Source organism: Nerophis ophidion, linkage group LG01, assembly GCF_033978795.1.
Source record: "Nerophis ophidion isolate RoL-2023_Sa linkage group LG01, RoL_Noph_v1.0, whole genome shotgun sequence".
NCBI lineage: Eukaryota > Metazoa > Chordata > Actinopteri > Syngnathiformes > Syngnathidae > Nerophis > Nerophis ophidion.
In genome coordinates, this window is record NC_084611.1 from 80,088,313 (window position 1) to 80,160,401 (window position 72,089).

The 72,089-nt window shown below is 41.1% G+C and overlaps 1 long non-coding RNA gene across 2 annotated transcripts; it reads right to left on the minus strand.

The window, feature by feature from the left end:
* Nucleotides 1–418: 418 nt before the first annotated feature.
* LOC133560406 (uncharacterized) lies at nucleotides 419–17,310 on the minus strand. Of its 2 annotated transcripts, XR_009808441.1 has the most exons (6): nucleotides 17,125–17,310; nucleotides 16,513–16,710; nucleotides 16,274–16,412; nucleotides 9,961–10,037; nucleotides 7,947–8,135; nucleotides 419–715 (listed from the first exon to the last, which is right to left on the minus strand). It is a non-coding gene; the product is annotated as an uncharacterized LOC133560406 (long non-coding RNA). The 2 variants fall into 2 exon arrangements; XR_009808440.1 differs by lacking the exon at nucleotides 17,125–17,310 and having other exon boundaries at nucleotides 16,513–16,816.
* Between the last annotated feature and the right edge of the window lie 54,779 nt (nucleotides 17,311–72,089).

A 72,089-nucleotide genomic window follows, 5' to 3' on the forward strand; every position in this document is an offset into this window, starting at 1 on the left:
GCAGTATTGCTCATAAATTACAATGCTGTCAAGCACCAGATGAAAAAAAAAAAAAAAAAAAGAAAAACATTAAAAGAAAATGCAGCATAAGACAGTTAAAAGACAAGGCCAGCAAACATAACACTTATTTAAATTGCAAAACGGGTGATGGCGGCGAGAGTGGAATATTTTTATGGAAATAATTCCATCTATAAACACCGTCCCGGAATCACTTCCGCTTTAATCAGCTTTTGTTTTTTGCTGCAGGTTGTCAGCGTTTACGTAAGTGGAAGTGTCGGAAGATTTCTAACTTCAGGCATTAAAAGTGTTTTTTTCCCCCTTTGCCAGCTACATAGGGGAATCCATTCTGATGTGCTAAAGTTGAAGGAAATTAGTTATTCTTGTTAACAGTCAAAGAACTCCAGAACACTTTACTAAATCAAGTTCATTATGTTTATTGTTTCCCACGCGGCTCGATGGAAATGTTTATGTCAGTGTGGAGGGAGACGTGGCCAGCGCTGCCTGCAGGAGCAAAGGTCACCGCCTCTGTCCATGGTGCTGAGGACAAAGAACCATCAGACGGGGGCGGGGCAGTGCTGACGGCGAGACACGGCTGGCAGGTGATTGGATTTCACAGGTGGCACGTTGTAATCTCATCATCTGCTGTCTTTAACAGTAAGCGGCCAGGAGCGGGAGGGGAGAGAGGATACGGACGTGACTGAAAGGTCACGTTCTACTGGAGAGAAGAATTTTGTGAAAACACATGATTATTAAAACTTTGTTAAAACCTGCACGCCAGGCTCCTGTGCCGTGTCTGACAGTGGGGCCCCGAGTGTCAATACTGGGACTGTGGTGGGGTTTGTTTTCCCGAGGTGCAAAGCGATTGGAGTGGACACGGCGTGAAGGTAAAGACATATTTAGTTTTACTCATAAAAAGGAACAAACAACAAGGCGGAGAACAAACTTGGCTATGAAAACAAAACTAATTCTATAACGTAAACTATGGACATGAAAACAAAACTTGAAATCTATGGCATGAATAACGATAACTTAATTTGAAAGAAACAAGATCATCAGCATGGATATCATGGGTTTGTCGAGGCTGATTGGTGATGTGGCCAGGCTGACTACCTGGCAACTGTGGCTTAAATAATACTATGGTGATTTAAAACAGGTGCGTGACATGGAGACAGGTGAAAACTAATGTGTTGGCAAGCAAACAAGGAAGTGCAAAAACAGGAAACAATGGATTTTTAAGCAAAACAGAACGTAACTAAACAAAATACACAATCTACGTTTTTTACTTTTGTTATGTTTATGTTTACATTTTCAGATTTACATACCTAAATGAAGGAAGAAGTGTAATGAAATAAAATTAGTGAGGAAAACAATTCAAAAGAAGGAGCATCAATCCTCATCCAAAACTGGAGCTTCTGTTTCTTCATGCCGTTAACTAGCTGCACACGCCAGAAACGAGCAGCGAGGGCAGAATAATTAATTTATTGACAGTGAAAGCCGATGTTTTTTTCCACGCAATGAAGTACAGACGTTTGTAATCAAGCTCATTATGTTTATTGTATCCCATGTGGCTCAATGGAAATGTTTATGTCAGTGTGGAGGGAGATGTGGCCAGCGCTGCCTGCAGGAGCAAAGGTCACCGCCTATGTTTATGGTGCTGAGGACAGAGCACCATCAGACAAGGGCGGAGCAGTGCTGACGCCGAGACACAGCTGTCAAGTGGTACGTGTTAATCCTATCATCTGCTGTCTTTAACAGTAAGGGGCCGGGAGCGGGAGGGGAGAGAGGATACGAATGTGACTGAAAGGTCACGCTCTACTGGAGAGAAGAACTTTGCGAAAACATGTGATTATTAAAACTTTATTAAATCCTGCATGCCGGGCTCCTGTACCATGTCTGACAGTGGGACCGCTAGCAAGCGACTTCCACATCCACAATGGACATTATTTATGGTATGTAAAACACCATCTACATTTTTTATTTTTGTTATGCTTATGTTTACATTATCAGACTTACAAACCTAAATGAAGGAAGTGTGAATAAATAAAATTAAGGAAGGAAAACAATTCAAAATAAGGAACATCAATCCTCATCAAAAACTGGAGCTTCTGTTTATTCATGCCATTAACTATCTGCACACGCAAGAATAATGACTTTATTGACACTGCAGTGTGAAAGCCGATGTTTGGTTTTCCTTGCAATGAAGTAAACTAAGTCTCAAAGGAATAAACTCAGTGGCCTAGTGGTTAGAGTGTCCGCCCTGAGATGGGTAGGTTGTGAGTTCAAACCCCGGCCGAGTCTTACCAAAGACTATGAAAATGGGAGCCATTACCTCCCTGCTTGGCACTCAGCATCAAGGGTTGGAATTGGGGGTTAAATCACCAAAAATGATTCCCGGGCGCGGCCACCGCTGCTGCTCACTGCTCCCCTCACCTCCCAGGGGGTGATCAAGGTAGATGGGTCAAATGCAGAGAATAATTTCGCCACACCTAGTGTGTGTGTGACAATCATGGGTACTTTAAACTTTAACTTTAAAAACTGCGACATCCACATATCGATATGCGGCCCCTGGGGCTCTTGAAACTGCGGCCCTCTTAAGATGTCGTTGAAGAGCTCCGCTGTAGATAATGGATAGCGTTTTCTACTGAATCCTGAAAGGAACAGGTAGCCAGTGCAAAGACGTGGATGAAATGACGGAACCTATGACTTCCTGACAAGAGCCAAGGAGGTAATAGGGTTCTGAGTTGAGAGATGTTTCTGAGGTGGAAAAAGCCGGAGCGGGTAATACTTTTGATGTGCTCCACAAAAAGCACCGCTGTGGTTAAATGTGACCCACAAGGTTTCTCAGACTGAGGCGTACATTTGCACTGAGGGACCCTGAGCTGTCGGCCACTTTAGAAGTTTCCAAGTCAGGGGCAATAATTTCCGCTGAAGAGTATCACTCGCCATCCGGTCTTTCAGTATCAGTTTCAGGTTATTTGGAACATCCATGCAATACAATGTATTGCATCACATATTTCCATTTTTTTCATGACAGCATGTCCGAAAAGGAGTAGGAAGAATCAGAGCTTATTCAATCCTAGCCCTTTTCACACCATAACAATTTTATCCCATTTACTTGTTCTCTTTTTGTAACAGAACAGGGAATAAATAAATAAATATACCATAAGTCCATATGAGTTGGGAAATTGTGTTAGATGTAATTATAAACGGAATACAATGATTTGCAAATCCTTTTCAACCCATATTCAGTTGAATGCACTACAAAGAGAAGATATTTGATGTTTAAACTCAAACTTAATTTTTTTTTTTGCAAATAATAATTATCTTAGAATTTCATGGCTGCAACAGGTGCCAAAGTAGTTGGGAAAGGGCATGTTCACCACTGTGTTACATTACCTTTTCTTTTAATAACACTCAATAAACGTTTGGGAACTGAGGAAACTAATTGTTGAAGCTTTGAAAGTGGAATTCTTTCCTATTCTTGGGGTAGGGAACCTATGGCTCTAAAGCCAGATGTGGCTCTTTTGATGACTGCATCTGGCTCTCAGATAAATCTTAGCTGACATTGCTTAACACGATAAGTAATGAATAATTCTGCTGGTAATCACAGTGTTAAAAATAATGTTCAAATTATAAAACATTCTCATGTATTTTAATCCAACCATTCATTTTCTATCGCACCAGTTCAAGAAGTTGCAATAATGGTAAGAAGTATTATATTTATTATTGGTTAGCTTTAGAATAACAATGTTATTAAAAAGAATAAGAAGTGCAGTATTTAGAGCTTTTTCTTTAGTGACTCAAAGCGCTTTACATAGTGAAAACCAATATAACATTTTTACATTTAGACCAGTGTGGGTGGCACTGGGAGCAAGTGGGTAAAGTGTCTTGCCCAAGGACACAACAGCAGGGACTAGGATGGCAGAAGCGGGGATCGAACCTGCAACCCCCAAGTTACTGGCACGGCCGTTCTACCAACTGAGCTATACCGCCGCAACTTACTACACAATAAAAATGTTGGTCTTACCTCAAAATGCACGCATTTAGTTGTATTCAGTGTTAAAAATTTTTATCAATCAACCAATCAATGTTGACTTATATAGCCCTAAATCACAAGTGTCTCAAAGGGCTGCACAAGCCACAACTGTCTATGTGTAGGTGACGTCACACCAACAGGGGGCGGCATATCGAGTCTGACGATAAAACTGGGGCGTTCCAAGTACAGTTAGATGTCTCCCAATTACTCAAAAAAGAATTGATGTTACATACAGGAAATGACTGTCAAATTTGTTTTCAGGATAAAAACATACCGTATTTTTCGGAGCATAAGTCGCTCCGGAGCACAAGCCGCACCCGCCGAAAATGCACAACAAAGTAGGAAAAAAACACATATACGTCGCACTGGAGTACAAGTCACATTCTTGGGGGGAAATGTATGTGATAAAACCCAACACGAAGAACAGACATCCGAAAGGCAATTCAAAACAATATATGGCTCTTACGGAAATACATTTTTAAATATTTGGCTTTCATGGCTCTCTCAGCCAAAAAGGTTCCCGACCCCTGATGTAGAGCTTCAGTCGTTCAACAGTCTGGGGTCTCTGTTGTCGTATTTTACGCTTCATAATGCGCCACACATTTTTGATGGGAGACAGGTCTGGACTGCAGGCAGGCCAGGAAAGTACCCGCACTCTTTTTTTACGAAGCCAATCTGTTGTAACACGTGCTGAATGTGGCTTGGCTTTGTCTTGCTGAAAAAAGCAGGGGCGTCCATGAAAAAGACGGCGCATGGATGGCAGCATATGTTGTTCCAAAACCTGTATGTACCTTTCAGCATTAATGGTGCCTTCACAGATGTGTAAGTTACCCATGCCTTGGGCACTAATGCACCCCCATACCATCACAGATGCTGGTTTTTGAACTTTGCGTCAATACCATTCTGGATGGTTCGCTTCCTCTTTGGTCCGGATGATACGATGTTGAATATTTCCAAAAACAATTTGAATTGTGGACAATTGATATATATGCCATATAGCCCTGTGCAGCTAGTATATGGAAACACATTGTTTTCCCTCAAATTTGGGTTTGCTGCTCCATAGTACAGAAAATACGGATCATTAGATTTGCCGTACACAGGCAAATAGCATTCGCGATTTCCACACTTCCAAATTTGTTAATGAAAACTACAACTAAGATAAATGTTCCAATCAAAGAGTTTGTGTGTGATAAGCACACTACTTACAGTATGAACACTTTGGGGAGCGCAACAGAACACATTCATCATAATTGAAAAATATACTTTCTAGTTAGGAAACATACCACAGATCGCCTACAAAGTGGGGCTGTAAATCTTAAGGCATGTAACGATTCGCGTGATGATGTCGATTTTTAGACAATATGATTGCCTGTGCGGCTCGTAGACCCCATACTTGCCAACCCTCCCGGATTTTCCCAAAATTCAGCGCCTCTCCTCAAAACTTCCCGGAAGAAATTTTCTTCCGAAAATCTCCCAAAATTCAGCCGGAGCTGGAGGCCACGCCCCCTCCAGCTCCATGCGGACCTGCGTGGGGACAGCCTGTTTTCACGTCCGCTTTCCCACTGCCCAATCAAGTTACAACATCTACGGATTTTAATAAAAAACTGCACACACAAGGAGACGAAGCAGAAGAACGAGGAAGTTACAGCCATGAAGACGCCGTCTGTAATAGAGTGATTCTATGATGTCTGTTGCCATCTCCTGGTGAATGTTGTCTATAGCGTTATGGTGTTGCTTTTTGATTGGCCAACGATTAAACCTGGTGTTGTGCATCTGACGGCAAGTGACTCTCGCCAGTACGCAAATGGCAGAACAAAGGTTACTCAAATAGTGTAAGGTAGGTGTTGTAGTTTTTTTTTAGTAACCAGCAAGCACAGTACAGTTAGTAGAACTGTGTTTTTACTACTGTGTATTTGATAGGTGCCGTCTGAAATTCCACCATTTCTTTTATTTATATATATAGTAATATAAATATATACAGCTAGAATTCACTGAAAGTCAAGTATTTTATATATATATATATATATATATATATATATATATATATATTTGAAATACTTGACTTTCAGTGAATTCTAGCTATATATATATATATATATATATATATATATATATATATATATATATATATATATAATCTCCTGATCATCTCCTGATGATTGAGGGAACCCCTCATGAAACAGTTCTGTAGAGATGAAGTAGTCTTGAGATTTTTCCCACACATACATACATATATATATATATATATTTTTTCCTACCGCTTATATATATATATATATATACATATATATATGAAATACTTGAGTTGGTGAATTATACTCCTCCTCTCTTAACCACGCCCCCAACCACGCCTCCGCCCCACCCCCCCACCTCCCGAAATCGGAGGTCTCGAGGTTGGCAAGTATGGTAGACCCCGAAAGTAACACGCGGTTGCCTTGTTATTAAGAAAATTAAGAGAATTCAGAAAAATAAACTAGTTTTTATTACAAGTTTGCTGGTTTCAAGAAATGTATTGCCGCGTGCATGTCATTAAGTCAAGATAATGGCACTATCATTTACTTAATGTAAGAATATTTTTCAACATATTGACAAAAAAAGGTCTCCTTTTTTTTCTATCAAGAAAAGTGCACTTGTTATTAGTGAGAATATACTTATTTTAAGGTAATTTGGCGGTTCATTGAGCTTAGCTAATTTTACCAGTTTTGGAAAGTCTTGAATGCAATCCAAATTTTCTTGTTTTGCTTAGTTCATGTAAAATATCCCTCATTTTTATAGGTTTTTTTCCTTGTTTTGAACACTGTCTTTTTGCTGTGTAGCGCTTATAAAATGTCTAAATTCCAGCATTGGGGAAAAAAAAAGAAACGTAGAATATGAAACGTTAAACCGATATATTTTGTTGGAGGCTTGAATTATTGCTTTGAATAAAAACGGTTGGATCGGATGATGTGTGCGCTTGCAAAAACAATATTGAACCTCCATGACGTTCCTTTGGTTTGAACTTGGCGTAAACTCTGACTCGTGCGCCGCTTCGCTTCCCTTCCACTTTTTTCCATGTCCTTGTGTGTGCGTGTGTGTGTGTGTGTGTGTGTGTGTGTGTGTGTGTGGTGCACGAGTGCACAGCGGCTGGCAACCAAGCGTGCGTCTCTCTGTGTGCGTTAGTCTGTCATTTCCTTCGCTCGGTTCCTGCAGGAGTCAGGCTGTCTGCTCCAGAAATAGAGGCGACCTCAGCGCAGACTTCATTTACTGCAGCGTGTGGCTTTGTGGGGGCGGCCCTTAGACTGACCCCCCTTCCCCCATTAATGATTCATTTGGGATCCCTTGTCATCCGCGTAGCTCCCCCTGACCACATGCTTGTTGAGTACACAGCAGCAACACAACCAATGTTGTAGCAGCTGTAAAAAGTTGACATGCCGAGTCAGCGTTAAAGGCCTACTGAAATGAGATTTTCTTATTAAAACAGGGATAGCAGGTCCATTATACGTGTCATACTTGATCATTTCGCGATATTGCCATATTTTTGCTGAAAGGATTTAGTAGAGAACATCCACGATAAAGTTCGCAACTTTTGGTCGCTAACAGAAAAGCCTTGCCTTTACCGGAAGTTGCAGACGATGACGTCACATGTTGATGGCTCCTCACATCCTCACATTGTTTGTAATGGGAGCCTCGAACAAAAAGAGATATTCGGACCGAGAAAACGACAATTTCCCCATTAATTTGAGCGAGGATGAAAGATTCGTGTTTAAGGATAATGATAGCGACGGACTAGAAAAAAAAAAAAAAAGGTAAAAAAAAACGCGATTGCATTGGGACGGATTCAGATGTTTTTAGACACATTTACTAGGATAATTCTGGCAAATCCCTTAATATTTCTATTGTGTTGTTAGTGTTTTAGTGAGTTTAACAGTACCTGATAGTCGGAGGTGTGTGTCCACGGGTGTGTTGACACCAGTGTCTCAGGGAAGTCGACGGCAGCTTTATGGGCGGCACAAGCTCAAGAAGCGACTTTTTACCACAATTTTCTCACCGAAACCTGCTGCTTGACATTCGGTTGGGATCCATGTTCGCTTGACCGCTCTGATCCATAGTAAAGTTTCACCTGTGGGAATTTTAAACAAGGAATCACCGTGTGTTTGTGTGGCTAAAGGCTAAAGCTTCCCAACTCTATCTTTCTACTTTGACTTCTCCAATATTAATTGAACAAATTGCAAACGATTCAGCAACACAGATGTCGAAAATACTGTGTAATTATGCGGTTAAAGCAGACGACTTTTAGCTGTGTGTGTGTGCAGCGCTCATATTTCCTAACAGTCCGTGACGTCACGTGGACACGTCATCATTACGCAACGTTTTCAAGAAGAAATTTAAAATTGCAATTTAGTCAAGTAAAAAGGCCGTATTGGCATGTGTTGCAATGTTAATATTTCATCATTGATATATAAACTATCAGACTACGTGGTGGGTAGTAGTGGGTTTCAGTAATGGTTCGATTGTGCGAATGCTGACGAGCGTTCATTCATTCACACATTTGATATTCTGATTATATTTCTCAACTGACTCATATAGATCAAAAACCAAAATCAAAGACATCAACATTTGGAAAAAAATGCCAACATTTTCCGCAATGCAAAAAAACTCACACTCAGCCACGGCCAAAAGGAAACATGAGCTTAGGCCGGGGGGTCAGCAGCCCACGGCTCTTTAGCTCCGCCCTAGTGGCTTCCTGGAGCATTTCTAAAAAAGGATTGAAAATGGAATTTTTTTGTTTAGTTTTTTTTGTTTGAGGACAAACATGACACAAACTTTCCCGATTGTTAGAAAGCCCACTGTTTGATATGTTTGTGTGTATGCTTCACCTATGAGAAGATTTGGTGAACATCGTTTTGTCCTACTGATTTCGGCGGTCCTTGAACCCACCAAAGTGTGGACTGTGACGCAACAGTTTGTTTACATGTAAAAAATATATTTTCCACTCCTCTGTCTCATTTTGTCCACCAAATGTTTTATGCTGTGCGTGAATGCACAAAGGAGTGGGGTTTCTGCACCTGCGGTTCCCACACAAGGTTGCAACATTGTTTGTCAACACTGTCTGCTCTCATTTTCTCGCACATTTGACCCTCTGATGTTCTGTGTACCTCCACTCTGTCCTCCTCCTGTCTGGGCCTTCTGTGTGTGTGTGTGTGTGTGTGTGTGTGTGTGTGTGTGTGTGTGTGTGTGTGTGGTACACAGAACATCCATTTCCACACTTCTATTAGCCCCGGGTCCAGTGGACTCGGACATTTTATATGTAATAGAAATGTGTAGGGGGGGTGTATGGTGTGTGGTCATTAAATATGTATTCTGATATATGTTTTTCACAGAAAATGAGCCAAAGTCAGTGAGTCTCAGTTTGAAAAATTAATTAGTTGTATCATTTTTCTTTTAATAAAAAATGAAAACTGGTCTCACAGACTCGAACACCACACAAAGGTTAACCCTTGTGTGGTGTTTACTAGCAAGACAGGTCAATGTAAAACCTAATTCAGACACCTCAGTAGGCATCGAAGAGGTCTTACTGTCATGATCCGCTGCCCGGATCATGTTTGTTTAGTTTTTGACTCCCTCAGTTTCTGTTTCAAGCATCCCTGGGTTTGTGTATTAGTTGCCATGACTGCGGATTATTTTCACCTGCCTCTGGTTAGTGTCCGAGACGCTCACCTGTTCCCGGGCACCAATCAGAGAGCTACTTATTCCCTGCTTTTCTCCACACTCAGTCTGGCTTTCTTATTTTCTTCCGCGCAACAGTTACGGCGTCTAATTATTTAATTCCTGAGCTATGCTTTCCCATTTGTTTTCTTGTTAGCTATTCCTTTAGCTTCCCATGCAATCAGCACGCTGTATTTTTGTATTTTGAATGATTTTTGGACATTAAATAATTTCCTTACCTGCACCTTGCCTCCGGAGTTCCGTCTGCATCTTGGGAGAACGTGCCACGCAGTAAAATGCGACCCTGTCGTGAAACCTAAAAGCAGTAACAGGACAGGTCAATGTAGGACCGAAACCCTTAAAACAAGTAAAAGACACTAACATAAAATCTGCTTAGCGAGAAGAATTATCTTATCAGACAGAAAATAAGCAAATATCACCCTTATTTGAGATTGTGGAAAGGCGGAGCCGACGGGCCGACGGCGAGGCAGGACACGCTTTGGCTCTGCTCAAGATAGCGGACAGGAGGCGGAGAATGCGGCGGAACGAAGAGGCGGAGCATGCCGGGAGCGACGCTGCAGCAATCAAGATCAGGTGCGTGGCTTATACACCGGCTCACAATCTGCCTATCTCCTCTCAGTGTATAAAAGGGGAGAAGGAAGAAAGAGAGGCGGAGAACCAGCAGCAGAAAAAGACGAGTAAAAACAGCCGAGAGCGAGCCGAACACAGCGACGAAGACGCGGCCGACTGAAAAGGAGACCGGAACGAGCAGCGGAGGAGCTGAAAAGCGACCCGACTTAGACTGAAGCTTTATTTAAAAAAAATAAATAAAAGAGTCAAACCTGCTCAGCAAAATGTTCTTCCTGAGTGGTCCACGCAACCCACACTTAAGACTGTCACAGAGATATTTAATCTTACTTAGATTTCAGTTTTTGCAGTGTGACGACAAAAAGAAAAGAGTAGCTAGGATGTTTGCTGGTTTCCTACACTGCAAAAACTACAATATAAGTAAGATTAAATATCTCAAATAAGGGTGATATTTGCTTATTTTCTGTCTGAGAAGATAATTCTTCTCACTAATCAGATTTTATGTTACTGTTTTATTTGTTTTACGGGTTTTGGTCCTAAATGATCTCAGTAAGATATTACAGCTTGTTGCTTAGATTTGATGACCTATATTGAGTAAAACATGCTTGAAACTAGAATATCAACTGATGCAAAGCTGTGTCTGTCAGGATTATTTGTTGTTGAACCCCAAGATGCAGAGAAGAAGGCAGGCATTGAGCAAGAAAACATGATTTAATTAAAACTAAACAAGAACTAACAAAAAGCACGCACGTGGGCGGAATAAAAAACTAAGGGAGCTAGCACTGGGAGCTAGAAAACAGAAAGGAACTTTAGCATGGAAGCTAGTGGGTAGCAAACAGAAAAACTGAAAACAGCTAATGGCTAACAAAAACAGCTTACCGCTACGACGACCAGGACAAAATGTAGCAAGACAGGTAGTAGCTGTAACGATGCCAGACAAGATAGGTAGCAAGGACACGAGAACAACATGTGGCAACGACAGTACAATGATCCAGCACTGACTGGAGGAACAAAGCAGGTAAAATAGGAGCTGGCCGATTTACATCAGGTGTGACCAGATGTCAATCAGCCGCAGCTGAGTGAAAACAGGACACAGGGAGACAAACAGGAAGCTGAACCAAAATAAGAGCACTAGACAGGAACTAAGGACAGGAAATACTAAACACAGAGGAAACAGACAAACGCAGAAAATACATAGACAAACTGTCATGGGAAAACCTGACAGTGTCATTAACACTCAGTAGTACAAAACTACTTTTTTAAAGTAATAATTTCTTACTTTGAGCATGAAAAAAAAATGTGTCAAAATAATGGCACTCGCATTTTCTTATTTTAAGAATATTTTTCAACATATTGAACAAAAAGGTGTCTTTTTTCCTCTACCAAGAAAAGTGCACTTGTTAATAGTGAGAATATACTTATTTTAAGGTATTTTGGGGTTCGTTGAGGTTAGCTAATTTTACTTGTTTTGGAAAGTCTTGACATGCCAAATTTTCTTGTTCTATTGGCAGATCATTTTGACATCTCTTTGACATCTCTGCGCTGCTGATCCGCCTCTGCTTGGGATGGTTTCCTGCTGGCTCCGCTGTGAACGGGACTCTCGCTGCTGTGTTGGATCCGCTTTGGACTGGACTCTCGCGACTGTGTTGGATCCATTATAGATTGAACTTTCACAGTATCATGTTAGACCCGCTCGACATCCATTGCTTTCCTCCTCTCCAAGGTTCTCATAGTCATCATTGTCACCGACGTCCCACTGGGTGTGAGTTTTCCTTGCCCTTATGTGGGCCTACCGAGGATGTCGTAGTGGTTTGTGCAGCCCTTTGAGACACTAGTGATTTAGGTTATATAAGTAAACATTGATTGATTGATTGATCATTTTGCTTAGTTCAAATTAAATAACCCTCATTTTTGTATTTTTTTTCTTCTTGTTTTTAAACACCGACTTTTTGCAGTGTAGTGCCATTTATCACGTCCAGGTGCATCTGAAGTGTCTCATCATGGCCTCGCACCTGCAGCCACACCTCCACTATCAGGGAGTCAATAAGTCATCCTGAAAAATGGCGCCCGAGAGCCGGCTGAAGTTTTAACGGCACTTCGGAGTCGGACAACAACACGCCCCGAAAAAGGTGTCGACTATAGTATTTACGACGCGTCTCCGTCTCATGCAAATGTGACGGAGGATAAGCGGGTGTTTAATTTATGCGTTCATAAACACTTTCTGCGAGTGTTGCCGAGACGTATCCTGTTAGGCATCCTCCAGCGAGGTGAATCCGAAAGTTAGCCCAAGCGCCGCCGCGACATGCATTTGCTCCCAACAGCTTATCCGCGCCGCCGCGTATTGCCGCTGAATTATTTGCAATGTTTACTGAAGCTGCATCTTATTGATAAGGACCGACGAGGGGGAAAGAGTGTGGCACGATCCGGAACCCACGTCGCAAATCTCCCAGAACTGAAGCCCGAAATAACCTGGAGGCCTGGGACTATGAGTCGTTATGATATATGCACGCGCTTGAAATTTTTTTGGGGGGTGAAGGGTTCATTACAAAAAGTTAAACCAACACTGCAAAAACTGAAATCTAAGTAAGATTAAATATCTCAAAAAAGGGTGATATTTGCTTATTTTTTGTCTGATAAGATCATTCTTCTCACTAAGAAGATTTTATGTTAGTGCTTTACTTGTTTTAAGGGTTTTGGTCCTAAATGATCTCAGTAAGATATTACAGCTTGTAGCTGAGATTTTATGACCTATATTGAGTAAAACATGTTTGAAACTGTTTTTGTCCAAATGTCCAAAACACACCCAGCAATGGTGCACAGGAAGGCGGGGAAGAAAAAGGGGAAAAGTTGGCCAAAATGGTCAAAAGTCCCATTTTTGTCCAAAATACCTCCCCGGGTTCCAGTCCCACGAGTCCCGCCGCCGGCCGCACAAGTCCCAGGATGCAAAAAATGTCCAAAACGCACCCAGCAGAGTCCGAAATAAAGTGGGGGGGAGAAGTCGGCAAAAGTCCCCAAAAATGTTCAAAATACCTACCCAGGTTCCAGTCCCACAAGTCCCGCCGCCGGTCGCACAAATCCCAGGATGCCCAAAATGTCCATAATTTAGCCAGCCAAGTCCCATGGGGAGCGGGGATAAAAGTTGGCAAAAGTACTAAAAATTTTCAAAATACCTACCCAGGTTCGAGTCCCACATGGGTATGATTTTTGAACATTTTACCGTCTTTTCTCAGTTTTCTCCCCACCTCGCCGTGGGACTTTGCTGGGCGTGTTTTGGACGTTTTGGGCATCCCGGCAGGCGGCGGGACTTGTGGGACTCGAATCTGGGTAAGTATTTTGGACATTTTTGGGACTTTTGCTGACTTTTCCAACTTTTGTCCACCCTCCCCGTGGGACTCGGCTGGGTGTGTTATGGACATTTTGGGCATCCCGGGACCTGCGCGGCCATAGATAAGATTTTATGTTAGAGTGTTTTACTTGTTTTAAGGGTTTTGGTCCTAAATGATCTCAGTAAGATATTACAGCTTGTAGCTGAGATTTTATGACCTGTATTGAGTAAAACATGCTTGAAACAATTTTTGTCCAAATGTTCAAAACACACCCAGCACTGGTGCACACAGGAAGGCTGGGAAGAAAAGGGGAAAAAGCGGGCAAAATGGTCAAAAGTCCCATTTTTGTCCAAAATACCTCCCCGGGTTCCAGTCCCACGAGTCCCGCCGCCGGCTGCACAAGTCCCAGGATGCAAAAAATGTCCAAAACGCTCCCAGCAAAGTCTCACACGAAGTGGGGGAGAGAAGTTGGCAAAAGTCCCCAAAAATTTTCAAAATACCTACCCAGGTTTGAGTCCCACAAGTCCCGCCGCCGGTCGCCCAAATCCCAGGATGCCCAAAATGTCCATAATTTAGCCAGCCGAGTCCCATGGAGAGCGGGGATAAAAGTTGGCAAAAGTACTAAAAATTTGCAAAATACCTACCCAGGTTCGAGTCCCACATGGGTATGACTTTTGAACATTTTACCGGCTTTTCTCAGTTTTCTCCCCACCTCGCCGTGGGACTTTGCTGAGCGTGTTTTGGACGTTTTGGGCATCCCGGCAGGCGGCGGGACTTGTGGGACTCGAATCTGGGTAAGTATTTTCAACATTTTGGGACTTTTGCTGACTTTTCCAACTTTTGTCCACCCTCCCCGTGGGACTCGGCTGGGTGTGTTATGGACATTTTGGGCATCCCGGGACCTGCGCGGCCATACATAAGATTTTATGTTAGAGTGTTTTACTTGTTTTAAGGGTTTTGGTCCTAAATGATCTCAGTAAGATATTACAGCTTGTAGCTGAGATTTGATGACCTATAATGAGTAAAACATGCTTGAAAGAATTTTTGTCCAAATGTCCAAAACACACCCAGCACTGGTGCACACAGGAAGGCTGGGAAGAAAAGGGGACAGAGCGGGCAAAATGGTCAAAAGTCCCATTTTTGTCCAAAATACCTCCCCGGGTTCCAGTCCCACGAGTCCCGCCGCCGGCTGCACAAGTCCCAGGATGCAAAGAATGTCCAAAACGCACCCAGCAAAGTCCCACACGAAGTGGGGGAGAGAAGTTGGCAAAAGTCCCCAAAAATGTTCAAAATACCTACCCAGGTTGCAATTCCCCCTTCAAAACAAAAGTTTTGTAAAAACAGTCACCTTTGCCTCTTTGAGCTGTAATTTGACCCCCTTGACCTGCTTCAGAACTCACAAAACTGGACACACACATCAGGACTGGCGAAAATTGCGATCTAATCAAAAAAACCTAACCCCAAACCTCAAAATTGCACTCTAGAGCCCCCTAGGAATAAAACACAGACAAAACTGCTTCTAAGAAGAAATCACAGACAAAACTGCCTGTGACTTCCAGTAAGAATGTCGTAGAGACATGAAACAAAAACCTCTATGTAGGTCTCACTTAGACCAACATTTCATATATTGACAAGCCGCCAGCAAAAATCAACAGGATGTTTGCAATTCCCCCTTCAAAACAAAAGTTTTGTAAAAACCGGTCACCTTTTTTCAAACATCATCTCCTCTGAGCACGTTTGTCGTGTCGGCTTCAAACTACCACAGGAAAGAGATTGAACCCTACTGATTAAAAGTTGATGAAAAAGTTTTAATTACTGCTACGGTTTTGATTTATTCAGCTTTCAAAGAACCGCTGCGCTGAAAACCATTTCAAAGATGGCCGCCGTGCGCAGACACAGTGAGAGAGACGTTTTTTTTTCTTCTTTTTTTTCCGTACCGTCTGCTGCTGGTACGCACGCACCAACATTCGCGAGGGAGGGGCTGTGATCGTCTATACCAAGATGGCTGCCAGGTGCCGTAGCTAAGCCAGTATGTTTTAAAGTTGTCGTTTGCCTGCATATCGTAAAAACAACCGCGCAACATTTTACAACTATTCGTAAACTTATAGGTGCCGACCATCAGGGTTGAGTTGCGACGAGAGAGTATGTCAATGTTAAGATATTACGCTGAGTTGGTAAGTCTATCTGTTTACTAATAGTAGCTACTAGCCGTACCCATGTATTTTCAATGGGCGGTTAGCATCCGGTTTTAATCTCGTTTCCTCCTATATTTCTGCCCCGATTGAATTTCTTTGTATGTCGACTTTTTATTTTGTGTACTTACATATGGTGCCTGACTGTTGTGGCCTTTTAAGGCCATCTGCACTTTTTATGCGCCAAGTTGGTAGGTCTATCTGTTTGCTAATAGTAGCTACAAGACGTACCCATGTATTTTCAATGGGCGGTTAGCATCGGGTTTTTTTAACTTATATCTGTCAGTAGTCACGTTATGGAAGGTAAAAACTACAACATTTATAATAAAAAGTAGTGTATAGTTCTAACTTATATCTGTCAGTAGCCACGTTATGGAAGGTAAAAACTACAATATAATACAAAGTAGTGTGTTGTTCTAACTTATATCTGGGAAGCCCAGACTTACCTCTCCTCAGCAACTTCCGTATATACTCAGTCCCGTCCATTGCTGCTTGCAGTGTAGCTCCCTCCACATAGCACTGACACAATGGCTTTCTTGAACTGATTTATTGAAGGCTTTCTTTCCCTTCAATTCACCGTGAAAACTGTTAATAAAATAGAGCACGTTACAAACGTAAAAATAACATGCACAGCATGTGGCTCAAACATTTACCTAAGTAAAATACAAACAGAAATGACAAATACCTCGTTGGCCTGCATGCTTCTTTTAGGAGGAAATTGTGATCTTCTGGCTGTCATAGCCCAAACGCTGAAAGTCCTTGTGACACTTTTTAGTCCTTGTAACCATCAGTCGCTCTCTTTATCCCTTCTCATTGCATCAAACAGATGTTCCTCATACCCGGAAGTAGCTTCCTTATATCCGTTCACAGACCAATCGAGACACTTCAAAACAAACACATGCCCACAAACCCAACAAAAAGGCATGAAATTACATTTTTAACCATAGTAACTTAAATAAAGCTTTCTTATGAACTTTTATACATTTTGATTTAAATTCCCTTTTATGAACTTAACTTATTCTGTTTTTAGAGAAATAAAACAAATTATAATAATTACTAGTAGCAACAGTTACATGCAGCCTTAATTGTTGTTGATCTTGCTTTGTCGTAGGGCTGGGCGATATATCGATATACTCGATATATCGCGGGTTTGTCTCTGTGCGATATAGAAAATGACTATATCGTGATATTCCAGTATACGTTCTCACGCAGTTGCTTTTAGCTGCTGGCATTACACTACATGCGTTTCTCACTCTTTCTGGTCTCTCCTTCTCACAGAGACGTAAAACAAGCGCACCTTCTTACATATGTAACCCCTTGAAGCTGGCTTCCCCTATTCATGGTCCGTCTAGTCCTCGGTCTCCCTATAAAGTCTCTGCGTTGTGTGTTGTATTTTTGTGTGCGTGGGAAGACGGAGAGAAAGACCAGGCAAGGAAGCATAGGATCTGGGTGGAGTCGTCTTTATCTCAAAGCTTCACCTTAGAAAATGACATGGAGTTGTCTAAATACAAAATATGTCACACTATAACACTTTATATATTCTAAGACAATCAACTTCTGTCATCGTGACCAGTAATATACCCAGCAGGTAATGTGTGTGTGCGTGCGTGTAGGCATAAATGACTGAGTGAGTGTATAATCATATGAAAAGAACCAAAACATGTCCTAGCATAACATGTTTCTGGGCTAACACACACACCGGCTTAAAAAGTTAACAAAATCCCCAGTCTCATCACAATTTACAAAACCCCCACCTTAATATAACTCTTAGTCATCATATTTTGTGAATAAATCAGCTAAATAATGCAAAACAATAACCTTTTTACATCTTTTAACTGGGGAGCCTGGTCCCTTCATGCTTACCTTAGAAAATGACATGGAGTTGTGACCTAAGATGGCCGCAACCAACAAAGAAGAACATTCACAGACAACAGTAAACAGATCACAAAGTGGCGCCCCCTGGCGGCGCCCCTGACTACTGTCACAAACTTCTGAAAGAACCTCTGCAGACTCTCCACATCAGTTCACCTCCTTACACATACGTCACGTGTGCAACGTCACACGCCCTCCCCGAGCAGAGAGGTAGCAGCATGGGTAACATTAGCTGTGATGCTAGCAAAGCTGTGCAAGTGGTAATACGAGAAAAAGAAGGTGCGAATCTGGTAGCGAATGAAGGAAGAATTAATTCCCAAGAAAAACAGCAGGGGGTCCATCGTCTGGCGGTGGTTCGGTTTCAAGCGGGAATATGTCGAATATTCGCTCTGAGGTCCGAGACCCAGTTCCAGCTCGTGGTGCCCAAGACCAGACTTAAGACCAGGGGAGACAGGGCCTTCTCTGTGGTCGGCCCTAAGCTCTGGAACACTCTGCCGCTCCATGTTCAAACTGCTTCCACAGTGGAGTGTTTTAAGTCTCGTCTTAAGACCCACTTTTATTCTTTGGCTTTTAACACTACGTGAGTTGTGTGGTTCTCTGTTCTCTGTTGTCCTCTGTGTTATTTATTCACTTTGATTTCTATTTCAGTGTTTTAATTGATTTTACCCTTTAAAATAGTTTTTAATCATATTTGTTTTTATTGGTTTTATATTTATTTATTTTTTGTTTTTATTCAGTCATTGGTGGAGCATAATATATTTATATATACTTTTTTTTAATTTTATTTTATTTATTTATTTATTTATTTATTTTTTTACAATTGTTTTTAACATGGCTGTGCAGCACTTTGGAAACGTTATTGTTGTTTAAATGTGCTATATAAATAAAGTGGATTGGATTGATTGGATTGAATAGACAACTTTAATTTGTCATGTGTGGGGCAAAAGCGTTGCTACCGGAAGTAGCATTACTGCTAATATGTACCATCATTTGAAAAGTCACCCTCTAATAACTGTTTAATAAATACAGTTTTGGTCAATTGACTTAGTTGTGATTTCCCTCTCTGCATTAAGTTTAAAATGAGCATATATTAATGCAGGATGAACAAGAATGTTTTAATGTAGACACATAGAATCATAATACTGCTGTGATTATATGCATCAAGTGTTCATTCTAAGGCTAAGGCAAAATATTGAGATATATATCATGACATGGCCTAAAAATATTGAGATATTAATAAAAGACCATATCGCCCAGCCCTACTTTGACGTTTTTCCTATATTTACTTTCGTCTTGCACTGGACTTTTATGTAAAACTGAAATACACACAATGACGAATGCATAAGCTGTGTGATTCAAATAACATACTGAAATGTAATACACAATATGTAAATATTAGCTTTACACAAATATACAGCATTACCATCAAACAAATACAGCTGAGTAGGGCTGGGCGATATGGCCTTCTATTAGTATCTCTATTAAACAGTTATTAAGCAAAATAGATAAAACTTTAGAATGGGGAACATATTCACCAGAGGTGTGGACTCGAGTCACAAGACTTGGACTCGAGTCATGAATGTGATGATTTTAGACTTGACTTGACAAAATGTAAAAAGACTTGCAACTCGACTTAGACTTTAACATCAATGACTTGTGACTTGACTTTGACTTGCTGCTTTCCCCAAAACCCAACGATTAAAAAGTTATTCAGGAGCGCTCTGTATCTGTCCGTGTCTCTCAGCGTGTGTGTGATGACAGTGTGTGCGCTACCTGTCAGAACAACAGCCAATCAAATTATATCCATGTTATTTTTGTCACACAGCATTCAGCCAATCAAATTGCATAAAAACCAACAAAGAAGAGCTCTCAAACAACACGCCAATGAGGAAAAATGATGCCAAAAATTGTTTCGTTAGGGTATTAAAACTACGACTTGGTCAACAAAAAAACGAATTCCAGTATGCAAAACATGCGGTTCGTTCGAAGATTACAGACGGAAACGCAACAACTTCCAACTTCGTTTGACATTTGAAGATGCACAAAGAAGGGTAAGTTTTGAATGTAAGTTAACATTTATTGGCTGAGTAACGTAACTTTTATTTGCTGTGTAGTTAAATCAGTGAGGCTGTAAACTCACTGCTAACGTTAGAACCATAGACATCTTTTAAGTAGACGCAGTATGGAGCGCTACTGCCTACTGGTGCTGACGTGACGCGGGGCCGCCATCTTGGAGTGGTGATCCGCTCCACTCAGGGCAATTCATTTGGCAGGAGCAATGAACTGTCAGCGCATTTCATTCATTTTACTTCACTGAATACCACTGATATTCGCGCTTTTTTGTCATACATGTAGCTATGATAAAGGACACATTTTTTGGCGTGTTCATAGTTTGCTTAACAATAATAGAATATTCTTATATGCTATAAGTGACCAGACGTCCAAGATCAAAACTGGGAATAACAATTACAAAAAGGGGGAAAAAAGGGTCAGCTATTTCTAAATTGAAGAAAGAATATGATTGGATTATATATACATGTGTATATCCTACATAAACAATGTATGAATACATTAGATATCTATATATATTATAGACGGTATCTCTGTTGCTGCAGCAGCAGAGAGTTTATTCTGTCTTGACACTTTGTATTAATATTTTGTATTACATTCTTCCCTTAAATGATCATGTTTACAGTGATTGTTTTATATGTATTTTTCATGTATGTTGCTTTGGATAAAAGTGTCTGCCAAGTTCAACATAAATATATATATACACCTGAAAGTCTATATGTCAGCTAAAACCACCAATCTGTTTCACTGGATTCAGAATAAAAGCAAATTCTGTTTTACCCAACAATGTTAGTATTTGAATATTGTTACTTGAAGACTTATTCCTGGTTACAGATATACTTTTAAGAAAGTATTGTCTTATACTTTGCCTAAAATGAGAATGCATTATAATCAGTGGCGGCTGGTTAATTTTCCATAGGGCCGTGAATTCTAAAAAGTACAACTCTGTTCCTTGTTATTTTCATGTATTTGTTATGTTTTTCATGTGTACGCACACATAAACACACATACAGTATGAGATGAGATCAATGAGATAAGGTAAGAACAGGATAGAAACTGCTGTGGAACTAGTTCCAATGCTATATGCCATGGAAATACAATGTTAACAATTTTGTGCAAATAAGTACAGTTGCACTTGTTTTTTCAAATGTGTTCATTCTGTAAAGGGATGAGTTAAATGTTTAAAATAACTGGCTAATAGTGCTATTATGAAGTGCAATGTCAGCACTGTTTTTTAAATTATACTGTAAATACATACAGCGTTTTAAAAGCATACACAATTTGTGTAAATGTATTAGTCTGTGGTTAAAAGGCCTTGAAAGGACTCGAAACTCAAAATGCAGGACTTGGGACTTGACTTGAGACTTTCCAGTCTTGACTTTGGACTTGACTCGGGACTTGCCTGTCTTGACTTGGGACTTGACTCGAGACTCGAGGGCAAAGACTTGAGACTTACTTGTGACTTGCAAAACAATGACTTAGTCCCACCTCTGATATTCACCATTAATTAGTTGCTTATTAACATGGAAATTAATAACATATTGGCGCTTAATTAGTCACTTATTAATGGCTTATTCTGCATGACTTTATTATTTAATTTAATTAATTCCGTTTTTTTTATTCATCTCTTTCATTGATGTGCATCTTTGATCAATAGACAATTAAACCTCAGCAACTAAACACGCATTTACACACCAATGCCTGAGAAGGAACAGGATGAAGAAAATCTTATATTTTCTTGCCCCCTTCAACAAAACACGTAGTCTTACTTAATGGATAGCATACAAACCAAACAAATACATCCAAATATAATTAAAACAAACAAAAAACACACAAAAAAACACAAGAAGTGCAAAACTTCATGAAGTACAAACCGAACAAAAAAAAAGTAATATTTACACCTCACGGGTTGATACAAATCGAATACAAAACCCGACAAAAAAATAAATAAAATAATAAATATAAAGTAAAATGTATATACTTCTGGCTGTCCATATGATCTTATTGTTCTGTGTTTATATATTTTTTTTTCAGTTGGAATATATTTTTACATTCTTTTATCTGTAAAGCCATTAACTAAGAGTCTTCCCTCAATAATTTCAGAATTATTGCTTATTAGTAACCCTAACCCTTATATGTTCCCCTAGTGTCCAAATAACTGTAAATTAAGTATTTTTCCTTTAATAAGCAACTAATTAATGGTGAATATGTTCCCCATATAAAAAAGTGTAACCAAAAATTATAATGTAAACGATTAGACAAAAAAAAGAAACCTGAATTGCACACTGCAAAAAGTCAGTGTTCAAAAATGATAATAAAAAAACAATTAGGGGTATTTTATTTGAACTAAGCAAAATTATCAGCCAATAGAACAAGAAAATTCGGCTGGTCAAAACTTTCCAAAACAAGTAAAATTAGCTAATGTCAATGAACCCCAAAATACCTTAAAATAAGTTTATTCTCACTGATAACACCAATAATTACTAATAATTAGACCTTTTTGCTCAATATGTGGAAAAATATTCTTAAATTAAGTAAATGCTCGTGCCATTATCTTGAAATAATGATATGCGCTGATTTTTTTTCATGCTTGAAGTAAGAAATTCATACTTTAAAGAAATACTTTTATACTTGTAAATGTTAATGACACAGCTTTGCATCCATTGATATTGTAGTTTCAAGCATGTTTTACTCAATATAGGTCATCAAATCTCAGCAACAAGCTGTAATATCTTACTGAGATCATTTAGGACCAAAACCTTTAAAACAAGTAAAACACTCTCACATGAAATCTGCTTAGTGAGAAGAATGACCTTATCAGACAAAAATAAGCAAATATCGCCCTTATTTGAAATATTTAATCTTATTTAGATTTCACTTTTTGCAGTGCAGTACAAACTTAAAGGGGAACATTATCACCAGACCTATGTAAGCGTCAATACATACTTTGATGTTGCAGAAAAAAGACCATATGTTTTTTTTAACCGATTTCCGAACTCTAACAGGGTGAATTTGGCGATTGAAACGCCTTTCAATTGTTCGCTGTCAGAGCGATGACCTTTCACCCGTGACGTTACAACAGGAAGCAATCCGACATTTTCTCAAACACATTACACACACCAAGTCAAATCAGCTCTGTTATTTTCCATTTTTTCGACTGTTTTCCGTACCTTGGAGACATCATGCCTCGTCGGTGTGTTGTCGGAGGGTGTAACAACATGATCAGGGACGGATTCAAGTTGACTTACGTGGAGTGCGCATCGATTAGCACGGCATGCTAATCGATGTTAACATGCTATTTAGGCTAGCTGTATGTACATATTGCATCGTTATGCCTCATTTGTAGCTATATTTGCATCCAGCCTTTCCCTCCACCTACGTTTAATGCCAAACAAACACGTACCAATCGGCGGATTCAAGTGCACCAGTGGTCAAAAGATGCGAAAGTCCCTCGTTTGTTCTGCACGTTTTACCGACGACAGCTATGCTACGACAGAGATGGCACAGAGATGTGTGGATATCCTGCGACACTCAAAGCAGATGCATTTCCAACGATAAAGACAACGAAATCACAAAGGTGAATTTTGTTGATGTTATTGACTTATGTGCTAATCAGACATATTTGGTCACGGCATGACTGCCAGCTAATTGATGCTAACATGCTCTTTAGAATAGATGTATGTACATTTGTAGCTATATTTGCATCCAGCCTTTCCCTCCACCCACATTTAATGCCGAACAAACACTTACCAATCGACGGATTTAAGTTGTTCCAGTGGTCAAAAGATGCAATCGTTGGTTAGAAGGCGATCACCGAATAGCTTCAATAGCTATTCACTCAATAGCTTCAGTTTCTTCTTCAGTTTCGTTTTCGCTATCTGCCTCCACACTCCAACCATCCGTTTCAATACATATGTAATCTGTTGAATCACTTAAACCGCTGAAATCTGAGTCTGAATCCGAGCAAATGTCGCTGTATCTTGCTGTTCAATCCGCCATGTTTGTTTGTATTGGCATCACTATGTGACGTCACAGGAAAATAGACGGGTGGATTTACAGTTAGCGAAAATCAGGCACTTTAAAGCCTTTTTTCGTGATAATCCATGATGGGTAAAATTTTGAAAAAAACGTTGAAAAATCAAATAAGCCACTGGGAACTGATTTTTATTGGTTTTAACCCTTCTGAAATTGTGATAATGTTCCCCTTTAACAGTAATCAGAAGACCGTCATTGAAAATTAGGTTGTTTTTACTCAAGTAAAATCCTATTTTGGACAAAAGCTTTCAGTGAAGCTGTCTCCCAAGGCTTCCTCAAGGAACTAAATTATTTTGCTTCAAGGTTCCCGAGATTTTTGTGACATTTCTGTGTCAGGTAACAACACTCTCGTCGATCCTTTGGAGGTGAAAACAATCAATGCAGCCGTCACTAAAACGCAGCTGAAAAAGCCACTGTTGACTTCCTTTTCGGAGGTGTCACACTTTCAGTTTTATTAAGCGGTCCTATGTTCAAAGATTGTATTTTTTCCTCCCCCAGAAGGATTTAGGATTACAGGGTTTGGAAGTAGGAGTGCACACAAGCTCCCCACTTTTGCTGAGGTGTGACGAAAATACAAGGCTGCATAGAAGCTGGCAGTGTTTTTAGGACCACGGCAGGATAAAGAAGGTCAGTCCCACAGCCTCGGTGTCGGCGTGGAGTCTGGAAATGGGATTTCCTTCATGCGCCGGTTGGATATTTGCATCAGCGGCGTGTGTTGGCCAGGGACGGTTGCTAAAGCCTCCACCGGGGCAATCAGCCATGACAAATGGACGACGTAGACGCCGGGAAACTTTCTGGCCACATTCTGTGAATTTGTCAGCCATGACAGTCATTAGCGCCAGCAGGTTTCACGCCGCGCTGAATGTCGACACCCGTCTGCCATCATTGCTTCCGCTGCTGACTTTTGACATGCACTGAATAAAGATGTGTTTGGAGGTTTTCCACATTTTTTTAACAAACGCGTGAGATCGTTTAAAAGTGCTTCGTAGCTTCGACGCAAATTTGTGTGTCCGCAAAGAGCACAACTGAGTACTTAAAGGGGAACATTATCACAATTTCAAAAGGGTTAAAAACAATAAAAATCAGTTCCCAGTGGCTTGTTTTATTTTTCGAAGTTTTTTTCAAAATTTTACACCTCCCGGAATATCCCTAAAAAAAGCTTTAAAGTTCTTGATTTTCCCTATTTGCGATGCGACTGTCCATTTCCCTGTGACGTCATACAGGGCTGCCAATACAAACAAACATGGCGGGTAGAACAGCAAGATACAGCGACATTAGCTCGGATTCAGACTCGGATTTCAGCAGCTTAAGCGATTCAACAGATTACGCATGTATTGAAACAGATGGTCAGAGTATGGAGGCAGATAGCGAAAACGAAATTGAAGAAGAAATTGAAGCTATTGAGCGAATAGCTATTGACACTATTCGGCCATAGCATGAGTGTACCTAATGAAGTGGCCCATAGCATGGCTGCCTTTTTAGCATCGCCGGTAAAATGTGCAGACCAAACGATCAGGACTTTCGCATCTTGTGACACTGGAGCAACTTAAATCCGTCGATTGGTAAGTGTTTGTTTCGCATTAGATGTGGGTATCAAGCTTCAAATGTACATACAGCTAGCGTAAATAGCATGTTAGCATCGATTAGCGTAGAATGTTGGTGGCAGTCATGCTGCGACCAAATATGTCTGATTAGCACATAAGTCAACAACATCAACAAAACTCACCCTTGTGATTTCTTTAACTTAATCGTTGCAAATGCATCTGCAGGTTATCCATAAATCTCTGTGCCATGTCTGTCTTAGCATCGCCGGTAAAATGTGCAGACACTCTGGCAAATTCAATTGGGGTCTGGCGGCAGATGTCTTGCCAGTAGTGCAACTTGAATCCCTCCCTGTTAGTGTTGTTACACCCTCCGACAACACACCGACGAGGCATGATGTCTCCAAAGTTCCAAAAAATTGTCGAAAAAAACGGAAAACAACAGAGCTGAGTCCCGGTGTTTGTAATGTGAAAATGAAAATGGAGGGTGTATTACCTCGGTGATGTCACGTTCTGAAGTCATCGCTAAAAGACCGATGAACAGAAAGGCGTTTAATTCGCCAAAATTCACCCATTTAGAGTTTGGAAATCGGTTTAAAAAACACATGGTCTTTTTTCTGCAACATCAAGGTATATATTGACGCTTGCATAGGTTTGGTGATAATGTTCCCCTTTAAGGCAGTTCTTCTCAAATAGTGGGGCCCCCAGCAGGCGCAAGACATTGATACAACGTGGATTATATATACGCGTCTTTTAAATTGACTTTGAAACAACGTTGCGAAATAGTTGTGTTTGTAAATCAAGACAATGTTGATGTTTGACGTCGGTTGGAAAATCACCAAATGTCAATAGTCAAATCAACACCACAACCTGACATTGAATAAAGGTCGTCAGAAAGCATGTTGCTGCAACATTGTATTTGCGCTGTTGAATATTGGTTGGGAACTGACCAAACTTCAACGGTCAAATCAATGTCAAAACTTGAAATTGAATAAACGTTGTCAAAATGTTGTTTCAACGTTGTATTTGTGTTGTGGATTAAAAATAAATAAATAAATTAATTAAAAAAAAAAAAAAAAAAAAAAAAAAAAAAAAAATATATATATATATATATATATATATATATATATATTCACACACTAGGGCCAGTTTTTAAGTCGGGGTCCACGTTAATCAATTCATTGTACAAATATATATTATCAGCATATTTCAGTCATCACACAAGTTAATCATCATAGTATATACATTGAATTATTTACATTATTTATAATCCGGGGGGTGGGATGAGGAGCTTTGGTTGATATCAGTACTTCAGTCATCAACAATTGCATCAACAGAGAAATGGACATTGAAACAGTGTAGGTCTGACTTAATAGGATATGTACAGCAAGTAGAGAACATAGTGCGTTCAGATAGCATAAGAACAAGTATATACATTAGAAGTACATTTGATTATTTACATTAGGTTATTTACAATCCAGGGAGATGGGATGTGAATGGAGGAGAGTATTAGTAAAGGGTTGAAGTTGCCTGGAGGTGTTGTTTTAGAGCAGTTTTGAAGGAATATAGAGATGCACTTACTTTTACACCTGTTGGGAGTGCATTCCACATTGATGTGGCATAGAAACAGAATGAGTTAAGACCTTTGTTGGATCGGAATCGGGGTTTAACGTGGTTTGTGGAGCTCCCCCTGGTGTTGTGATCATGACGGTCAAAGGGGAACATTATCACAATTTCAAAAGGGTTAAAAACAATAAAAATCTGTTCCCAGTGGCTTGTTGTATTTTTTGAATTTTTTTTTCAAAATTTTACCGGTCCCAGAATATCCCTAAAAAAGCTTTAAAGTGCTTGATTTTCACTATTTGCGATGCGACTATCCATTTCCCTGTGACGTCATACAGGGCTGCCAATGTAAACAAACAATGGCGAATAGCACAGCAAGATATAGCGACATTAGTTCGGATTCCAGCGGCTTAAGCGATTCAACAGATTACGCATGTATTGAAACGGATGGTTGGAGTATGAAAGTATTGAAGAAGAAACTGAAGCTATTGAGCGAATAGCTATTGACGCTATTCATAGCCATAGCATGGCCGAATAGCTGTGTTAGCATCGCCGGTAAAACGTGCGGACCAAACGATCAGGACTTTCGCATCTCGTGACACTGGAGTAACTTAAATCCTTCGATTGGTAAGTGTTTTTTTCGCATTAAATGTGGATGGAAGGAAACGTAATGTAGTTGCAAATGCATCTACACGTTATCCATACATCTCTGTGCCATGTCTGCTTTAGCACCGCCGGTAAATAGCATGTTAGCATCGATTAGCATAGCATGTTAGCATCGATTAGCTGGAAGTCAACATCAACAAAACTCACCTTTGTGAATTCGTTGACTTTATCGTTGCAAATGCATCTGCAGGTAATCCACACATCTCTGTGCCATGTCTGCCTGAGCACTGCCGGTAAATAGCATGTTAGCGTCGATTAGCGTAGCATGTTAGCATCGATTAGCTGGCAGTCATGCCGCAACCAAATATGTCTGATTAGCACATAAGTCAACATCAACAAAACTCACCTTTGTGATTTCGTTGAATTTATCGTTGTAAATGCATCTGCAGGTTATCCATACATCTCTGTGCCATGTCTGTCTTAGCATCGCCGGTCAAATGTGGAGACACATTTGACCGGCGAGGCATGGGGGTCTGGCGGCAGACACTTTCGCATCTTCGGGCCAGTGGTGCAACTTGAATCCCTCCCTGTTAGTGTTGTTACACCCTCCGACAACACACCGACGAGGCATGATGTCTCCAAAGTTCCAAAAAATAGTCGAAAAAACGGAAAATAACAGAGCTGAGACCCAATGTTTGCAATGTGTTGAAAATGAAAATGGCGGCTGTGTTACCTCGGCGACGTCAAGTTCTGACGTCATCGCAAAAAGAGCGATAAACAGAAAGGCGTTTAATTCGCCAAAATTCACCCATTAGAGTTCGGAAATCGGTTAAAAAAATATATGGTCTTTTTTCTGCAGCATCAAGGTATATATTGACGCTTACATAGGTCTGGTGATAATGTTCCCCTTTTAGGAAATAGTTTGACATGTACTTCGGTGTCAGGGAGGTGTAGCGGATTTTATAGACTAGGCTCATTGCAAGTTGTTTTACTCTGGTCTCCAGGCCACGTACCAAGATTCGGGGTGTCACATCCGTCCTCCGCAGTGACATTTCTGAGCTCGTTCATCCATCAGAACTGGAGCCAACTTCTTAACGTGGGGAGAATCGAACCTGTCAAATAAAAACAACATGTTTATAATGAGACCTTTTCAAAAGGACGATGTTCCCTGACGCTCCGAATCCTCTCCATCATCCTGCTCCTGTCCTCCGCTGTCACTTCCACTCCTCCATGCTGTCAAAACCCTCTTTGCTCACCATTGCGACATAATTACATCTGTCCCATTACCCTTCCGTCGGAGCTAAGCGCTCGCCCACGCCTCCACCGCCAGTCATCCCCTACACCGAGTTGATATTTCCATCATGTCCGCCCTCTCCCGACCGGACGGCGCAAATGTCAGCCCCCCCGGGTTGAGGACGCTTCACGGCTCCGAGCGCTGGCAGACGCGGGTTTTAGTCGCCTGCCAGGATGTGCTTCCTCGGGATGGAGATGCGGCGCATTCTGCCAAACCAGCTGCCAGTTCAAGCGTCTGCTCGAGGCCGTAAAAAACCCCCCAAACAAGGCCAGGAAGTCCACTCCTTGGTGACTACCTCCACTTATAAAAACATGCGTACGTCTCTCCAGGCAGCCGAGGCCTCTCTGAATTCCATGGATGCTCGCCTGCAACCTTCAGAAAATTCCAGGAGGAAATCTCCACACACGCCACCGTCCGACATTTCAGACCTCATTGATCATGGCGGGCATGAAGCGACAAGGTCAAACTCTTGCATTGCAAGGCTCTCTGAGGTGAGGATTTCCCTTGCCGAGACAATTAGGTGACGGATGTGGACGAGACGTTTTGTAGAGCAAACTCATAGTTCAACCTTAAAGCCCTACTGAAATGAGATTTTCTTATTTAAAAGGGGATAGCAGGTCCGTTCTACTTGATCATTTCGCGATATTGCCATATTTTTGCTGAAAGGATTTAGTAGAGAACATCCACGATAAAGTTCGCAACTTTCGGTGCTAAGAGAAAAAGCCCAGCCTCTACCGGAAGTCGCAGACGATGACGTCACATGTTTGTTGGCTCCTCACATATTCACATTGTTTTTAATGGGAGCCTCCCACAAAAAGTGCTATTCGGACCGAGAAAACGACAATTTCCCCATTAATTTGAGCGAGGATGAAAGATTCGTATTTGAGGATATTGATAGCGACAGACTGCAAAAAAAAAAAAAAACGCTACTGCATTGGGACAGATTCCGATGTTTTTAGACACATTTACTAGGATAATTCTGGGAAATCCCTTATCTTTCTATTGTGTTGCTAGTGTTTTAGTGAGTTAAATAGTACCTGATAGTCATTAACAATTCATTTGGGATCCCCTGTCATCCGCGTAGCTCCCCCTGACCACATGCTTGTTGAGTACACAGCAGCAACACAACCATTGTTGTAGCAGCTGTAAAAAATCTACATGCCGAGTCGGCGTTAGAGGCCTACTGAAATGAGATTTTCATATTAAAACGGGGATAGCAGGTCCATTCTATGTGTCATAGTTGATCATTTCGCGATATTTTTGCTGATAGGATTTAGTAGAGAACATACACGATAAAGTTCGCAACTTTCGGTGCTAAGAGAAAAAGAAAAAGCCCTGCCTCTATCCGGAAGTTGCAGACGATGACGTCACATGTTTGTTGGCTCCTCACATATTCACATTGTTTTTAATGGGAGCCTCCCACAAAAAGTGCTATTCGGACCGAGAAAACGACAATTTCCCCATTAATTTGAGCAAGGATGAAAGATTCGTATTTGAGGATATTGATAGTGACAGACTGCAAAAAAAAAAAACGCGATTGCATTGGGACGGATTCCGATGTTTTTAGACACATTTACAAGGATAATTCTGGGAAATCCTTTATCTTTCTATAGTGTTGCTAGTGTTTTAGTGAGTTAAATAGTACCTGATAGTCATTAACAATTCATTTGGGATCCCCTGTCATCCGCGTAGCTCCCCCTGACCACATGCTTGTTGAGTACACAGCAGCAACACAACCATTGTTGTAGCAGCTGTAAAAAATCTACATGCCGAGTCGGCGTTAGAGGCCTACTGAAATGAGATTTTCATATTAAAACGGGGATAGCGGGTCCATTCTATGTGTCATACTTGATCATTTCGCTATATTGCCATATTTTTGCTGAAAGGATTTAGTAGAGAACATCCACGATAAAGTTCGCAACTTTCGGTGCTAAGAGAAAAAGCCCTGCCTCTATCCGGAAGTCGCAGACGATGACGTCACATGTTTGATGGCTCCTCACATATTCACATTGTTTTTAATGGGAGCCTCCAACAAAAAGTGCTATTCGGACCGAGAAAACGACAATTTCCCCATTAATTTGAGCAAGGATGAAAGATTCGTGTTTTAGGATATTGATAGCGACAGACTAAAAGAAAAAAAAAAACGCGATTGCATTATGACGGACTCCGATGTTTTTAGACACATTTACTAGGATAATTCTGGGAAATCCCTTATCTTTCTATTGTGTTGCTAGTGTTTTAGTGAGTTAAATAGTACCTGATAGTCGGAAGGGTGTCTCCACGGGTGTGTTGACGCGCAGTATCTAAGGGGAGTCGACGGCAGCTATGGACGGCACAAGCTCAGCTTTTCTGACTTTTTAACCACAATTTTCTCACCGAAACCTGCTGGTTGACATGTGGTCAGGATCCATGTTCTCTTGACCGCGCTCTGATCCATAGGAAAGTTTCACCTCCAGGAATTTTAAACAAGGAATCACCGTGTGTTTGTGTGGCTAAAGGATAAAGCTTCCCAACTCCATCTTTCTACTTTAACTTCTCCAATATTAATTGAACAAATTGCAAAAGTCTCAGCAACACAGATGTCCAAAAAACGGTTTAATTATGCCGTTAAAGCAGACGACTTTTAGCTGTGTGTGTGTGCAGCGCTCATACTTTCTAAAAACCCGTGACGTCTTGCGTACACGTCATCATTACACGACGTTTCCAAGACGAAACTCCCGGGAAATTTAAAATTGTAATTTACTGAAAAGGTCGTATTGGCATGTGTTACAATGTTAATATTTCATCATTGATATATAAACTATCAGACTGCGTGGTGGGTAGTAGTGGGTTTCAGTAGGCCTTTAACATTGCAACACATGCCAATACCGCCTTTTTAGTTGACTAAATTACAATTTTAAATTTCCCGCGTAGTTTCTTGTTAAAAGCGTCGCGCAATGATGACGCGTGTTTGTGACGTTAATGGTTGGAGGGGACATACTAGCCCAGCAGCACTCACGGCTAAAAGTCGTCCGTTTTTATCGCATAATTACACAGTATTTTGGACTCTGTGTTGCTGAATCTTTTGCAATTTGTTCAATTAATAATGGAGACTATAAAGAAGAATGCTGTTGGTGGAAAGCGGTGGATTGCAGCTGCCTTTAGCACCGAGACACAGCCGGTGTTTCTTTGTTTGTTGTGAAGCTTTAACACAGAACGGTCAAGCGAACATGTTTCTTTACGTCAACCAGCATGTTTTTGGATGGGAAAATTGTGATATATATCTTACCGGAGACATCAGTGGATTAGGCGTCCTCCTACAGTAACTGTCAAAAAAGGCAGCTGTGAGCTTGGCTCCTCAGCTTCTCTCTGAGACACTGGCGTGTTGCGACTTTGAGGTATGTCTTTAAAATCTCACTAAAACACTATAAAAACAATAAGCAGATAAGGGATTTTCCAGAATTATCCTAGTAAATGTGTCTAATTACATTTGAAACTGGGGCTTCACGGTGGAAGAGGGGTTAGTGCGTCTGCCTCACAATACGAAGGTCCTGCAGTCCTGGGTTCAAATCCAGGCTCGGGATCTTTCTGTGTGGAGTTTGCATGTTCTCCCCGTGAATGCGTGGGTTCCCTACGGGTACTCCGGCTTCCTCCCACTTCCAAAGACATGCACCTGGGGATAGGTTGATTGGCAACACTAAATTGGCCCTAGTGTGTGAATGTGAGTGTGAATGTTGTCTGTCTATCTGTGTTGGCCCTGCGATGAGCTGGCGACTTGTCCAGGGTGTACTCCGCCTTCCGCCCGATTGTAGCTGAGATAGGCGCCAGCGCCCCCCGTGACCCCGAAAGGGAATAAGCGGTAGAAAATGGATGGATGGATGGATGGATGCTCACACTGCCGCCGCCCGGAGCCGTCGCTTTTTATTTTTTTTAATTTTTTTTTTAGTCCTTCACTATCGATATCCTCATCCACAATTCTTTCATCCTCGCTCAAATTAATGGGGAAATTGTCGCTTTCTCGGTCCGAATTGCTCTTACTGCTGGTGGCTTACATTATAAACAACGTGAATATGTGAGGCGACCAAAAGTTGTGAACTTTCTTGTCAATGTTCTGTAATGCTTTCAGCAAAAATATGGCAATATCGCGAAATGATCAAGTATGACACATAGAATGGACCTGCCATCCCCGTTTAAATAAGAAAATCTCATTTCAGCCCCTGTCGTCGTCACGTTGTGGTACTTTAACTTTAATCCACTAAAACAACACCAAAATTGTGGACATTTATCCATGAAAATATAAAGAAGCTGCCCAATGGTTTTGCACGACGTGTTGCATTTCGTTATTTTCTCTTGACTCCGCCAACTGGACGAGCGAAGATTCACCTAACACACTCTTTAGTGTAATTAGTCCACCTCAATAGTTTGCTTTCCAAGGTTTTGTCATTGGTTGAATATCCGTTCTGGCGTAAATCCAGATGTTGTTCAAACGCCTGTCCATAAATTGCATTAGAAGACGGCCATGATAGGTGATTTTTACAAACAGATCACAAAAATGCCAGGAGACAATTAGGTGACAGATGTGGACGAGATATTTTGTAGAGCAAACTCGTAGTTCAACCTGTCAATGTGTAAAATAAACTGGTAGGAACAGGACAGAGGTGCAGTAATTAAGTCGTAATTAATCGATACTAGGGTTGTACGATATACCGGTATATTCAGTACTATACCACCCCCGCGCCCCTGTCGTCGTCACGTCATGGTACTTTAACTTGAACTTTAATCCACTAAAACAACATCCAAATTGTGGACATTTATCCATGAAAATATAAAGAAGCTGCCCAATGGTTTTGCACGACGTGTTGCATTTTGTTCTTTTCTCTTGACTCCGCCAACTGGACGAGCGAACATTAGTCTGGCACGCTCATTGGTTTAGTTAGTCCACCTCAACAGTTTGCTCTCCGAGGTTTTGTTAATCAGGACAATTTGGTTTAACGTCAGTTCTGGCATAAGTCCAGATGATATTAAAACGCATGTCCATAAATTGCATTAGAAGACAGCCATGACAGGTGATTTTATAAAAACAGATTACAAAAATGCCGGGAAACAATTAGGTGACGGATACGGACGAGATATTTTGTAAAGCAAACACAAAGTTCAACCTGTCAATGTGTAAAATAAACTGGTAGAAACAGGACAGAGGTGCAGTAATTAAGTCGTAATTAATCGATACTAGGGTTGTACGATATACCGGTATTAGTATAGTACCCCCCCCTGTCGTCACATCGTGACATTACTGTTTTGGACCCATTACCTTGACACTTAGCATCTAAGGGTTGGAATTGAGGGTTAGATCACCAAAATGATTCCCGAGCGTTGCCACTGCTGCTGCTCACTGCTCCCCTCACTTCCCAGGGGGTGGAACAAGGGGATGGGTCAAATGCAAGGACTAATTTCACCACACCGAGCGTGTGTGTGAGTATCAGTGGTACTTTAACTTGAATCCCCTAAAACAACACCAAAATTGTGGACATTTATCCATGAAAATATAAAGAAGCTGCCCAATGATTTTGCACGACGTGTTGCATTTTGTTCTTTTCTCTTGACTCCGCCAACTGGACGAGCGAACATTAGTCTAGCACGCTCATTGGTTTAGTTAGTCCATCTCAACAGTTTGCTCTCCGAGGTTTTGTTAATCAGGACAATTTGGTTTAACGTCAGTTCTGGCATAAGTCCAGATGATATTAAAACGCCTGTCCATAAATTGCATTAGAAGACAGCCATGACAGGTGATTTTATAAAAACAGATTACAAAAATGCCAGGAAACAATTAGGTGACGGATACGGACGAGATATTTTGTAAAGCAAACTCAAAGTTCAACCTGTCAATGTGTAAAATAAACTGGTAGAAACAGGACAGATGTGCAGTAATTAAGTCGTAATTAATCGCTAATTAGTATAGTACCCCCCACCCCCCCTGTCTTCACATCGTGACATTACTGTTTTGGACTCATTACCCATTACCTTGGCACTTAGCATCTAAGGGTTGGAATTGAGGGTTAGATCACCAAAATGATTCCCGAGCGTTGCCACTGCTGCTGCTCACTGCTCCCCTCACCTCCCAGGGGGTGGAACAAGGGGATGGGTCAAATGCAGGGACTAATTTCACCACACCGAGCGTGTATGTGAGTATCAGTGGTACTTTAACTTTAATCCACTAAAACAACATCCAAATTGTGGACATTTGTCCATGAAAATATAAAGAAGCTGCCCAATGGTTTTGCACGACGTGTGTTATTTTGTTATTTTCTCTTGACTCCGCCAACTGGACGAGCGAACATTCGCTTAGCACACTGATTGGTGTAGTTAGTCCACCTCAATAGTTTGCTCTCCAAGGTTTTGTCATTTAGGAAAATCTGGTTGGATGTCAGTTCTGGCGTAAATCCAGATGATGTTAAAACGCCTGTCCAAAAATTGCATGACAGGTGTTTTTTAAAAAACAGAACACAAAAATGCCAGGAGACAATTAGGTGACAGATGTGGACGCGATGTTTTGTAGAGCAAACTCGTAGTTCAACCTGTCAATGTGTAAAATAAACTGGTAAAAACAGGACAGAGGTGCAGTAATTAAGTCGTAATTAATGATACTAGGGTTGTACGATATACCGGTATATTCAGTGCTATACCGCCTCTGAAAAGTACTGTTCCATCCAACACCCCCCCAACCCCCCGCTCCCCTGTCGTCGTTTAGTCGTGGTACTTTAACATTAACTTTAATCCACTAAAACAACATCCAAATTGTGGACATTTATCCATAAAAATATAAAGAAGCTGCCCAATTGTTTTGCACGACATGTGGCATTTCGTTCTTTTCTCTCGACCCCGCCAACTGGACGAGCGAAGGTTCACCTAGCACACTCCTTGGTGTAATTAGTCCACCTCAATAGTTTGCTCTCCAAGGTTTTGTCATTGGTTGAATGTCAGTTCTGGCGTAAATCCAGATGTTGTTAAAACGCCTGTGCATAAATTGCATCAGAAGACGGCCATGATAGGTGATTTTTACAAACAGATCTAAAAAAATACCAGGAGAGTGTCTTAAGTCGCTGGCGGAAAGAAACCCGCCTTTATTTGTAGGACTGTTGCACGGAGTGACAGCGTGGTGCACGCTAAGGTGAGGCCAGGTCGGCACCTGTTCTGTACGTGGAACAACCACCAGGCTGCTCACACATCATCCCGGCTGTCAGAGGAACAGTACGCCTTTCTGACAGCATTGATTTTCCCGTCGCCGGGTAAAGGTTGACGGACCGACTCGGAGCGCACTTCTTCGCCGTCCTTGGCTGCCAGCCGTGTGAAGACGCCGTGCATCACGCCGCGACACTCTCGCCTCGACGAGGGGATGGATAACCTTTCAGCTCACGGGTGAGGCGAGGACGACGCGGCGATGGCACGCTCAGTGACGGCGGCATGAAAAAGGAGGTTTTTCCTGCTTCAAACAAGACAGTGATGAAACATCTGTCAGGTCGCTCAGTACCTGAGGTTCTAACTCAACGTCTCTCTTACACACACCAGACATTTATTACCTCCCCCAAGAAGTTTCTGTCACCGTGGGTTTGATTCTATGTTTTCAACTGTTTTTAGTAGGCCTGTCAGTCTTTGGGCCCCACACCATTTGATTCAAAAATGATTTTCGATTCAAAATCGATACTTTTTTCAGAAAATCGGGTGCCAGTTTTTATGATGAACTACATTCCTCCATAAAAAGATAACAGCTTTGACGCACTTACATATTACTTGAAAGAAACTTGGTTTTGTCAAACACAATTTGACCCAAATTTTTAATCAAGTCAAATACAAATAAGGCACTTCTTGTCATGACTTGGACTATGGTGTGCTTTGTTTTCCCGTGTTGCAAAGCAATTGGAATGGACATGGCGTGAAGGTAATGACATCTTTTAATTAATAACTCAAAAAAGGTACAAACGAAAAGCGCTCACAGAAGAGGTACAAAAATATGGACTAAGGCAAAACTATGGACATAAAACAAAAACTTGCACTATGGCATGAATAGCGAAAAACTTACTTGGAACGAGAAAGGAACACGGCTCATCGGAATGGATAACAAGGGTGTGTCAAGGGTGAGTAGAAGGTTTGATTGATTGATTGATTGAAACTTTTATTTGTAGATTGCACAGTTCAGTACATATTCTGTACAATTGACCACTAAATGGTAACACCCGAATAAGATTTTCAACTTGTTTAAGTCGGGGTCTACGTTACTCAATTCATGGTGAATTGATTAACCATGAATTCATTCATTCATTCACCAGTGAATTCATTCATTCATTCACCAGTCAGCCTGGTGATGTCGCCAGGCTGACTGCCTGGCAACTCCAGGCTTAAATGGTGACGTAATGATTGACAACAGGCGCATGAGTCCAAGTGAATCAGGTGCGTGAGTCGTGAGAACAGGTGAACTGATTGGTAATCATGGAAACAAAAACAAACCAGGGTGCTCAAAAACAGGAACTAATGGAGTCAAAAATAAAACGGAACATAACTAAACAGAACATGCTCACAAAGACATGACACTTTTCTTTTGTAAAGCCACTCTTTTCAGCAGATACGACCATCTACATCAACTATATGATTTGTCTGAGTGGCTGGACAGGACAAAGAAAACAAACACAAAACTTAACCTTTTTTTAGGATAACAATCTACAACAGGGGTCTTAGACACGCGGCCCGCAATTGAGACGTTATTTTCCGGCCCCCACCTTAATATCAATCAATCAATCAATCAATGTTTACTTATAATATGAAAGTTTAATGTTAGTGCGGCCCCCGAGTTTGATATGAATGACAATGCTTGACAGCGTTGTGTGAGGAGCTGAAGAAATCTACCAATCACGGTGTGGTATGTGGCTCTCGAGGGCCGAACATTGACGTCACTTGCGTGATGCAATCAGGGAAACGTTTTGCCACTTTTCCACTAGAACCGCACGCGCTCTCCCTCCCTCCCTCGCTCGCCCGCTCTCTCTCGCTTTCTCGCTCTCTCTCTCGCTCTCTCCGTCCCCCGGATTCCGGGCCGGGGAGATGAGCGGTCCGGTAGCTTCCGAAGCACTCCACCGAAGGACTGAGCGACAATACAAAACTGTAGTGCACTGGACCCCAGCGCTGATACTCCGACCGAGTCTCTGGGCGAAACGGACGTGTAACACGTTAGTCGTGATGTTAGCCCGTTCGGGGCTAATTGTGCTACCGTAACTGTAAACTCCACGGCGAGTAACCCCCTTCCCGTTGGCTCCAAACAGAGACAATTTTGTTATTTGGGTCCAAAATGGCGGGCTTCACGGTGGCAGAGGGGTTAATGCATCTGCCTCACAATACGAAGGTCCTGCAGTCCTGGGTTCAAATCCAGGCTCGGGATCTTTCTGTGTGGAGTTTGCATGTTCTCCCCGTGAATGCGTGGGTTCCCTCCGGGTACTCCGGCTTCCTCCCACTTCCAAAGACATGCACCTGGGGATAGGTTGATTGGCAACACTAAATTGGCCCTAGTGTGTGAATGTGAGTGTGAGTGTTGTCTGTCTATCTGTGTTGGCCCTGCGATGAGGTGGCGACTTGTCCAGGGTGTACCCCGCCTTCCGCCCGACTGTAGCTGAGATAGGCGCCAGCGCCCCCCGTGACCCCGAAAGGGAATAAGCGGTAGGAAATGGATGGATGGATGGAAGGGTCCAAAATGGCTCTTTCAATGTTCTGGGTTGCCTACCCCTGCGTTAGTGGAAAAGCGGCAAATGAGTCAAAGCGACAAAAACGTTGCCATGGAGACGAGGGTTTTCTTATGTGCCGGGCTGCAGTCACGTCGCGACACCTGTCCGTCAATAATAACAGTCCCCAATTCAAACCTTTATTTGTTTCTTTTTATTGTTTAATTTGCATTGCCTCACACGATGAACACTACATATTTTTTTATATGACGCCGGAAAGCACTCACTTTTTTGCGCTCGTTATTCCGGTGCTTTCCTGGCTATTATCCACCGACCGCCATGTTGCTGTAGGGAGGAAAAGCGGAACGACACACAATGCGTTAATAACTTTATTCTCCGTGCGTCGGCTAATTACAAATATATTCCACAACCCCAAACATGTCTTTTTCAAAGCCTGCAGTGAAGAGAAGGGTTAGTGATGAGCGAAGACGATTACAGGAAAAGTGGGAGATGCAATATTTCTTTGTTGAGCCCAGCGGCACCCCAACTTGTCTTATTTGCACAGAGAAAGTTGCGGTACACAATTCTCATTTTGTTTTGTGTTGAAAATAAAAAATTATGACATTTAAAAATATATTTTTTAAGAAATATTTTCCAGCCTGACCCAGACTCTGCATACAGTGCCCCCCAGGTAAATTGAGTTTGAGACCCCTGATCTACAAGGTTAATAGAGTTCATGTCTCTTTCTTCCCCTTCATGCATCTTCTTTCTTTTATAATTCAAGTTGTCATTACATATATGTATTGTTGCATTTGAAACAATTTTATTGTTGATAATAGTACCATTTTTTTCTGGACATTAAGGCGCACTTAAAGGCCTACTGAAACCCGCTACTACCTACCACGCAGTCTGATAGTTTATATATCGATGAAATATTAACATTGCAACACATGCCAATAGGGCCGGGTTAATATACTAAATTGCAACTTTAAATTTTGCGCCGAAATATCCTGCTGAAAACGTCTCGGTATGATGACGCGTGCGCGTGACGTCTCGGATTGTAGAGGACATTTTGTTCCAGCATCGTGGCCAGCTATTAATCGTCTGTTTTAATCGCAAAATTCCACAGTGTTCTGGACATCTGTGTGGGTTAATCATTTGCAATTTGTTCAATGCACAATGGAGACATCAAAGAAGAAAGCTGCAGGTGGGAAGCGGTGTATTGCGGCCGGCTTTAGCAACACAAACACAGCCGGTGTTTCATTGTTTAGATTCCCGAAAGATGACAGTCAAACTTTACTATAGAACATAGATGTCAAGCGAACACGGTTGGATTGGACCACATACACAAAGTACAGTGTATTTTGTGCATTAATAAAAAACATTTTACCATTCTGTATTCTGAAGGCGATCTATGTTGTGTGCTACTCCAGCGTCAATATCAGCAGCGTCCTCCTGACCGACACCGTCAGCGTCGGGTTCAAAGCGGTATGGCTCTATCCCTTGTTGCGGTTGGGTCTGGCCGAGTGGTCCTGCCACCCCTACGGCTGCCACGGTGCCTATCACAGCATCTTCCCTATCTGAATCGCTCCCACTGCCCTCTTGTCCTTTTTTATTTTTTATTTATTTATTTATTTTTCTAGTCCTTCACTCTCACTTTCCTCATCCACAAATCTTTCATCCTCGCTCAAATTAAGGGGGAAATCGTCGCTTTCTCAGTCCGAATCGCTCTCGCTGCTGGTGACCAAGATTGGAAACAATGTTTAGATGTGAGGAACTCTACAACCCGTCACGTCACGCGCATATCGTCTGTTACTTCCGGTAAAGGCAAGGCTTTTTATCAGCACCAAAAGTTGCGAAATTTATCGTCGATGTTCTCTACTAAAACCTTTCAGCAAAAATATGGCAATATCGCGAAATGATGTATGAAGTATGACACATAGAATGGACCTGCTATCCCCGTTTAAATAAGAAAATCGCATTTCAGTAGGCCCTTAAAATCCTTTTTTCCCCCTCAAAACTCGACGGAAAATGGTAAATGGGTTGTACTTGTATAGCGCTTTTCTACCTTCAAGGTACTCAAAGCGCTTTGACACTATTTCCACATTCACCCATACACACACATTCACACACTGATGGCGGGAGCTGCCATGCGAGGCCCTAACCACGACTCATCAGGAGCAAGGGTGAAGTGTCTTGCTCAAGGACACAACGGACGTGACGAAGTTGGTAGAAGGTGGGGATTGAACCAGGAACCCTGAGGTTGCTGGCACGGCCACTGTCCCAACCTCCCCACGCCATCCCGGTGCACCTAATAAACCGGTGCGCCTAATGTACAGAATAATTCTGGTTGTGCTTACCGACCTCGAAGCAATGCAGTCCAAAACGTAGCGTTTTAACAACCTCCAAACCCAGACTGGTCCATCAGATTGCAAGTTGGAAAAAACCTGATTCATCAGTCCAGAATAGGGATCTCCACTGCTTTAGAGTCCAGTGGTGATGTGCTTTACACCACTGCATCCCACGCTTTGCATTGGACTATGGCTTAGACACTGCTGCTCGGCCATGAAAACAGTTCAACGCTGGAAATCACTGAGAGCGTCCCATTCATTCACAAATGTTTGTAGAAACAGTCTCCATGCATAAGTGCTTGATTTTATACACCTGGCCAAGTGTTTTATGTTTTTTTTTTACTTTATTGTCATTATATTTGCATTTAACGAGATTAAGGACTCCAATTTAAGGTGCGGTAGTGGGAAGAAATATGGGCTAAAAATAAATAACACAAGAGTCAATAAAGGAAAAACTAACAATTGAAATAAACAGACTACTATTCAATAAAAATAATAAGCAATCCTGTACAATATACAAAACACTATAGAAATACAAAATACTGTAAAATATACAGAACAAGACAAGAGTACCGAAGTAATAAATAACAATCAGTGTTGGGCGTATTGCACTCGAAGGCTAGTATTGCACAGTAGGGTATTAGGGCAGGATATTGTATAGGGGTGAATTATTATTATTATAAGTTAGATTTCAACATGGTGACAGCTCTGGGAAAGAAGCTGTCTCTGAGCCTGTTTGTTCTGGTTCTGATGCACCTGTAGCGCCTGCCTGATGGTAGCAGGTTGAACAGGTGGTAGCCAGGGTGTGTGCTGTCTTTGGTGATGTTTTTTGCTTTCTTGAGGCAACGGGAGTTATGTAAATCCTTCAGGGAGGCCAGGGGACAGCCGATGATTTTTTGAGCAGACTTTATGACCCCCTGAATCGCCTGTTTGTCTGCTTCTGTGCAGCTGGCGTACCACACTGTTATGCAGTACGTCAACAGGCTCTCTACAGTCGAGCGATAGAAAGTCACCTGACTCTGATCACTTGGACGGGTGGCCAAATACTTTTGGCAATATAGTGTCATGTCCTGCATAAATATTGTTATCGATAGGCAAAATTCCAAAACAAGCACAGTTCTCCTTTAAGCGGCTTCTCCTTTTGGGTTGAGATGTTCACTACTGCCACAGGTGGTGGAAACGTGTATTGCAACTGAGTACCACTGCAGCCCATATGGACCCCAGTTGAGAAACAGATATTTTTCGCCTGCCATCTAGGGGGCGCTCGCCCTATGCTTAAGAAACACACAGCTGTTACAAATCTCGATTCAAACTGACCTCGTCTGACATCATTTCCTAACCACACCTGGACTGCTAGCTGAAGAAACCGATCTAAAAGTTTGGCTGTCGTTGCACCCGCTAATTACCCCCAGAGTGAGATCTCCTGGCGGTATGGGAGGATCTCTGGAGAGGTCTGCTGGCCGAAAGGCTTTTTTTTTTTTTTTTTCCTTTTCCAAACAAGACACGGCATTCTGTTTGTTGTCTCATCACAGAGCAGCTGGACTCTTTGCTCTTAAAGTTCTGAGGATCCACGAAGGACAAGGGCGCACTTGTTTTCATTTTAGCGGACAAAAATTCTAAATAACTGTCAGAGAGTGACATATTTTGTGTTAGCAACGTCACATAAAAGTCGACCATCTTGAGTCTGCGTAGTTAGTGAATAATATCTCTTTTTAAAAAAGTGGATATTAACCCTGCGAGCCGACAGAAGGGCTTTGATGTGCGGCGTGATTAAGCCTGCTAGAACCGGCGGGGTCAGAGGTCACATGCTTTGGGGCGGTGGGCGGAATCACGGAGACAATAAGCCAGTGATGACTCCAACCATTTAAGCTGCGAGTGGATGATCAGCGCAATCTCTCTACTCTTTTATTCCCGACCAGAGTGTGATTAGGAGGATGTGCACGATGGCCTAGAAGTCTGCAGACATGCAATGATGATTGACCTTTCACCCCGGCTACTTACTTACAGTAATTTGACCGAGTAGTACCGCGGAAAGACTTGAGCAGAGGAGGAAAAAAACATTATTGCTGCTGAGAAAACGCATCTTCACTTTTGCACATTTAATGTGCAATTATTAGTAGTATTATCTAAATATATTGATTTGTAACCACAAAAAAAGTCTGACTTGTTTTGCTGTTAAGACTAAATAAACATCATTATAACATTATAACATTATCACAAAATATTGCATCTTGCCAAAAGTATTTGGCCACCCATCCACATGATGAGAAACCGGTGTCCAAACATACTTGCCAACCCTCCAGGATTTTCCGGGAGATTCCCGAAATTCAGCCACTCTCCCGATTACCTCCCGGGACAAATTTTCTCCCCAAAATCTCCTGAAATTCAGGCGGAGCTGGAGGCCACACCCCGTCCAGCTCCATGCGGACCTGAGTGAGGACAGCCTGTTTTCACGTCCGCTTTCCCACAATATAAACAGCATGCCTGCCCAATGAAGTTATAACTGTAGAATGATCGAGGGCGAGTTCTTGGTTTCTTATGTGGGTTTATTGTTAGGCCGGTTCATTAACGTCCTCCCAGCGCGGTAACAACACACAACAACAGCAGTCACGTTTTCGTCTACCGTAAAGCAGTTTGTCTGCCGTGAACAGCGATGTTGTGACACTCTTAAACAGGACAATACTGCCATCTACTGTACATGCATATGGTTAGAAAAATAGTGACAGAGAACAGAACAAGGATGGACGATTCAATCCTTAACTCAACAATGAGTAGATGAGGGTTATGTGTGTGTATATGTGTAAATAAATGAACACTGAAATTCCAATATTTCTTCTATTTATATATATATAAATATATATATATATATATATATATATATATATATATATATATATATATATATATATATATATATATATATATATATATATATATATATATATATATACGGTATATACTTGACTCTTAACCAGGCCGAGTCATACCAAAGACTATAAAAATGGGAGCCATTACCTCCCTGCTTGGCACTCACCATAAAGGGTTGGAATTGGGGGTTAAATCACCAAAAATGATTCCGGGGTGCGGCACCGCTGCTGCCCACTGCTTCCCTCACCTCCCAGGGGGTGAACAAGGGGATGGGTCGAATGCAGAGGACTAATTTTACCACATCTACTTTAACTTTAACTTAACTTAACAAAGAAGGGGCCCATCCACATGGAGAGGGAGATTGTTCCAGAGTTTGGGACCCGCAACAGAGAAGGCTGTGTCCCCTCTGAGCTTGCGCTCTGATTTGGGTAACTTCAGGATCAGCTGATCAGCTGACCTGAGGGAAATATTCCAAAGTCAACTTTATCTTAAGAAAAGTGAAGAGTTTGGGAACAACAGCAACTCAGCGACCAAGTGGTAGGCCACGTAAACTGACAGAGAGGGCTCAGCGGATGCTGAAGCGCATAGTGCAAAGACTTTCTGCACAGTCAGTTGCTACATAGCTCCAAACTTCATGCGACCTTTCAATTAGCCCACATACAGTACGCAGATAGCTTCATGGAATGGTTTTCCAAGCAGCTGCATCCAAGCCATACATCACCAAGTCCAATGCAAAGCGAAATATGATAAAATGAAACAACATGAAATTAAATAAATTAAAGGAAACAAGAAAATGGATTGATGGAAAATACAATTTTGGGTTTGAAGATGTTGTATAGGTTGTTTATTTTTCAATAACATTACATTAGCTATTTAAATTAAATAAAACCCGAATAGATTAAACTAAACTTAAAAGCAATAAAACAATGAAATCAAATTCAATTTAATTAAACACAATTAAATAATTTGGAATTTAAATAGCTGGGCTGGCTGCGATGAGATTGCGACTTGTCCAGGGTGTACGCCGCCCCCCCCCCCCCCCCCCCCCCCCCCCCCCCCCCACGACCACGAAGGGAATAAGCGGTAGAAAATGGATGAATGGATGGATAGCTTGGTTGGGTGAATGACATTGCATTATATCTTTAAATTAAATACGTTTTTTTATTTTTTTTTTTAAATAAATTACAATAATTTAATTTGGACTCGAGTGTGTGAATGTGAGTGTGAATGTTGTCTGTCTATCTGTGTTGGCCCTGCGATGAGGTGGCGACTTGTTCAGGGTGTACCCCGCGTTCCGCCAGATTGTAGCTGAGATAGGCTACAGCGCCCCCCGCGATCCCAAAAGGGAATAAGCGGTAGAAAATGGAAAATGGAATGGAGACTAAACTAAATTAAATTAAAACACATTAAATCTAAATGAATTCAATTAAATTTGAGTAAATTAATTGAAATACAATTAATTGAAATTAATTGAAATCAATTGAAAATAATTCACATAAAAAATATGAACTAAATAATAAAATGAACTGAAATTAAATTAATGAAAAATTAAGTGAGTTAAAATTATTTGAAATTAAATTAATTGAAATTAAAATGAATAAAAAATAAAAAATGAATTGAATTAACATGATATAAAAATAAAGATTATGAACATTTAGAGCAGGGCTGTCCAAACTTCTTGTCTCCAAAGTGAAAATGTGCCCATGGGCTGTGGGCCAGACAGCATATAGTAGCACCATGAGTGAAGAGTTTATTACCATACCGCCATTTATAAACATGAGGAAGATTGTTGCACTAGACCAGGGGTCGGCAACCCGCGGCTCTTTGATCACTCTGATGTGGCTCAGCTGCAAACTTGTCCACCCTCCCCATTTTTCCGGGAGATTGCCGAATTTCAGTGCCACTCCCAAAAATCTCACGGGGCTAAACATTTTCTGATTTTCTCCCGGACATCAATATTGAGGGTGTGCCGTGAAGGCAATGCCTTTAACGTCCTCTATTACGTGTTGTCGCACCTGCGATTACGCCATGGTATCTGCGTGCCGGCCAGTCACACGTTACATACTATTTCTGTTTCCACACATGAGCGACTGCAAGCCATACCTGGTCAACAGCCATACATGTTACACTGAGGGTTGTGATATAAACACCTTTAACACTCTTACTAATATGCGCCACGCTGTGAACCCACACCAAACAAGAATGACAAACACATTTCGGTAGAACATCAGCGCTGTAACACAACATAAACACAACAGAAAAAATACCCAGAATCCCATGCATCCCTAACTCTTCCGGGCTACATTATACACTCGCTACCACCAAGCCCCGCCCTCCCCAAAGAGGGGGGGGCGAGTGTATAATGTAGCCCGGAAGAGTTAGGGATACATTGGATTCTGGGTATTTGTTCTTTTGTGTTTATGTTGTCTTACGGTGCGGATGTTCTCCCGAAATGTCAATCAATCAATCAATCAATGTTTATTTATATAGCCCTAAATCACAAATGTCTCAAAGGACTGTACAGACCATTACAACTACGACATCCTCGGAAGAACCCACATAAGGGCAAGGAAAACTCACACCCAGTGGGCAGGGAGAAAAACAAATGTGTTTGTCATGCTTGTTTGGTGTGGGTTCACAGTGTGGCGCATATTAGAAAGAGTCTTAAAGTTGTTTAAACGGGTACCCTCAGTGTGACCTGTATGGCTGTTGAACAAGTATGCATTGCAGTCGCTCACGCGTGTCTGCAGAAACCACATACAACGTGTGACTGGACTGGCAAGCAGATTGTAGATGGCGCTAAAGGCAGCGCCATCATGGCACACCCTTATTATTGTTGTTTGGGTGAAAATCAGCAGACACTCGATAGAATAGTTGCCCTGCAATTCGGGAGTCTCCCAGAAATATTGGGAGGGTTGGCAAGTGTGATGCTGTCAAACTGCATTCATATAAAACTCGCGGGTGGCACTAACATTAAATTTTCATAATAAGGTGTGTCTGAGACCCCTGGTTTATACATAGCACAAAGAAAAAAAAAAAAAACCTCTGTATGCAGTGTTATTTCATTATAAATTTCAAAAGAGTTTCGTGGCTCCCATTGTTTTCTTTATTTTGTGAAACGGGTCAAAATGGCTCTTTGAGTGGAAAAGGTTGCCGACCCCTGCACTAAACAAACAGGATCTAGTAAACCTTGCACACATGCCCATCCATCCATCCATTTTCTACCGCTTATTCCCTTTCGGGGTCGCGGGGGGCGCTGGCGCCTATCTCAGCTACAATCGGGCGGAAGGCGGGGTACACCCTGGACAAGTCGCCACCTCATCGCAGGGCCAACACAGATAGACAGACAACATTCACACTCACATTCACACACTAGGGCCAATTTAGTGTTGCCAATCAACCTATGCACACATGCCATCAATGATTTTTGTAAATTCTATAGAAGTCAGTATGAATATTACATTTTGGAAAAACTAAATGACTCTGACTCTATGAGCCAAATTTGGCCCCCTGGCCCCACTTTGTGCACCCCTGCATTAGATACCAGCATGATGGATTCAGGTTCTACATCTGGAAAATTAATAAGTAATACAGAGCAAAAAGAAACCAGCTCACAAAGGATGAATATTCACCACAATACAGAAAACCACTCAAAAATAAAGTCTGATTGTTGAGACGCAACAAAGGAGACTTTGAATCCCGGGCGACGCCTTTGTGCATGGCCGCTGTCACGACCACAATACAAACATGAAGACTGACTGTGGCGCTGGGTTTTGTCTGGGAAGAGAAGCGAGGCCATGAAAAGTGCAACAAACAACAACAAATTTGTCAGCGGGCTTCGCCGAGTCTCCCGGGGTTGAGGCGGAGAAGGTCTGAAGACGGGAAAGAAGGCTGGAGAAAGAATCAGTCACGCTGCAGAGCAGCGGGCGGTCGCCTGACAAATCATCTTTCCGAGCAAAAGTGTCCACTTGTGCTCGCTATTTTCCCAGACTTCTCTGTATAAAATGAGTAAATGTTCACGTAAGAGAATCGTGGCTTGCAAGAAGCTTGTGCAGTCAGTCCGATAAAAAACACGCGAGTAGATATTAAAATGTCTCAAACCTGTCAGCAAGTGATCACATGACCCAAGACAACAACGCCCATTTTGTGCTGAACTAGTAGTGACAATTGATGCAGGTGATGTTGCGCAACACCATTTATCCCCCCCTCTCCTTTGTGGAGGTGGGTCGGGGGCACAGATTTGGTGACCACAGATGAGGCGCTAGCTGTCCAAAGTCAGGACCCAGGGTGGACCACTCATCTGTGCATCAGTTGGGGACGTCTCTGCGCTGCTGACCTGTCTCCGCTCAAGATGATCTCCTGCTGGCCCCACTATGGACTGGACTCTCACTATTATGTTAGATCCACTGTGGACTGGACTCTCACTATTATGTTGGATCCACTATGGACTGGACTCTCACAATATTATGTTAGATCCACTATGGACTGGACTCTCACTATTATGTTGGATCCACTATGGACTGGACTCTCACTATTATGTTAGATCCACTATGGACTGGACTCTCACAATATTATGTTAGATCCACTATGGACTGGACTCCCACTATTATGTTTGATCCACTATGGACTGGACTCTCACTATTATGTTAGATCCACTGTGGACTGGACTCTGACAATATTATGTTGGATTAACTATGGACTGGACTCTCACTATTATGTTGGATCCACTATGGACTGGACTCTCACAATATTATGTTAAATCCACTATGGACTGGACTCTCACTATTATGTTGGATCCACTATGGACTGGACTCTCACTATTATGTTAGATCCACTATGGACTGGACTCTCGCAATATTATGTTAGATCCACTATGGACTGGACTCCCACTATTATGTTTGATCCACTATGGACTGGACTCTCACTATTATATGGACTGGACTCCCACTCTTATGTTAGATCCACTGTGGACCGGACTCTCACTATTATGTTAGATCCACTGTGGACTGGACTCTCACTATTATGTTGGATCCACTATGGACTGGACTCTCACAATATTATGTTAGATCCACTATGGACTGGACTCTCACTATTATGTTGGATCCACTATGGACTGGACTCTCACTATTATGTTAGATCCACTATGGACTGGATTCTCACAATATTATGTTGGATCCACTATGGACTGGACTCCCACTATTATGTTTGATCCACTATGGACTGGACTCTCACTATTATGTTAGATCCACTATGGACTGGACTCTCACAATATTATGTTAGATCCACTATGGACTGGACTCCCACTATTATGTTAGATCCACTGTGGACTGGACTCTGACAATATTATGTTGGATTAACTATGGACTGGACTCTCACTATTATGTTGGATCCACTATGGACTGGACTCTCACAATATTATGTTAAATCCACTATGGACTGGACTCTCACTATTATGTTAGATCCACTATGGACTGGACTCTCACTATTATGTTAGATCCACTGTGGACTGGACTCTCACTATTATGTTGGATCCACTATGGACTGGACTCTCACAATATTATGTTAGATCCACTATGGACTGGACTCTCACTATTATGTTGGATCCACTATGGACTGGACTCTCACTATTATGTTAGATCCACTATGGACTGGACTCTCACAATATTATGTTAGATCCACTATGGACTGGACTCCCACTATTATGTTTGATCCACTATGGACTGGACTCTCACTATTATGTTAGATCCACTGTGGACTGGACTCTGACAATATTATGTTGGATTAACTATGGACTGGACTCTCACTATTATGTTGGATCCACTATGGACTGGACTCTCACAATATTATGTTAAATCCACTATGGACTGGACTCTCACTATTATGTTGGATCCACTATGGACTGGACTCTCACTATTATGTTAGATCCACTATGGACTGGACTCTCGCAATATTATGTTAGATCCACTATGGACTGGACTCCCACTATTATGTTTGATCCACTATGGACTGGACTCTCACTATTATATGGACTGGACTCCCACTCTTATGTTAGATCCACTGTGGACCGGACTCTCACTATTATGTTAGATCCACTGTGGACTGCACTCTCACTATTATGTTGGATCCACTATGGACTGGACTCTCACAATATTATGTTAGATCCACTATGGACTGGACTCTCACTATTATGTTGGATCCACTATGGACTGGACTCTCACTATTATGTTAGATCCACTATGGACTGGACTCTCACAATATTATGTTAGATCCACTATGGACTGGACTCCCACTATTATGTTTGATCCACTATGGACTGGACTCTCACTATTATGTTAGATCCACTATGGACTGGACTCTCACAATATTATGTTAGATCCACTATGGACTGGACTCCCACTATTATGTTAGATCCACTGTGGACTGGACTCTGACAATATTATGTTGGATTAACTATGGACTGGACTCTCACTATTATGTTGGATCCACTATGGACTGGACTCTCACAATATTATGTTAAATCCACTATGGACTGGACTCTCACTATTATGTTAGATCCACTATGGACTGGACTCTCACTATTATGTTAGATCCACTGTGGACTGGACTCTCACTATTATGTTGGATCCACTATGGACTGGACTCTCACAATATTATGTTAGATCCACTATGGACTGGACTCTCACTATTATGTTGGATCCACTATGGACTGGACTCTCACTATTATGTTAGATCCACTATGGACTGGACTCTCACAATATTATGTTAGATCCACTATGGACTGGACTCCCACTATTATGTTTGATCCACTATGGACTGGACTCTCACTATTATGTTAGATCCACTGTGGACTGGACTCTGACAATATTATGTTGGATTAACTATGGACTGGACTCTCACTATTATGTTGGATCCACTATGGACTGGACTCTCACAATATTATGTTAAATCCACTATGGACTGGACTCTCACTATTATGTTGGATCCACCATGGACTGGACTCTCACTATTATGTTAGATCCACTATGGACTGGACTCTCGCAATATTATGTTAGATCCACTATGGACTGGACTCCCACTATTATGTTTGATCCACTATGGACTGGACTCTCACTATTATATGGACTGGACTCCCACTCTTATGTTAGATCCACTGTGGACCGGACTCTCACTATTATGTTAGATCCACTATGGACTGGACTCTCACTATTATGTTGGATCCACTATGGACTGGACTCTCACTATTATGTTAGATCCACTATGGACTGGACTCTCACAATATTATGTTAGATCCACTATGGACTGGACTCCCACTATTATGTTTGATCCACTATGGACTGGACTCTCACTATTATGTTAGATCCACTATGGACTGGACTCTCACAATATTATGTTAGATCCACTATGGACTGGACTCCCACTATTATGTTAGATCCACTGTGGACTGGACTCTGACAATATTATGTTGGATTAACTATGGACTGGACTCTCACTATTATGTTGGATCCACTATGGACTGGACTCTCACAATATTATGTTAAATCCACTATGGACTGGACTCTCACTATTATGTTGGATCCACTATGGACTGGACTCTCACTATTATGTTAGATCCACTATGGACTGGACTCTCGCAATATTATGTTAGATCCACTATGGACTGGACTCCCACTATTATGTTTGATCCACTATGGACTGGACTCTCACTATTATATGGACTGGACTCCCACTCTTATGTTAGATCCACTGTGGACCGGACTCTCACTATTATGTTAGATCCACTGTGGACTGGACTCTCACAATATTATGTTAGATTAACTATGGACTGGACTCTCACTATTATGTTGGATCCACTATGGACTGGACTCTCACAATATTATGTTAGATCCACTATGGATTGGACTCTCACTATTATGTTGGATCCACTATGGAATGGACTCTCACTATTATGTCAGATCCACTATGGACTGGACTCTCGCAATATTATGTTGGATCCACTATGGACTGGACTCCCGCTATTATGTTTGATCCACTATGGACTGGACTCTCACTATTATATGGACTGGACTCCCACTCTTATGTTAGATCCACTGTGGACTGGACTCTCACTATTATGTTAGATCCACTGTGGACTGGACTCTCACAATATTATGTCAGATTAACTATGGACTGGACTCTCACTATTATGTTGGATCCACTATGGACTGGACTCTCACAATATTATGTTAGATCCACTATGGACTGGACTCTCACCATTATGTTAGATCCACTATGGACTGGACTCTCACTATTATGTTGGATCCACTATGGACTTGACTCTCACTATTATGTTAGATCCACTATGGACTGGACTCTCGCAATATTATGTTGGATCTACTATGGACTGGACTCCCACTATTATGTTTGCTCCACTATGGACTGGACTCCCACCATTATGTTAGATCCACTATGGACTGGACTCTCACTATTATGTTGGATCCACTATGGACTGGACTCTCACTATTATGTTAGATCCACTATGGACTGGACTCTCGCAATATTATGTTAGATCTACTATGGACTGGACTCCCACTATTATGTTTGATCCACTATGGACTGGACTCTCACTATTATATGGACTGGACTCCCACTCTTATGTTAGTTCCACTGTGGACTGGACACTCACTATTATGTTAGATCCACTGTGGACTGGACTCTCACAATATTATGTTAGATCCACTATGGACTGGACTCTCACTGTTATGTTGGATCCACTATGGACTGGACTCTCACTATTATGTTAGATCCACTATGGACTGGACTCTCGCAATATTATGTTAGATGCACTATGGAATGGACTCTCACTGTTATGTTGGATCCACTATGGACTGGACTCTCACTATTATGTTAGATCCACTATGGACTGGACTCTCGCAATATTATGTTAGATCCACTATGGACTGGACTCCCACTATTGTGTTTGATCCACTATGGACTGGACTCTCACTATTATGTTAGATCCACTGTGGACTGGACTCTGACAATATTATGTTAGATTAACTATGGACTGGACTCTCACTATTATGTTGGATCCACTATGGACTGGACTCTCACAATATTATGTTAGATCCACTATGGACTGGACTCTCACTATTATGTTAGATCCACTATGGACTGGACTCTCGCAATATTATGTTAGATCCACTATGGACTGGACTCTCACTATTATGTTTGATCCACTATGGACTGGACTCTCACTATTATATGGACTGGACTCCCACTCTTATGTTAGATCCACTGTGGACTGGACTCTCACTATTATGTTAGATCCACTGTGGACTGGACTCTCACAATATTATGTCAGATTAACTATGGACTGGACTCTCACTATTATGTTGGATCCACTATGGACTGGACTCTCACAATATTATGTTAGATCCACTATGGACTGGACTCTCACCATTATGAAGGAAGCTTGGCAGAAAAGAAGGAATCAAGTTAGTAAGCAAGGAAGGAAGGAAGGAAGAAAGGAATGAAGAACAGAAGGGAATGAAGGAAGGAAGGATGGTAGGAATGAAGGAAGCGATGAAGGATTGAAGAAAGTAAGCAAGGCAGTAAGGAAAGAAGCATGGAAGGAATGAAGGAAGCAAACAAAGGAAGAAAGGTAGGAAAGAAGAAAGCAAGAAAGGAAGAACAGAAACAAGGAAGGACAGAAGAAAGGGAGAGAGGAAGGAAATCTTTTGGCTGAGGCAATTTCATTATTTTACTTTGTGACAGAAATATGTCGCCGCAACAAAACAATTCAACAACAACAAAAGAGAAGAAGAGACTCCGAGTATATTTGCCTCAAGTCACTGCAGACACACACACACACACACACACACACACACACACACACACACACACACACACACACACACACACACACACACACACACACACACACACACACACACACACACACACACACACACACACACACAGGTATTTGAGGAACATCCCGGTCACATTTGCAAGACTCATTACCTTTAATGACAAATCCTCCCAAACATTTTAATTGCCGCTTTTATGCTAATTTATGTCTCATTACTTTTTATTTACAGACTCCATTTACGCAGTTTTCTGTGATTACTTTTGATTAAGTATTATTTTTTGGGGGCTTTTCACTTCTTGTCTCAAAAAGGATTTTTGAGCTGCCGGCTTCCTTTTCGCTGGCGTTAAGTAGCTTTTAGGACAATTTGCCACTTCTCGGGGGAAAAGGAAGCCACTTTCGAGCAAACATCTGCAGCCGTCCTCGGTCTTAATTAGAGTCGAACCTTTTCATCTATTAGTCCTGACTTCAAATAAAGCCACGCTCTCATGGCCGGCGAGAGAGGAAATGGCCGGGCGACAAATAAAAGAGGAATTCTGCGGCCATAAAGCGTGAAAGGGAAGTTTATGGCTTTGGGATTTATCCGCTGCAGTCTAAAGCGCGTGAAAGAAAGCTCACATTCAAGCCAACAGAAGACTTCTTTGTGCGCAACACCTCCAGCAGATAATAACCAAACATCATCTTTGAGTCTGGCCATGAAGATATCAGATCTCACATTTTTGTAATTGTGTATTCCAGTCAAGATTATGACTTCCTAAATTGAAATAATTCAGTCATATTTAATAACGTTAACATTACCTACGATCTGTAGATTTGTGCTATCTGTTAAAGAGGAAGAGGAAGTACACTTTTTTCTGGAATTATTTTCACCATTCACAATAATATACATATTGTTTTAATATACATCCTATCTTATAAGGGCATTTATTTTGCCTATGTAGCGCTCTAAAAACCTTTGTAGTGTGTAGTGTAGTAACCGACATGTTCGTAATAACATGTATTATTTACGCATTTTGCTCATTTTTAAGCATATGACGGCCTATTAATTTCAGACAGAAATGATGATGCAGAAAGGGGTGTTTTTGAGCCTGAGTATACCGAGGATGTCATTGGTTTCAAATACGTCCTTTGTCATGTTCAAAAAACCAATCAACTGTTAACTCGACAATCCATAAGAAATGGAGGTAAAAACTACTCAAAAGGCTTAAGTTCACTTTTCTGGTGTTTGACAAGAGACATTTTGGGGCAAGTAGGGTGCCAAATGACAATGTGTTCAAAGCAGAAGACATAAAACAGCAGGTCCAGGAGAAGGAGCCACAGTCCTCCTTTATTCTGTGCCTCTTGCTCTGCCCTGGTATAAACTGTTTGCTTGCCTAACAAAATTGCTATTGTGACATCCAGTGGACACATTTAGAACAGCAGTTCGTGTTTGACAAGAGCAACAAAATGCTACTTTGGGACAAATGAAGATCCAGAAACGCATGTTTTTGAGTATACGGAGGATGTCATTGGTATCAAATACCTCCTTTGTCATGTCCACGTATCAACAAACCGTAAGCAACAGAGGGAAAAACTACTCAAAAGGGTTAGTTCACTTTTCTCGTGTTTGACAAGAGCAACAAAACCCTACTTTGGGAATAATGATGATCCAGAAACGGGAGGTTTTTGAGCCTGAGGATACCGAGGATGTCACTAGTATCAATTACCTCCTTTGTCATGTCCACGTAACAATCCGGTGCTAATTTAAAAATCCGTAAGAAACGGAGGTAAGAACTACTCAAAGGGGTTAAGTTCACTTTCTGGTGTTTGACAAGAGACATTTTGGGGCAAGGAGGGTTCCAAATGACAATGTGTTCAAAGCAGAAGACATAAAACAGCAGGTCAAGGAGAAGGAAGCACAGTCCTCCTTTATTGTGTGCCTCTTGCTCTGCCCTGGTATAAACTGTTTGCTTGCCTAAAAAAATTGCTATTGTGACATCCAGTGGACACATTTAGAACAGCAGTTCGTGTTTGACAAGGGCAACAAAACGCTACTTTGGGACAAATGAAGATCCAGAAACGCATGTTTTTGAGTATACGGAGGATGTCATTGGTATCAAATACCTCCTTTGTCATGTCCACGTATCAACAAACCGTAAGCAACAGAGGTAAACACTACTCAAAAGGGTTAGTTCACTTTTCTCGTGTTTGACAAGAGCAACAAAACCCTACTTTGGGACAAATGATGATCCAGAAACAGATGTTTTTGAGCCCGAGTATACGGTGGATGTCATTGGTATCAATTACCTCCTTTGTCATGTCCACGTAACAATCCGGTGCTAACTCAACAGTCCGTAAGAAACGGAGGTAAGAACTACTCAAAAGGGTTGAGTTCACCTTTCTGGTGTTTGACACGAGACATTTTGGGGCAAGTAGGGTGCCAAATGACAATGTGTTCAAAGCAGAAGACATAAAACAGCAGGTCAAGGAGGAGGAGCCACAGTCCTCCTTTATTGTGTGCCTCTTGCTCTGCCCTGGTATAAACTGTTTGCTTGCCTAACAAAATTGCTATTGTGACATCCAGTGGACACATTTAAAACAGCAGTTTGTGTTTGACAAGAGCAACACAACGCTACTGTGGGACGAATGAAGATCCAGAAACGGATGTTTTTGAGTATACGGAGGATGTCGTTGGTATCAAATAACTCCTTTGTCATGTCCACGTATCAACAAACCGTAAGAAACGGAGGTAAAAACTACTGAAAAGGGTTAAGTTCAATTTTCTCGTGTTTGACAAGAGCAACAAAACGCTGCTTTGGGACAAATGATGATCCAGAAACGGGATGTTTTTGAGCCTGAGAATACCGAGGATGTCATTGGTATCAAATACCTCCTTTGTCATGTCTACCTATCAATCCGGTGATAACTCAACAATCCGGAAGAAACGGAGGTAAGAACTAATCAAAAGGATTAAGTTCACCTATCTCGTGTTTGACAAGAGACATTTTGTGGCAAGTAGGGTGCCAAATGACAATGTGTTCAAAGCAGAAGACATCAAACAGTAGGTGAAGGAGGAGGAGCCACAGTCCTCCTTTACTGTTTGCCTCTTGCTCTGCCCTGGTATGAACCGTTTGCTTGCCTAACGAAATTGCTATTGTGACATCCAGTGGACACATTTAAAACAGCAGTTCGTGTTTGACAAGGGCTACAAAACGCTACTTTGGGACAAATGATGATCCAGAAATGGATGTTTTTGAGTCTGAGTATACTGAGCATGTCATTGGTATGAAATACCTCCTTTGTCATGTCCACGTATCAATCCGGTGCTAACTCAACAAACGGTAAGAAACGGATGTAAAAACTACTCAGAAGGGTTAAGTTCACTTTTCTCGTGTTTGACAAGAGACATTTTGGGGCAAGGAGGGTGCCAAATGACAATGTGTTCAAAACAGAAGACATAAAACAGCAGGTCGAGGAGGAGGAGCCACAGTCCTCTTTTATTGTGTGCCTCTTACTCTGCCCTGGTATAAACCGTTTGCTTGCCTAACAAAATTGCCATTGTGACATCCAGTGGACACATTTAGAACAGCAGTTTGTGTTTGACAAGAGCTACAAAACGCTACTTTGGGACGAAAGATGATCCAGAAACGGATGTTTTTGAGTCTGAGTATACTGAGGAAGTCATTGGTATCAAATACCTCCTTTGTCATGTCCACGTATCAACAAACCGTAAGAAACGGAGGTAAAAACTACTCAAAAAGGTTAAGTTCAACTTTTTTCGTGTTTGACAAGAGCAACAAAACGCTACTTTGGGACAAATGATGATCCAGAAACGGGATGTTTTTGAGCCTGAGTATACCGAGGATGTCATTGGTATCAAATACCTCCTTTGTCATGTCCACGTATCAATCCGGTGATAACTCAACAAACTGTAAGAAACGGAGGTAAAAACTACTCAAAAGGCTTAAGTTCACTCTTCTGGTGTTTGACAAGAGACATTTTGGGGCAAGGAGGGTGCCAAATGACAATGTGTTCAAAGCAGAAGACATAAAACAGCAGGTCAAGGAGGAGGAGCCACAGTCCTCTTTTATTGTGTGCCTCTTGCTCTGCTTTGGTATAAACCGTTTGCTTGCCTGACAAAATTGCTATTGTGACATCCAGTGGACACATTTAGAACAACAGTTTGTGTTTGACAAGAGCTACAAAACGTTACTTTGGGACGAATGATGATCCAGAAACGGATGTTTTTGAGTCTGAGTATACTGAGGATGTCATTGGTATCAAATACCTCCTTTGTCATGTCCACGTATCAACAAACCATAAGAAACCGAGGTAAAAACTACTCAAAAAGGTTAAGTTCAACTTTTTTCGTGTTTGACAAGAGCAACAAAACGCTACTTTGGGACAAATGATGATCCAGAAACGGGATGTTTTTGAGCCTGAGTATACAGAGGAGGTCATTGGTATCAAATACCTCCTTTGTCATGTCCACGTATCAATCCGGTGATAACTCAACAAACTGTAAGAAACGGAGGTAAAAACTACTCAAAAGGCTTAAGTTCACTTTTCTGGTGTTTGACAAGAGACATTTTGGGGCAAGGAGGGTGCCAAATGACAATGTGTTCAAAGCAGAAGACATAAAACAGCAGGTCAAGGAGGAGGAGCCACAGTCCTCTTTTATTGTGTGCCTCTTGCTCTGCCCTGGTATAAACCGTTTGCTTGCCTAACAAAATTGCTATTGTGACATCCAGTGGACACATTTAGAACAGCAGTTTGTGTTTGACAAGAGCTACAAAACGCTACTTTGGGATGAATGAATATCCAGAAACGGTTGTTTTTGAGTATACGGATGATGTCATTGGTATCAAATACCTTCTGTGTCGTGTCCACTTATCAACAAACCGTAAGAAACGGAGGTAAAAACTACTGAAAGGGGTTGAAATCAATTTTCTCGTGTTTGACAAGAGCAACAAAACGCTACTTTGGGACAAATTATGATCTAGAAACGGGATGTTTTTGAGCCTGAGTATACCGAGGATGTCATTGGTATCAAATACCTCCTTTGTCATGTCCACGTATCAACAAACCGTAAGCAACAGAGGTAAAAACTACTCAAAAGGGTTGGTTCACTTTTCTCGTGTTTGACAAGAGCAACAAAACCCTACTTTGGGACAAATGATGATCCAGAAACAGATGTTTTTGAGCCCGAGTATACGGTGGATGTCATTGGTATCAATTACCTCCTTTGTCATGTCCACGTAACAATCCGGTGCTAATTTAAAAATCCGTAAGAAACGGAGGTAAGAACTACTCAAAAGGGTTGAGTTCACTTTCTGGTGTTTGACAAGAGACATTGTGGGGCAAGTAGGGTGCCAAATGACAATGTGTTCAAAGCAGAAGACATAAAACAGCAGGTCGAGGAGGAGGAGCCACAGTCCTCCTTTATTGTGTGCCTCTTGCTCTGCCCTGGTATAAACCGTTTGCTTGACTACCAAAATAGCTATTGTGAGATCCAGTGGACACATTTAGAACAACAGTTCGTGTTTGACAAGAGCTACAAAACGTTATTTTGGGACGAATGATGATCCAGAAACGGATGTTTCTGAGTCTGAGTATACTGAGGATGTCATTGGTATCAAATACCTCCTTTGTCATGTCCACGTAACAATCCGGTGCTAATTTAAAAATCCGTAAGAAACAGAGGTAAAAACTACTCAAAAGGGTTAAGTTCACCTATCTCGTGTTTGACAAGAGACATTTTGGGGCAAGTAGGGTGCCAAATGACAATGTGTTCAAAGCAGAAGACATAAAACAGCAGGTCAAGGAGGAGGAGCCACAGTCCTCTTTTATTGTGTGCCTCTTGCTCTGCCCTGGTATAAACTGTTTGCTTGCCTAACAAAATTGCTATTGTGACATCCAGTGGACACATTCAGAACAGCAGTTTGTGTTTGACAAGAGCTACAAAACGCTACTTTGGGACGAATGATGATCCAGAAACGGATGTTTTTGAGTCTGAGTATACTGAAGATGTCATTGGTATCAAATACCTCCTTTGTCATGTCCACGTATCAATTAGATAACTCAACTAACTTTAAGAAACGGGGGTAAAAACTACTCATAAGGGTAAGTTCACTTTTCTCGTGTTTAACAAGAGACATTTTAATAGACAATGTGTTCGAAGCAGAAGACATAAGGCAGGTTTAAAGTTGTGTTTAAAGGGGGTGTTACTCATTGTCCCATTGTTTTGAGTTTTTCCTTGCCCTGATGTGGGCTCTGAGCCGAGGATGCCGTTGTGGCTTGTGCAGCCCTTTGAGACACTTGTGATTTGGGCTATATAAGTAAACATTGATTGATTGATTGAGTTTCCTAAAAGAGATAAAGAATGGAAAGTGGGACTTCACAGGTAATTGTAAAAATATAAGAAACCTGATTATTTGATCAATCAGACTAATTTAGTGCATGGAATGACAAATGTTGCTGATATTAGTGCAAGGAAGAATGATGATATCGGTCATCCAAACGGAGGAAAACTACTGCCTCAGGACCAGTACAAATGTTCATGGAAGTAATCCTGCTGCAGAAGGCATAAAAACAATGTTTATAATGTTGATTCGCTCGCTAACAAAAAGCCAATTTCCCTGCCCTGGAGCGCCTAATGAATGAGATTGTTTACTTTTTGTTTGTAAGTGTGTACCAGCAATCTAGCCGCGGCTAAAATGTCAGCGTTGCAAGTTCTCCCCCCCACGCCCCCCCCCCAGCTCTCCCAACAATACCGCGCTGGTAAATGGAGCATTCCGCGCCAGTTGACAAAAAGGTTGAATGGCACAATTACAGCGAATCTTCTCGCCGGGGCTGATGTGCGTCATTATTAATGATTCATCTCTCCGGGGGGTTTAATGAGGCTGTTTTCTTCCCCGCTTTTTTTTTTCATCTTTGGCTTGATGAAGGTGTTTTGGAAGTTGCAATTATGCTTATTATGATAAACACAAACAGGAGGGGAATGTAGAAAATAGCCGGAATCTCACGGCAAAACTATGGGTTGATTTGTGTTGTCCCATTAAACGTAAAACTAGCGTATTAAAATGAGATTGGAGCCTCTAGAGCAGTAAAATGTTTGCCTCCGAGGGTCGGAGTGAAAATGTGCCAATGGGCCACGGGCCAAACCACCATTTGGAGTGTGCAGCAGCACCGTGAGGGAGGAATTTTGCCCCATACTCCATCCATTTTTCTACCGCTTGTCCCTTTTGGGGTTGCTGAAGTCTCTCTCAGCTGCATTCGGGCGGAAGGCGGCGTACACCCTGGACAAGTCGCCACCTCATCACAAGGCCAAACACTTACTTGAGTTATCTGCTATTTAAACTTTTATACTCTTAATTCACTTATCTGCCATTTTAACTTGTATACGCATACTTTAGGTATCTGCTATTTAAACTTTTATACTCTTACTTTAGTTATCTGCTATTTTAACTATTATACACTTACTTTAGTTATCTGCTATTTTAACTATTATACACTTACTTTCGTTATCTGCTAACTATTTTACATTTACTTTAGTTATCTGCTAACTATTTTACACTTACTTTAGTTATCTGCTAACTATTTTACACTTACTTTAGTTATCTGCTATTTTAACTTTTATATACTTAGTTATATGCTATTTTAAATTTTATACACTTAGTTATCTGCTATTTTAACTTGTATACGCATACTTTAGTTATCTGCTATTTTAATTACTATACACTTACTTTAGTTATCTGCTAACTATTATACACTTACTTTCGTTATCTGCTAACTATTTTACATTTACTTTAGTTATCTGCTAACTATTTTACACTTACTTTAGTTATCTGCTAACTATTTTACACTTACTTTAGTTATCTGCTATTTTAACTTTTATACACTTAGTTATATGCTATTTTAAATTTTATACACTTAGTTATCTGCTATTTTAACTTGTATACGCATACTTTAGTTATCTGCTATTTAAACTTTTATACACTTACTTTAGTTATCTGCTATTTTAACTATTACACACTTACTTTCGTTATCTGCTAACTATTTTACATTTACTTTAGTTATCTGCTAACTATTTTACACTTACTTTAGTTATCTGCTATTTTAACTTTTATACACTTAGTTATATGCTATTTTAATTTTTATACACTTAGTTATCTGCTATTTTAACTTTTACACTCTTAATTTAGTTATCTGCGATTTTAACTTTTACACACTTACTTATCTGCTATTTTTAACTTGAATACACTTACTTTTGTTATCTGCTATTTTAACTTTTATCCACTTTAGTTATCTGCTATTTTAACTTTGATACACTTACTTTAGTTATCTGCTAACTATTTTAAATTTACTTTAGTTATCTGCTAACTATTTTACACTTACTTTAGTTATCTGCTATTTTAACTTTTATACACTTAGTTTTCTGCTATTTTAACTTTTACACACTTAATTTAGTTATCTACTATTTTAACTTTTACACACTTACTTATCTGCTATTTTTAACTTGTATACACTTACTTTTGTTATCTGCTATTTTAACTTTTATACACTTACTTGAGTTATCTGCTATTTTAACTTTTATACAGTTTAGTTATCTGCTATTTTAACTTTTATACACTTACTTTAGTTATCTGCTAACTATTTTAAATTTACTTTAGTTATCTGCTAACTATTTTACACTTACTTTAGTTATCTACTATTTTAACTTTTATACACTTTGTATTCTGCTATTTTAACTTTTATACACTTAGTTATCTGCTATTTTAACTTTTACACACTTACTTGAGTTATCTGCTATTTTAACAATTATACACTTACTTATCTGCTATTTTAACTGGTATACACTTACTTTTGTTATCTGCTATTTTAACTTTTATACACTTACTTCAGTTATCTGCTATTTTAACTTTTATACACTTACTTATCTGATTTTTTAACTATTATACATTTACTTCAGTTATCTGCTATTTTAACTTTTATACACTTATTTTAGTCATCTGCTATTTTAACTTTCATACACTTACTTATCTGCTATTTTAACTTCTACACACTCAGTTATCTGCTATTTTAACTTTTACACACTTACTTTAGTTATCTGCTATTTTAACTTTTACACACTTACATTACTTATCTGCTATTTTAACTTTTACACACTTACATTACTTATCTGCTATTTTAACTTTTACACACTTACATTACTTATCTGCTATTTTAACTTTTACACACTTACATTACTTATCTGCTATTTTAACTTTTATACAATTACTTGAGCTGTCTGCTATTTTAACTTTTATACACTTACTTTAGTTGTCTGATATTTTAACTTGTGTACACTTACTTTAGTTATTAGCTTTTAACTTTTATACATTTACTTGAGTTATCTGCTATTTTAACTTTTACACACTTACTTTACTTATCTGCTATTTCAACCATTATACACTTACTTTAGTTATCTGCTGTTTTAACTTTTATACACTTACTTATCTGCTGTTTTAACTTTTATACACTTACTTATCTGCTATTTTAACTTTTATACACTTACTTATCTGCTATTTTAACTTTTACACACTTACTTGAGTTATCTGCTATTTTAACTTTTATACAATTACTTGAGCTGTCTGCTATTTTAACTTTTATACACTTACTTTAGTTGTCTGATATTTTAACTTGTGTAAACTTACTTTAGTTATTAGCTTCTAACTTTTATACATTTACTTGAGTTATCTGCTATTTTAACTTTTACACACTTACTTTACTTATCTGCTATTTTAACCATTATACACTTACTTTAGTTATCTGCTGTTTTAACTTTTATACACTTACTTATCTGCTGTTTTAACTATTATACACTTACTTATCTGCTATTTTAACTTTTATACACTTACTTATCTGCTATTTTAACTTTTATACACTTAGTTCTGCTATTTTAACTTTTAAACACTTACTTTAGTTATCTGCTATTTTAACTTATATACACTTATTTGAGTTTTCTGCTATTTTAACTATTATACACTTACTTTTGTTATCTGCTATTTTAACATTTATACACTTACTTTAGTTCTCTGTTATTTTAACTTTTATACACTTAAGTCATCTGCTATTTTAACTTTCAGTGAGAGCTTTGAATGGTTGACCAAATACTTATTTTCCATTATAATTTACAAATTAATTCTTTAATGTGAATTCCTGGATTTTTTTTTTTGCATTCTGTCTCTCACAGTTGAAGTGTACCTATGATGAAAATTACAGACCTCTGTCATCATTTTAAGTGGGAGAACTTGCACAATCGGTGACTGATGAAATACTTTATATATTTATATAGTATGTGCTTTCATCTTACAAACAACTATGAAAATTGAGGCCTTTCTGCGTTCCTGCATGCCTACCAACTATCTGCTAAAAAACATCTTGAGTGTCAGAAGGTCATAGTGGTTTTATGTGATTCCACTGACTTGGAATAAGCAATAATGATTGCTTTGCTAATGATGATGACCAAGGAGAGCAGAGAGAGAACATCTGGCTGCTCTTTAAAGCACACAAGCATGAAAAAGTATTTGCTGCCTCTTGAAACATTCCGCCTATTTCTTGTAGATCCTGGACTATGATCGACTATCATATCTTCACGTTCATTGGTATGAACACGACCTAGCACCAATAACATAAAGCCTACCAGAGAAGTACATGTCACATAGAATGGATTATTGTACGGTGTCATATTCAGTGTGCTGTTAGATGTAGACCTACAAAACGGGATTCCTCTGATGTCTCTGTCCTGGGGATCTGCTAATGAACTCCAACAGGGAGACACTCCCGCTTCAGGTATTTCGTTTCCTTGACATCAGAAAAGCTTATAGAAGAAATGCAAGAATGTCTTCAGCGTGGCGTCGCTGTGAGGAAGACTAGGAGATTCCTGCATTTTGACAGGAAATGACAACTTTTATAGCGTTACCATGGGCCAGGGGTCGGCAACCCGAAATGTTGAAAGATCAAATCAAATCAAATCAAATCAAATCAACTTTATTTATAAAGCACATTTAAAATTTACCACAGGGGTAGCCAAAGTAGCTAGAATTTCTAGGCGCACCCAAGGCGTTGAGGGGATCCGGTTTGGTGGCCACGGGATTAGGTCTCTGCTTTTTGCAGATGATGTGGTCCTGATGGCTTCATCTGGCCGGGATCTTCAGCTCTCGCTGGATCGGTTCTCAGCCGAGTGTGAAGCGACCAGAATGAGAATCAGCACCTCCAAGTCCGAGTCCATGGTTCTCGCCCGGAAAAGGGTGGAGTGCCATCTCCGGGTTGGGGAGGAGACCCTGCCCCAAGTGGAGGAGTTCAAGTACCTAGGAGTCTTGTTCACGAGTGGGGGAAGAGTGGATCGTGAGATCGACAGGCGGATCGGTGCGGCGTTTTCAGTAATGCGGACGTTGTATCGATCCGTTGTGGTGAAGAAGGAGCTGAGCCGGAAGGCAAAGCTCTCAATTTACCGGTCGATCTACGTTCCCATCCTCACCTATGGTCATGAGCTTTGGGTCATGACCGAAAGGATAAGATCACGGGTACAAGCGGCCGAAATGGGTTTCCTCCGCCGTGTGGCGGGGCTCTCCCTTAGAGATAGGGTGAGAAGCTCTGCCATCCGGGAGGAGCTCAACGTAAAGCCGCTGCTCCTTCACATCGAGAGGAGCCAGATGAGGTGGTTCGGGCATCTGGTCAGGATGCCACCCGAACGCCTCCCTAGGGAGGTGTTTAGGGCACGTCCAGCTGGTAGGAGGCCACGGGGAAGACCCAGAACACGTTGGGAAGACTATGTCTCCCGGCTGGCCTGGGAACGCCTCGGGATCCCCCGGGAAGAGCTGGACGAAGTGGCTGGGGAGAGGGAAGTCTGGGCTTCCCTGCTTAGGCTGCTGCCCCCGCAACCCGACCTCGGATAAGCGGAAGATGATGGATGGGTAGCCAAAGTACTGTACAATGGACAGGTTAAAAGATAATACGAAGACCGGGCAAACAACACAACACAAACAGAACATGATAAAAAACAAATAAATAAAACATAAAAACAGGTTCACAGCAGGTGTATAATGGGGCGCCATTGCAGGATGAATATCACTTTTTGTTAAAAGCCAAGGAGTAAAAGTATGTTTTTAAGAGAGATTTAAAAACAGGAAGAGAGGAGGCTTGTCTAACACTCAGAGGTAGGTCGTTCCAGAGCTTACGAGCAGCAGCAGCGAAAGCTCTGTCACCTCTAAGCTTCAGCCTTGTGTCAGGGACCGTCAGTAGCAGCTGATCGGCTGATCTTAGGGATCGAGTGGGGCAGTAAGGCTGAAGGAGGTCGGAGAGATATGTTGGCGCGAGGTTGTTTAGACATGTAAAATCAAATAGAAGGAGTTTAAAATTGATTCGATAACGCACAGGGAGCCAGTGAAGGGACGCTATTATAGGGGTGATGTGCTCACGTCTGCGGGTCTGTGTTAGCAGACGAGCAGCAGAGTTCTGCACGAGCTGCAGGCGGGCGAGGGAGGCCTGGCTAATGCCGACATACAGGGCATTGCAGTAGTCTAAACGATTCCAGATAAAGGCGTGAATTAATTTCTTGAGGTCACGTCCTGACAGAAGCGGTTTCACTTTCGCTATTTGGCGTAATTGATAAAAGCTTTTTTGAACGACGCTGCTGATTTGTTTTTCGAATTTCAAATCTGAGTCGAACTTTACCCCCAGGTTTGTGACACAGTCGCTGAGATACGGGGTCAGAGTGCCAAGGTCAACATTGGGGGGAGGGAGAGCGACTTGGACCGAACAACTTCTGTTTTGTCTTCATTTAGACTCAGGAAGTTAGCTGAAAGCCAGTGTTTGATGTCGTGTAGGCAGTCAATGAGACGTTGAACTGTGTTGTTTTGTGCCATGGGAAAATAGATCTGGCAATCATCGGCATAAAAATGAAATGCAATACCATACTTCCTAAAAATAGAACCAAGGGGGAGAAGGTAAAGCGCAAATAAGATTGGGGCAAGGATTGAGCCCTGGGGGACCCCGTGTGGTAGGGGAGCTGTGGAAGACATAAAACTGTCTATTTTTACACAAAAAGAGACATATTGGACCAAAAATAAAAAATAAATAAAAAAAAATCTGTCTGGTTACAAACAAATAAACGCTCTATGTAAGTCCTACAACACAGGATACTGTAATGTAATATTTATTCTAGAGCTGGGCGATATGGCCTTATTTTAATATTTAGATATTTTTAGGCCATGTCGCGATACACGATATATATCTCAATATTTTGCCTTGGCCTTGAATGAACACTTGATGCATATAATAACAGCAGTATGTGTCTACATTAAAACATTCTTGTTCATACTGCATTAATATATGCTCATTTAAAACTTTCAATGCAGAGAAGGAAATCACAACTAAGTTAATTGACCAAAACTGTATTTTTTAAACAGTTATTAAGCAGTGGCACAAACGTTCATGTCTTTTCCAAAACAGAACGTGCAAGATTCTCAGAGACATTTTAAATGTCAAATAAAAATGAGCTGCATATTAGGAAATCAAATAGTGTTCGTCCTTCGCTATGTGGTAGGTTGCTACGGACGTTATTAAATTCTGTTGTTGACTAGTTTTTTCATACGGTGTTGATCTGGAAATGTTTGCCTCAGCATTTTGATGGTGTGGGCGTGTGGCACCGAACGGAGATGTTGACATGCGGGGTAAGCACTCTTCATTCTCTAGCGGGTGTCTTTTCAAATGACGCTACATATTAGCAGTAATGCTACTTTTTGTAGCAACGCTTTTGCCCCACACTTGACAAAATACGGTTTGTCTGTTCGACATTTTCCCACTTGAAGCCAAACCACCGCCAGACGATGGACCCCCTGCTGTTTTTCTTTGGAATTAATTTTTCCTTCATTTGTTACCAGATTCGCACCTTCTCTCTCTCGTATTACCACTCGCACGGCTCCGCTAGCATCACAGCTAACGTTACCCATGCTGCTACCTCTCTGCTCTGCGAGAGTGTATACGTATGTGATGTATGACGTGACAGAATGTGACGTATGTAAGAAGGTGCGCTTATTGTCTGTGAGAAGGAGAGACAGGAAAGAGCGAGAAGAGAAAAAGCAACTGCGTGAGAACGAATCCTCGAATATCACGATATAGTCATTTTCTATATCGCACAGAGACGAACCCACGATATATCGCCCAGCCCTAATTTATTCTATACATTTTTGCAACATTGGCTTCTCAGAGGGTGAGCTAACTCCCGGAAATGACTGGCTTGGGCCCATTCTAGCTTATCCAGGGTAAACCCCACCAAACCTTATCCTTGTCCACACGCCCCCATCCCCCCACACCCCCTTGTTCGTCTGTCCGCCAGGGCAACGCGACCTACTGCACTGCAAAAAACAAAATCTAAGAAAGATTAAATATCTCAAATAAGGGTGATATTTGCTTATTGTCTGTCTGATAAGATCATTCTTCTCACTAAGAAGATTTTATGTTAAGGGTGTTTTACTTGTTTTAAGGGTTTTGGTCCTAAATGATCTCAGTAAGATATTACAGCTTGTTGCTGAGATTTTATGACCTATATTGAGTAAAACATGCTTGAAAGTAGAATATCAACTGTTGCAAAGCTGTGTCTTTAAAGGCCTACTGAAAGCCACTACTACCGACCACGCAGTCTGATAGTTTATATATCAATGATGAAATACTAACATTGCAACACATGCCAATACGGCAATTTTAAATTTCCCGGCGAAGTATCCTGTTGAAAACGTTGCGGAATGATGACGCTTAGGTTGACGCGTGCTTGTGACGTTATTGGTTGTAGCGGACATTTTATCCCAGCACCACTCACGGCTAAAAGTCGTCCGATTTAATCGCAAAATTACACAGTATTCCGGACATCTGTGTTGCTGAACCTTTTGCAATTTGTTCAATTAATAATGGAGACTACAAAGAAGAATGCTGTTGGTGGAAAGCGGTGTATTTCGGCCGGCTTTTGTTGTTGTGAAGCTTTAAGATGGAACAGAGCGGTCAAGCGAACATGTTTCTCTACCACATGTCAACCGGCAGGTTCCGGTGAAAAATGCGTGGTAATAAGTCGGCTCTTACCGTAAACATGAGCGGAGCTTGTGTCGTTCTTCCTGCAGCTGTCAAAGAGGCAGCTGCGACTTTCTTGGCTCCTCCATGGCTTCCCTCAGAGACACTGGCGGTCACCACACCCCTCCGACTTTCAGGTATGACTTTATAATCTCACTAAAACACTAGTAACACAATAAGCAGATACGGGATTTTCCAGAATTATCCTAGTATATGTGTCTAATAACATCTGAATCGCTCACACTGCCCTTTTTTTTTTTTCTTTTTTTCTTCTAGTCCTTCACTCTCACTATCCTCATCCACGAATCTTTCGTCCTCGCTCCAATTAATGGGTAAATTGTCGCCTTGTCGGTCAGGATCGTTCGCGCTGCTGGTGTCCATGTTTGTAATCAATGTGAGGATGTGAGGAGCCCTCACAACGGTCACGTCATGCGTACATCGGCTTCTACTTCCGGTACGTGACGTTATTGGTTGGAGGGCAAATATTAGCCCAGCACCACACACGGCTAAATGTCGTCTCTTTTCATCGCATAATTCCACAGTATTTTGTTCATCTGTGTTACTGAATATTTTGCAATGTGTTCAAATAATAATGGAGACTATAAAGAAGAATGCTATTGGTGGAAAGCGGTGGATTGCAGCTGCTTTTAGCACCGAAACACAGCCGGTGTTTCTTTGTTTGTTGTGAAGCTTTAACACAGAGCGGTCAAGCGAACATGTTTCTCTACGTCAACCAGCATGTTTTTGGATGGGAAAATTGTGATATTAAGTCAGCTCTTACCGGAGACATCAGTGGAATATGCGTCCTCCTGCAGTAGCTGTCAAAAAAGGAAGCTGTGAGCTTGGCTGCTCGGCTTCTTTCTGAGACAATGGCGTGTTCACCGCAGTCATCCGACTTTGAGGTATGTTTTTACAATCTCACTAAAACACTATTAAAACAATAAGCAGATAAGGGATCTTCCAGAATTGTCCCAGTAAATGTGTCTAATTACATTTGAAACACTCACACTTCCGCCGCCCGGAGCCGTCGCCTTTTATTTAATTTTATTTAATTTTTTCTAGTCCTTCACTATCAATATACTCATCCACAAATCTTTCATCCTCGCTCAAATTAATGGGGAAATTGTCGCTTTCTCGGTCCGAATTGCTCTTACTGCTGGTGGCTCACATCATAAACAATGTGAAGATGTGAAGCGACCAAAAGTTGCAAACTTTATCGTAAATGTTCTCTACTAAATCCTTTCAGCAAAAATATGGCAATATCGCGAAGTGATCAAGTATGACACATAGAATGGACCTGCTATCCCCGTTTGAATAAGAAAATCTCATTTCAGTAGGCCTTTAACACTCACAAGTATAAAACTGCTTATTAAAAAAGTAATAATGTCTTACTTTAAGCATGAAAGAAAAAATTATAATGCCAAACGCATGTCATTATGTCAAGATAATGGCACGAGCATTTACTTAATTTAAGAATATTTTTTAACATATTGAGCAAAAAGTTGTTTTTTTTCTACCAAGAAAAGTGCACTTGTTATTATTGAGAATACACTTATTTTTAGGTTTTTGTTTTGGTTCATTGAGGTTAGCTAATTTTACTTGTTTTGGATAGTCTTGGCAAGCCAAATGTTCTTGTTCTATTGAAAGATAATTTTGCTTAGTTCAAATAAAATACCCCTAATTTTTGTATAAAGGTTGTCATAAATGTTACTTAATTCATAAAAAAAAATAATACATATAATGCGATAATGCATGTGTAAATGTATTCAGTTAGAAACATTCATTCACTTTCTTCTTTCCTTCATGGAATCTAAACTTTACCGCTGCTGGTATTTTTTTCTATATTTTTATTATAATATTTTCAGACTATGTTTGTTCTATTTTTGGCCAAAGTAAGATGTCTTGATTTTAATAGTCCGGCCCGCGTGTGCACAGATTTTCTTAACGCGGCCCTGAGCTAAAATGAGTTTGACACCCCTGCTCTAAGTCTAAGCATAGCTCGGTTGGTAGAGCGGCCGTGCCAGCAACTTGAGGGTTGCAGGTTCGATTCCCGCTTCCGCCATCCTAGTCACTGCCGTTGTGTCCTTGGGCAAGACACTTGACCCACCTGCTCCCTGTGCCACCCACACTGGTTTAAATGTAACTTAGATATTGGGTTTCACTATGTAAAGCGCTTTGAGTCACTAGAGAAAAGCGCTATATAAATGTAATTCACTTCACTTCACTTCACTATATCACAAATCATGCATCTCACCTGGACAGAAGACGGCTGAGTAGGTATTCCGACAAGTTGGTAGACTCTGACAGCCATTTCGTACCTGAAACTGGCGAGGAAGACACAAAAAGTTGCTTAATGTAATATTTATAAAACAAGAAAAAAAACACATCCATCGTCATGTCTTTCATAATGATTGTGAACAATAGGCACAATTCTCCAGAAAAAAAAGGTTGCCCTTTAAATACTCAAAATAGATTACGATGTTTAGAAAACACTTACACTATATTGCCAAAAGTATGTGGCCAACTATCAAAATGATCAGAATCAGGTATCCTAATCCCTTGGACCCCGGCCACAGGTGTATAAAATCAAGCACTTAGGCATGGAGACTGTTTCTACAAACATTTGTAAAAGAATGGACCACACTCAGTGATTTCCAGCGTGGAACTGTCATTGGATGCCACCTGTGCAAGAAATCCAGTGGCAAAATTTCCTCGCTCCTAAATATTCCAAAGTCAACTGTCGGCTTTAGTCTAAGAAAAGTGAAGAGTTTGGGAACAACAGCAACTCAGCCAGCAAGTGGTAGGCCACGTAATCTGACAGAGAGGTTCAGAGGATGCTGAAGCGCATAGCGCAAAGACTGTCTGCACCGTCAGTTGCTACAGACCGCCAAACTTCATGTCACCTTCCAATTAGCCCACGTGCAGTACGCAGAGAGCTTCATGGAATGGGTTTCCATGGCCGAGCAGCTGGATCAAAGCCATACATCACCAAGTCCAATGCAAAGCGTCGGATACAGTGATGTAAAGCACGTCGCCACTGGACTTCAGAGTAGTGGAGGCGCCTTCTCTGGACTGATGAATCACGCTTTTCCATCTGGCTGTCGGATGTATGAGTCTGGGTCTGGAGGTTGCCAGGAGAATGCTACATTTGGGACTGCATTGTGCCGAGTGTGAAATTTGGTGGAGAAGGAATTATGGGTGTGGTGTTGTTTTTCAGGAGTTGGGCTTTGCCCCTTAGTTCCCGTGAAATGAACTTTGAATGCTCCAGGATACCAAATTATTATGGACAATTCCATGCACCCAAACTTGTGGAAACAGTTTGGAGCGGGCCCATTCCTCGTCCAACATGACTGTGCAGCAGTACACAAAGCAAGGCCCATGAAGACATGGATGGCAGAGTCTGGTGTGGATGAACTTGACTGGCCTGCACAGAGTCCTGACCTGAACCCGA